Source organism: Coenobita brevimanus, chromosome 94 (assembly GCF_032717465.1).
Source record: "Coenobita brevimanus isolate Jiangsu-jjx chromosome 94, ASM3271746v2, whole genome shotgun sequence".
NCBI lineage: Eukaryota > Metazoa > Arthropoda > Malacostraca > Decapoda > Coenobitidae > Coenobita > Coenobita brevimanus.
The window spans coordinates 10,928,738-11,000,826 of NC_137047.1; the positions used below are offsets into that span (position 1 = coordinate 10,928,738).

At 41.8% G+C, this 72,089-nt stretch overlaps 1 protein-coding gene across 1 annotated transcript; it reads right to left on the reverse strand.

The window, feature by feature from the left end:
- Nucleotides 1-7,309: 7,309 nt before the first annotated feature.
- Nucleotides 7,310-46,364, reverse strand: LOC145412781 (uncharacterized). Its single transcript, XM_080282560.1, has 6 exons — nt 43,585-46,364; nt 32,745-32,943; nt 20,591-22,039; nt 19,376-19,701; nt 15,704-15,885; nt 7,310-8,782 (listed from the first exon to the last, which is right to left on the reverse strand). The coding sequence occupies exons 1-4, from the start codon at nt 46,362-46,364 to the stop codon at nt 19,378-19,380; spliced, it is 4,752 nt and encodes a 1,583-aa protein (XP_080138686.1). The 3' UTR covers nt 7,310-8,782; nt 15,704-15,885; nt 19,376-19,377.
- Between the last annotated feature and the right edge of the window lie 25,725 nt (nt 46,365-72,089).

Consider the following 72,089-nt stretch of genomic DNA (forward strand, 5'->3'; position numbering starts at 1 on the left):
ATGGTCACCAAACTTAATTTCGGGAGGGACCAAGATTGACCTATAGCTGGAATTGAGGCAGACATCCCTCTCTGCAGGGATAGAAGCCCCCAAAGAAACTGTGACTCGTCATGAAAGCTGCCTGATCCTTAGATTGAGCAGTAACCAGTTGGAAGTCATCAGACCAGGAGTGGAAAGAAACATCCTGGCCTACATGAGAGATCAAGTGGAGGTGAAATTTCAGGTCATCACCCACAAGAGCAGATTTGGGAACATTAAAAAATTTCGTTCAGGTAAGTGGACTGAAGAGGTCAGATAAGGTAACAATAGAGGGTCATGGACACTAGGATGGTATGGGGAGCAGAGGTATATACAGGTGGTTGCAGAAGGTAGCCATGTAAGTGCGAATAAGACTTCATTCACCCCTCCTCCACCTACCAAGGAGTCCAACAAGGGGAGGTCAGATGCCTGGGATAATACCACTGGCGACCCCTGAGGTAGAGAATGAGTATATGCAGGTAACCAGTGGGGGACCTGGACAAGGATGACTCCCAGATAGTAGGTGCCACCATGTCCCCCAGTACCCGCTTGACCCTAATCATTGACCCAAATGACTTGGTTGGGCCCAACCAGGCCGCCTGTCTAGCCAGAATAAGGGACCAAAGAGGTATATTGCTAGCTGCAGCGTGCAGCATCGCTCAACCTCCACAACTCCTGTCTCCTGGCATTACGGGATGCCATGCATGGGAAACACACGGAGAGACAAAAAAACCCACCCAGGACAGAAAATGGGCGGGGAAGTGCAACATCTCCAGCAGGCCTCCTCTACCAGTGATGCAGGGGGAGGTGTTTAGTCTACGAGGCTGACAAATGCCATACCCTACAAAGGTAGCCATGCTACGCTTCAGGCCCACCACCATGTCAAGGTGACTTCCCCCTCAGTGGGGCACCTACCACATGCCCTGTGAAATGAATCACACAGTCATTCATGGAACATTCAAGTCTCCAGAATCCTAGACCTCAAAAACCTATTCATGTACATATTTTTTTCTTTATGGATTTTCTTGACACAATAGCCATACACTTTCATTCTCATTCTCTAGGGCAGGTTTATCAATTTTGCTTTTCTAGACAAGTCCAGCTTCTCAGAATAACATTGATGTTATCTATGAGGCTGAGGTTCACTCTTTGAAAATGGCAAAAGGTAAAAGAACTGAACAGAAAAAGGACATGAACATTTTAATACTGTATATACATGTTATCTTTCATTTCATGTACAGAATAACAACCTGAGCCATGATATTTTTGCTTACATTATTATTCCAAGACATCACAATAGCTAAGTTGTCACTCCTGAAGAACGAAATAATTAAATCTAGTGTGCTCCAACAGTACTACAGTAAGGTACTCAGTTAGACTATGATGCTTGAAGGTAATGTACTGTTGGAAGTTCATATTACTTAGAGTACGTACTTGTAATTTGCATGGCAATTAATTTTAGTCATAGATATCCAAAATGATTTTAGTTTGCAGCAGTTTCTGGAAATCAACAATATTATTATATGCAAGATAGCTTCATTATTAAGCTCGAGCTCCCATGATCAAATGATTCCACTCTTTTGAGTGGGTCATAGGACACCAAGAGTGTTACTACTGTCACCTTTAACTCTCTCATGATCAAGACAAAGTCAGTATTTTATTGCAGCTAACATGACATGATTTTATTCAGCTGACAGTCAGTCATAAAAACCTGAGAGTTTTAATAAGACAGTTTCTTTGACAATTTCAGTATATGGTGGAACACATGCATGGATAGCTATGAAAATCAAGTTGCATTGACTGGATTACAGTACAGTACTATATTTATACAAAGTTTAAAAGTTTTGAATCTACATCAAGCACTGTCTAACAATAATCAGTACATTCTTATAATGTATAGGGTAACAATTAAAGGGAGCTTAAGAAAAAAAAGTTATTCCTGTAAATATTTTTGATACTACAAGATTTAAACAAAGTATTGTACACATAAGGATCACCATCACTACTTGCCTGAATTATGCCAGCAAGCCACAGCACATCATCCTATTATACAAAAATATCTCAGTCACCCCAGACATGGTAACTGTCCCCCTTTATTATTTGGCAAAAAGCACTGAGATCTGAAGCTCACCTACTAAGATTTAACCCCTTCAATACTGTGACATCTTCGTATATTCTACTCTTGCTGCTACCAGACATTTTACTCTGTTTAGGAGAATGCCCTAGTTGTGCAGGGATTAATGAAGGCTGTATTTAACCCCTTGATTAATAATCTCTCCTAAACTAAGTAATATTATCTTGCAGGAAAAAAAAAAGTCACTGGATTCAAGGGATTAAAAGGGTAACAGAAAAGCACTGTATAAAATAGCTTAGGTACAAAACAATGAGTATTTTACCTACCAAAGCAATAATATGAACAATGATGAAAAGTAAATTAAAATGTATCAGCATTTTTAAAGTGCTCCTTTGATTAAGCTTACCATTTATATACTAAAAATGCAATATACAGAACTAGAAAAAAATATCACAATGGTTAGCAGCATAGTAACCGTATAGCACTTACTTCACTGAAAACTGTGCTTGACAAATACTGATATTATATAAGGACATGTCAAGGTAAGGGTATCAGTCTGCTTTACACAAACATGTTTGGGTATCAACATAATATCTGTAATGTGCTCATCAAGTCACTCTCATTATCATTGTCCTGAACTACTTTCCCACCTATGAATAAGGTGAGGCAGGATCCAGAAAACAATGTATTGTACCTGAGTGAAACATGACTTGTATTTTCAGCTTATGATGTACTGAATTTTATATCACAAAAAAATTCTTAAAACATTTTTTCATAAGCATACTGCATCAGTCAAAAGCATGCTGTGCTGTGTAATGTCAAATGTCTGAGATACCTGTTAACATGTTTCACCCAGTAAATTAACAATAATTAAGGCAATTAACAAGAAGCAAGCATAAGAATCTGTAACAAAATGCAATGTAGTATTATAAGACCTCAAGATGAAATTAACAAAATCACAGATAACAGAGGCAATACTTTTTGGGGGGTCAAAACATTAAATTAAAAATCAAATGCCTACTAAAGAAGAGTCCAGAAAGACACTGCTGATAAACACCACATGGGGTTTATAGAGCAATAAAATGATCCCTTAGTTATCTTGCACTTGGTTAAAGTGGTTTTTGTTATCACTGCTATATGAAAATCTGCACTTCTGCTTTTATCATGCATTTTTTGGCTAAAAAACATTATCATGCACCTGAACCAGTTTCTGCTGACACTGATGGTGCAGTATCTGTGGTTTCTGATGGCTCAGAGGGATTGAGGCCCTACACAAGGAATTAATCCCACGTGGTGAAGACCACTAACTCTCCACCCCCTGGCCTCAGAACCCCTTACCTCAACCTCATCTCAGGTCTCTGTAAGGTATGTGTTTCTTCCTTACTGTGCCCTTTTCTTCACTTTCTGTTAACATAACTGTGCCTGTACATGATGCTGATGCTTCTCTGTGAGAAGCCCAGTACCAGTCAGGATAAATCCCATAGGTTTTGTGCTTTTATCATCACTCACTAGGCTCAATACCTACTATGAGCGATAACCAATGGATCGCTGTATTGTAACACATGCAGTTCTCTTTATATGTTCTAAAATATCCCACATTTTTCAATACATCTCATGCTGTAATTTAAGGGAGCTGGCAAATTAGCAACAGGTTATTAATGGAACTTTGACAGGCACTTTTTCTGTATATTAGTGTGAACTTAATGGCAAAAAAGAATGTCAAACAGGGAGAATAATATGGATTTTCTACAGTAATGCAGTTCTACTTCCATCAGAGAGCTACGTTATGAGTATAAATGCACTATGAATTTATGAGTCTCAAATATTTAGCTACTACATCTGCTTTTACTGACACATGCTCATTTTTATATATAATTTGGTACTGACTTAAGAAAAAAGAAGTAGCAACATTTTATAGTTACTGCCTCGTAACACAAACAATTTTAAAATACTGTACTGTGTCTTGAGTGCCACATAGTAGGCAGTCTATAAAACTTGAATCTGCAAATTATTTATTGTGTATAGTTTACTCTTGCTATAAGGCCTACATTTCATTGTGTATTCTTTTTTAATACATTCAGAGTCTATACTGTATTAGGTCATATATTAATTTCACACACGCATACACACACACACACACACACACACACACACACACACACACACACACACACAAGGACGATTATCACTGGTCACAAAATTCCACTGTCCTTCCTCTCTAGGAGGACAATTTACTTTCCCTTGAAATGATATTGTAATTTACTCTATTTATGCTATTTCCAGGCAATTTTATTCACCTTAGTATTGACTTCTCATATTGGAGATTTAAGTATGGCCTTCATAAACCCCATCACCACAACAGACTTTCATTTTGCTGTATTAAGTTAATTGGTTGCCAGAATTAAAAAACATCCTCAGGCTGACAGGGATAAAGAGATGGAACACAGCAGAGTTGCACCTAAATAATACATACTGTACTGTGTTGTGCAAAACAAGTTCTGAACAACACCCATGCATCAGTTAATATATATACAAAGCATCTGCACAGCAACAAAGGAAACAAGTTTTGTTACATCACGAGTCAACTGCATACAATATTAATACAGTACCTGCTTAAATACGACTATGTATAAAAACCAGCCAAGAACATGTACATAGTAACAGAAAATGCAGAACTAATAAAATGACATTTTTTTTTCAAGATTTTCACGTGTAAAGTAAATATAAAAACTTTAAGCCATGGTCATCCTACTTCAAGGTATTTCAAGGAGGGTGCCAGGCATCAATGACACTGCAAGAATGTGTGCACCAATAACCAGTTCACTAAGATGATGCACTGGCTACCTTTACACAAGTCTGTTCTGCTATGGAAAGATTTTTGAACTGGAGGAGTTAGATATGAGCTTCAAATATTCAGCTACTACATCTGCTTTTACTGACACAAGCTCATTCAGTACTACAGGTCTTCTCTATGTTGTATGTACAGTGCCCTCGCACAATGAATGAATTTATGGGTGGCAGACAAGCTCATTCACTGTGAACAACAAATGTTATGGGAAAATAGCATATGGGCGGCACTGCTCCCACAAAGTCCACTTTTTGAGCCACAGAATGTGCTAAAGGGCACATTTCAAACACATACAGTACAGATACATAAAATATAAAACACATGGTTATTTACCTTAAGTGGAGCAGATGGCAATCCTAATTGGCTTGAATACAGGTGGTTCCGAGGCAGGGAGATACACTTAGGGTGTCCCCGCCACATCACCTTCCACTCTCTCGTTCCCGTCACCAGTCTCGCCCACGTGTCTCTACCTCATTCATCTCTTCCATAAAACCTTCAAAGTCCAAAGATGACATCACTGACATTACATCAGATGATGTAGAGGCGACTGGTTCCTGTTGTTCTTGAGTTTGGTAGTAGCATTTGATGAGTGTTTGTTTTCTTATGTTGACTTCCATATTGTGCCTTCTAGTGTAATAATGAAAAGTGGTTTCTACTCTCTGAGCACTTCCTGTGTCCTAAGGTAGCTGGTTTCACTTGCCTTGACCTCTTCTCTCAGAACATCCACTGCCACTAAAATTTTACTGAATTTCAACATGGGCAATGCTTCATCCTCCACTGAATTCTGTTCAAAAGGCTGCTCAGATCTGGCCTCTTGTGCAGCGTCTACAAGTGGGAGGGGGGAGGGTCATTCAATATGGGAGATGGCAGTTATGGCCTACTCTTTCCCCCGATTTCGCTCACTGAGGATTCAACTCGTTCATTATGGTTTTGTGGACCTGATTACCTCCCGTTTGCTTACTAGGCGAATCACTTACTCTGAATACATTCATTGTGCGAGGGCACTGTAACTGCCTATTCATTAGCCAGGAAAAAAAAAAAAAATCATCAGACTGAATGGGTTACACATGTTAGCTTAAATGGCTAAAAGATCATCCATCCATCCATCATCCAATCCTACGTTGCCCCATGAGAAGCGTAGGAGCCCGGGGCTAGGCAAGTTGGTCCTGGCATTTAAGATGAGAGTGACCAGACTCACTCATCCCTAAGTGGCATTACATGAGCAATAAACCCCAACCACCCCTTGGATATAAACCTTCACTGGCTCAATCCGATTGGAGTGCCATAATTACCCACTAAACCACCAGGTATAAAATAAAAATAATGTGAGCAGGATCAGTCAACCACCCAACTTACCAATTGATGACTAGCTAAAGAACAAAAGAAAACACTGCATACTCTTCCCTACTACAAACATGAACAATACTGTACTACCACAGGTAAAAGTTTGTTGACAATACCCTGCTTGCATTGTGTCCTGTCTCCCACATCTTCCCATTCTTCCATGAATGTCTGAGAGTATTTTTCCTTCTCATACCCTTTTGTTGTATGGTTTACTTTGCTGTCATATATAAATATTTCTTGTGACATCTTCCATCACCCCACCCTCATGGAATTATTTGCAAACTTTTGATCATAACAATGCTAAACTGTCCCAAGTTCCAATAAGGTCAAAATGTGAATACATTACCTGCTGATGACATGCTGACTTCACTGTTCCTGATTATACTCAAGCACATTAGGGTGTAGTACATCATACTTTGCAAACAGATTTTGATCTTTTGAGCATAAAACCAGTTTTGAGCGCCTGCAATGGAACAGCTCTGAAATTTATATAGACAGCCCTCATTAAGATGTCAGGACTGTGTGTGAAAATATCACAACTGTTTCCACATAACTGATGATATAAATTGGTATAAAATGAACTCTGATACACAGGAAGCAACTGAACTTATTTCCTTCAACATGAGGACATAGTTTTACTTTCATTCTTGCTATCTTCTCAGTTTCACTCAGATATGGAGAGATTTTACATTCACTTATTTATTCATCATCTAATCCAGCGTTTCCCTGTATAAGCGTAGGAGCCCGGGGCTAGGCAAGTTGGTCCATACATTTAAGATGAGAGTGACCTGCCTCATTCATCCCCGGGTAGCATTATGTGAGCATTAAACCCCAACCATCCCTTGGATATAAACCTGCATGAGCTCAATCCAACTGGAGTGCCTTGATTACCCACTAAAACACCAGGTGCCATAATTTGGCACCTGGTGGTTTAGGACTTTTACTGTACTGTGCTAGGTGTAAAAAAAGAGCTTAGATATAACAAGAATATAATAATGAATACGTCATTAAACTGAAGGGATTAAACTAGTAAATAGGACATGTGCAAGCCACTTTTTACATATGCACATGAAAAATACACCACTGCAGACTGCACGACCAGTACAGGACAGCTTTATGTATATAGGAGACAACACCAACACATTTCTAGGCAGTTCAACTGGTAATTTGGAACCTTCAGCATGGTTAAAAATAAGTTAACTATATTTTAGGTTGCTCACCCAAAAACTCATAAATGCAAACTTTTGAGGATGGTCATAGTTTACCTGTTTGATATATGGTTTACTGTATTTCTTTTTATTTAGACATTTATAACACTCAGGAAACATTTATAAAGTAAGTTAACAACACTACTGTATTGAAAGAGTCAATACGTAGAGTAAAATATAAAAAAAATCTTATCTGGCAGTAACAGGGCCAGATTAACCCTGCTGTGGCCTGGTAGGTAACACAGACAGTTTGCCTGCAACATATAGATCTCTTTTTTTTTCCATTATTTCCAGTGAAAGTTTGGCATGACCTGCCTTTTTTGATGGCCCTTATTTGGACGTCCAAAGCATATATTTACTCCGCTCTGGAAGTCTGGATGGCCTGTGACAGGCCGTGGCCTGGTAGGCAGTTGCCCATTTTGCCAACACCTGGTAATCCAGCCCTGGGCAATAAGTTTCCCTAGGAGACAAATCACTGTTTACATTTACAGTGATTTAAGTTGATACTATAAAAAGGGTGTTTTAAATAAATTTTTGTACTGATGAGTGTTCATTAGCTATGTCTAAGCATAACACAATGGCACTGGAAACTAATGACAGAAAGTTATTTGTGAATCCAATACATACATATTTATTACTATCATCCTGACCTTTTCTCTCCACATAAGGATGGGGTGAGGTAGGGTCCAGAAAACAAGGAACATGAGAGAGGAAGAACTATTAACTGTTAACCCAGAGACATTTCTCTTGATTGTGCTTTCTCTTTACTTGTTCTCCTTGTTATAATAATACTACTACTACTAATAATAATGAATAATAAAAACAATAATAATAAAATAATAAAAACAATAATAATAATAATAATACAAGCCATAAAAGGAAATCATAAGAACCCTCAGAGGAAAAAAAAAAAAAAATACAGAGCTGCCAAATGAGGTTCCAAATCTTCAGGATGGCTGCCTCTCAAACTCTGGTGTAGACTCAGATGTCACCACCAATGGCACCAGCCTGGCATTGCACTGCCTCACTACAGTTAGACCAGTCTAGTAACATATTTCAAGACAATTAGTTTTAGAATAAAAGACACCAATACATTCACCAATCCTTTTCCAGGGAGTTAGAAGGTTTAAATAACTGAGCTCTAGCCGTGGAATTAGTTTGTCTGAAATCTCTGATAAAGTCTGCTTCTTTCCATATGGTTTCCAACTCATGATTATATAAGAAGTATCTACGTAAGGTTCTTTTCACCATCTCTGAGAAGTATGCTGCACTCTTTTTGCATTCACGTTCCTGAAACAGAAATAATTACTGAACATACTTCTAAAAGGATCACTTGAGAATCAACTGAAAAAGTAACTTCTCTTCTTCCATCATCATCATCATCATCACCATCCTAACTGCTATTCCCACCTCAAAATATGGAATGAGGTATGACCCCAAAACAATGAAAGACAAAGCACATAAGCAGGAAAAACCATCAACTGCATGCATAGTGAATGGACCATACAGTCACCAACATAACACCGAAGCAACCAGAATCCCAGTTCCATCTCATATGCATAACCATCTGCACACTTTCTTTTCTTCATAGATGCACTTCACATTCACTTACAAGGCAGTGATTCCATTAATCACGCACAAACACACACAAAAAAAATGAGAGTGGGAAGGAGGGGGAAATCCTTACCCATGTGTTTCTTCTTACATACTTCATCCATCCACTTCAGTCCCTTGTCAGTTCCTAATCTTTACCACCTTTCATACCTAACTTCCTCACATACTCACCATATCATTCCACCTTCTTGGCCTATGACACCTCCTCCCACCAAATTCACTAACATTTACCTTTTTCACCAGTATATTCATATTCATTCACCCTGTGTGACCAACTATAAAATCTAGTAAAGTACAATCTCTTCTATCTTTTCACCAACAGATGTTCTCCTGGACATCTCTCACAAATAACTGTTTCTAATATGTTCTAATCTTATTAAATCAAGACAATAACACACATGTCATATCTGTCTCATAAAGATATCTTGATGTGCAATCTAATGTGAAATAAAATTTTACAATATTGTAAACTGTATTACAAGAGATTAATGGTACTTAAAAGTAAATGGCATATTACAGTATGATTAACTCGTTAAAAAAAAAAGAAAAAAAGAAAAAAATGCATAGTATACCATATAAAGTCAGCTGAACGGTGATGTGCATATACAGTACGATGTAAGATCTCTATCTATCGCCAGATGCCATAATCCCACAAGGGGTGGCCATTTGACTTGGGTTATATGTTTTACGGGGAGGGGCACTAACCCTCCACCAACCCACTTGTTGACATGTAGGCAGCACGTATGGTTTGGTTATATGGTTACCACCCAGCGTTGTAAATGGTTTCTTGGCTTGCAGGAAACCATTTGGCTTGTCACTCAATGTAAAGCCACCTGTAAAGGAAAGAAGAGTAATAAGAAGTGACAGGAAAGATGGGAGAAATAGGAAGAGACGAGGGCAGGCATAGAAAAAGAATGATAAAGGCTAAGGAAGAAGTAGGCAGCACTACATCAAGTGAGTGGATGATGGACGCCACTACCTACACGATGTAAGATGCCTGACGAAAATGACATTGTAACTTTAACCCTTTCGACTTGAGGGTGTCATCTGTACTTTATTATTGCTATCTTCTAATTACTCTATTCAGATTAGGATAGACTTTTCAAACTGGAGGTGTTACATATATCCTTCACTGATAATGTACTGTACCCTCAAAATTTGAAATAGATCATCTGGTAGCAGCGAAAATACACTAAATAAGATGTCACTGTGCTGAAGGGGATCATTATCTGGGAGCTGTGATATAAAAAGACAGCAGGATGTGTTGTGAGGGGGGGGAAAAAAAGAAAATGCTTGTGGAGATATACACAGTAGGTAACTCAGCTGCATTCTGAAAGGCAGGATAGTTAAAATAAAAAATAAATAAAAAAAAAAAAAAAAAAAAAAAAAAATCATTATAAGGACCTCCTTTCCCACCCTAGGGCACGGTGAGGAGCAGCAATGTCCACACAGCCCAAATTTGCCCAATCCAACAGGCCACGCTTCCATTCACTCATCATTCAAGCCCACGGAATCCTGGCTCTACCGGATACGCCAAAAACATTCACCACGTTCTCTAGCTTCGCATAAATGTATCCAGTTGAGTAAAAAAAAAATAAATAAATAAATAAATAAAATAGTAATAATGAAAATATATTCTTCAGGAGGCCCACTGGATTGGGCAAATTTGGGCTGTCTGGATATTGCTGCTCCTCACCCTGCCCTAAGGTAGGAAAGGAGTCCAGATGATGATGATGATAAAAATATATAAAAAATTTAAATTAAAAAACAAAAAGGGGGGGAGGCACTTGCAAACAGTAACCTTGTACAGTACAGGCATGAAACCTGCCTAGTAATGGGTATGAGAAATCATAGGATTACAAGTTGTAGACGTTATCTTATTCAGAGAAATTCCACGTATAATCAAGAAAACTGTGTCGGCACTGAGTCCTGTATTTGATGTTTGGTATGGAAGAAAGTGATGTAGTTTTGGATTAAAGAATCACTCCTTATACAATAAAATCATATTCACATTGAATGCTAGTCTTTAATAGTGGAAATGAGGACAGCCATGAAAGAGGAAGATCATTCATGATTAAGTTGAGGACAGTGGTGTATACTGGGAGGAAGAAGAAGCAGAAGAAGGGGAAGACATGTAGGTAACAAGCATGTAAGGACAATGCATACAGATGTCCGGGCCACCTCAGGAAGAAGCATGGCATCAGAAATAATGATCTATCTATCTATTGCCAGACGCCTCAATCCCGTTCGGGGTGGCCACAAACAAATCGCCTCCACATCGCCCTGTCCCCTGCCATTTCACTGCTCTGCTCCCAACTCTCACCCCCCTGTCTCATATACCTCTCCACCCCATCCTTCCATCTCATCCTCGGCCTCCCTCTCCCTCTTCCCCCCTCCACCTCACTCACATACACTCTCTTTGTCAGTCTTTCACCCTCCATCCTCTCCACATGGCCAAACCACCTCAGTGTGTTCCTCCTAACGCTTCCTATCACATCCACACCACAATGCTCCTTTATATCCTCATTTGTCAGCCTGTCTCTCCATGTGACTCCAAAGGCTCCTCTTAAATAACTCATTTCCACTGTTCTCACTCTTGACTTATGTCCCTCCAGCAACGTCCAAGCTTCACTTCCACACGTTACAGTTGGTATCACAATACTGTCATGTAGTAAGTTTTTCACTTCCATGCTCACTTCCCTGCTTCTTATCACTGCTTTCAAGGAACCAGCAACCTTTCTTCCCTGCTGTACCCTTTCAAGCACTTCACCCTCCAAACCTCCATCCTTACTCATCACACTACCCAAGTACTTAAACATACTCACATTTTCCAATTCCTCACCATCCAACCTCGCTGTACATTCACTGGCTTCACCTCTCTCAAAGACCATCACTTTACTCTTCCCTACATTCACCTTTAGATTCCTTTTCTTACACACACTCCCAAACTCATCCACCAAGCCTTGCAGCTCTCCTTAGTCTTCATTCAACAACACAGTATCATCTGCAAACAACAGTACAGGGAGTTTCCTAACACTACCCTCTCTCACCAGGGCCACTCCAACATCCACTACCCTACCTTGTACCTCTTTTATTACCCCATCCATGTACAGATTGAACAACCATGGAGACATGACACATCCCTGTTTCAACCCAACCTTCAAAGAGAAAAATTCACTCAGTTCACCATCCACATGCACTGCAGCCTTAGCACCATCATACATACTCTTCACAGCATTCGACAACTTCCCATCTACTCCATATACAGTATTCTTAATACTTTCCACAATCCTTGTCTATCCACCCTGTCATATGCTTTCTCCAAATCCATGAAAGCCACATACAACTTCTTTCCCTTCTCTAGAAATTTTTCCACTAAAGATCTAAGAATGAATATCTGATCTACACAACCTCTTCCCTTCCTAAAGCCTCCCTGTTCTTCTCCAACTAATTCCTCTGTTCTTTCTCTAACTCTGTCAATAAGTATCCTACCATACACTTTTCCTATTATACTAAGAAGACAAATGTCCGTATGATTACCACACACTTCTTTTACCCCTTTTCCTTTGTACAAGGGAATAATTATACCTGACTTCCAATCCTCCAGGACTCTACCTTCCTCCCAGGCCACTCTGCACATTTTCCACATCCATTCTACTACTATCTCTCCCCCATGCTTCAGCATTTCACCACACACTCCATCAATTCCTGGGGCAACTTTCTTCATTGCTTCCACAACTTCTATCCTACTGATTTTTTCCTGTCTTTTCACCTCCCTCCTTCTCCCAGCCATTCCCCAGCCACTTATACTCGCATTACTTCCATCCTCTATGTTCAACAATTCCTTAAAGTGTTCTCTCCATCTGCTCACTTTTTCTCCCTTCTCCACTAATAATCTACCATTTTTATCTTTCACTCCCCTGCTAACTTCACTTCCACCCTGTCTTACTCTTTTCACCTCTTTCCAGAACATTTTCTTACAGTCCCTCCACTTTACACTCAAGTTCCTTCTAAATTCCTCATCCACTCTCTTCTTTCTCTTACTAATCTTTTCACCTCTCTCTTTCTTTCTACATATAACTCTCTCTTCCGCCTCTCAACTTCTTCCACGCCCCTATTTCTCATCCATTCATTGTATGCTTTCTTCTTTTGTGCCACAGCCTGTCTCACCTCTTCATTCCACCACGCTGTTCCCTGCACACCCCTCCATCTTCTCTTCATCCCACACACCACATCACATGCTGCACATATTTCTTCTGTGAATATCCAGCACTCACCTTCCACGTCCCCCATCTGCTCCAATTCATATTTGCCGAATTGTTCCTCCACTTCTCTCTTATACTCTGCCTTTTTCTCATCCTCTTGTAACCTTTCCACTCTCCTTACAAATACTTCTTCTTCCCATCCCTCCCTTCTTCTATTTCTCCATCTTAATTGGATCTTGATTCTGGCCACCACCAAGTAGTGATCAGAAAGTCCACTCCCCCAACCTCTATAAGCTCTTGCATCCATTACACATTTTCGCATCCTTTCATCCACACACATATAATCAATCATTGCCTTCCTTTCATTCAGTTCACCACCCACCCTTCTCATCACTCGCCATGTATACCTGTGGATCATTTTGTGCCTGAAGAGGGTATTGGCCATCACCAACCCCCTCCCAGCACAAATGTCCACTAACGCACTGCCATTCTCATATATATCAGCAGGCACACCCCACTCACCAACTATTCCATCCACCTTCACATTTCCTACTTTATCATTCATATCACCGATCAAAAACACTCTCTCATTCCTTCCAGATTTTTCCATGCACACTTCCACATTTGTCCAGAAATAATGATGATGATTATAATATACTAAACCATCAACAAATTTCTCACAATACAATTTCGTACCATGTTAATTAAAATAATTACCTTATTGAACTATCATGATCATATCTCAATACCATATTACATGCTAGTGTTCAACTGATCTCAGCTTATCTTCTAATTTCATTTACAATATCCCTACACAGATGAGAAAGAAAGGTGAGGAGAAGCGTCTAAGAGAGAGGGAAGTGTGCTGTGGCAAAGCAATCTGGTGGCAGTTTTGTCATGGGTATCCCCTGTCGGAAGGGTTCCCAGGAAAGGGTGAGGCATCTGATAACAACAGCAGGAAAAGTATCCCTATATTTTTCACAAGTGCATTCAGTATTTTAACCCGTTAACTGCTCTATACAGCCCGGGCTGTTCCGAGTGTGACTGCTCAATACAACCCTGGCTGTGCAGGTGAATTTCGAATATAGTGCTATGGTGACCAAGGCCGACCCATGCAAGCATGTTTGAGCCTTCCAAACCGAAACCGAGAACGAAAAAGCAAACAAAAACCATACATTCCAATAGAGAATCAGACACTTCAGTGTTCATCCATGGCTTTACCAAGGTAAATATTGAGCTAATATTTCGTTATTATATACGTTGGCATGTGTTCTCTCAATTCCTAAGACAAAATTTGGCCTTTGGGAAATTTCATTTTTACCCCTATGTCTGCGCACCACGGACACCTCCAAAAACCGCCATGTGCAGTTAATGGGTTAAGTAAAGGCTCTGATAAATTCTGAAACTGACTAGACTGACAATACCTTCATCATCATCATCATCTGGACCTCCTTTCCCACCCTAGGGCAGGGTGAGGAGTAGCAATATCCAGACAGCCCAAATTTGACCAATCCATTCACTCACCATTCAAGCCCCTGGAATCCTGGCTCTATCTGATACGCCAAAAACGTTCACCATGTTCTGTTGCTTCACATAAACGTACCCGATAGAGTCAATCTGGATGCTGTCACGTTAAAAAGGGGTGCCAAGTCTCTGATCATGCACTTCTCCTCACAATATTCATCCAGCCAGCTCTATCTCTTGTCAGTCTCCTAACCTCACTATACCTTCATCCATCCATCATCCAATCCTATGTTGCCCCATGAGGAGCGTAGGAGCCTGGGGCTAGGTTAGTTGGTCCTGACATTTAAGATGAAAGTGGCCAGCCTGACTAATCCCTGAGTGGCATTACATGACCAATAAACCCCAACCACCCCTTGGATATAAACCTGCACTGGCTCAATCTGATTGGAGTGCCTTAATAACTCACTAAACCACCAGGCACCACAATTTGGTTGTATGGTTACCACCCAATGTAGTATATGTTTTTTCTGGTATACAGGAAGCCATTTGGCTTGTCACTGAGTGTTGAGTCACCCATAGGGAGGAAAGAATGATGGAGAGAAAGACAGAAAAGGGAGTGTAAAGTCACTTGCATGCAGAAGGAAAAGGAAAGAAAGAAGAGGAAGGAAGGAAGAGAAGAAAGGGCAAACACCTAAAGCAGCACTACATCAAGTGAGTGGATGGTGAGTGCTCCCACCTACCTTCATACTTCAGCATAACTATTCCATTAGGTGAGTATATGACAATCCTAATTTAAGCTACAATGATCCTATTATATTCTTCCATGTTTTCAATACAGTCTAATAAAAAAAAATATATATTCTTTAAGAAAACTATGGACAAACCTAAGAGGGCAACATGATGTTATGAAAATTATAGAATATAGTACCTTCTTATGTAAATAGCTGTGGCAATGAGAACAGGTTGGGTGCCCCGAGTAGATGGTGAACAGCATGACGTAAGTTTTCCCTTCAGATTGTAGTTATATCTTAATATACTAGTGACAGGTGGCATCATCAGTTGTGTTGTTAATGCCTTGGCTGGTGCTCACCGCAGTCTCCTCTCATCTTTCTGGAAACATGAGAGTCATAATCCAGTACACGTGCCACACAGCTATAAAATTAAGACTCAGTACCTGCCGATGTACAAATGCCCAACTTATGACATTTAATTTTAAAAATATGTATAAGTAGCGAGACTGCATTCCACTTTATGTAACATATAACAATGAATAAGAATGGACAAATAAATTATATTTTCTATCATGAGTCTCAATATGTTGTAATGATGTAAAGAAAATTAAGAGGTCTGCCTTCACCTTCACAAGCTCTTGTTAAAGAATGTGGTCGGTCCTCAGTCTCTCTCAAAAATAATTCTGACAGGATAAGTTTAAAAGGATGGTAGTATGCATAGAGCTCTAACTTTTTGCATTTTTCCCCATGAAAATTATTTTCATCAAAAACTTCTATTTTAATCCCTTTAATACATTATAATTTTTCTCGTAATTCTGGCTACTATCAGATGACTGTACAGGTATTTACCATAGGTGAGTACTCCCACGATAAAGAGGTTAGAAGTCACTAATCTCTTCAAAACAATGACATCAGTGGCAGTTAACTTTGCAATGGCTGTTACCATATGATCCTACTGGGCTCCAAGATATTTATAACTATCAATCTCAATCATTATTCATCCATATACTGTACTTTTCATTCAATACTGTGTCGAATTATTCTCATCATCATCATCCAGACCTCCTTTCCCACCCTAGGGCAGGGTGAGGAGTAGCAACGCCCAGACAGTCCAAATCTGCCCAGTCCAATGGGCCATGCTTCCATTCACTCACCATTTAAGCCCCCGGAATCCTGGCTGTTTCTGATATGCCAAAAACATTCACCATGTTCTGTAGCTTCACATAAACGTATCTGATAGAGTCAATCAAGATGCTGTCAAATTAAAATGGGGTGCCAAATCCCTGATCATACACTTCTCACAATAATCATACAGCCAGCTCAATCACTTGTCAGTCCTCTAGCTTCACTGACTTCCAAACCTCTCTTCCTCACACACTCATCCACAATATCCCTCCACCTTCTCCTTGACCTACCTCGCTTCCTTCCTCCTTCAAATTCATTCAGATATACCTTTTTCACCACTCCATTGTAATCCATTCTCCCCACATGACCATACCACCTCAGTACACTCTCTTTGATTCTGGCATCCACAAACTTCCTCACTCCACATCTTTCACTAATCACATTATTTTGTATCCTATCCACTCTCTGTGCTCCACATACATTCCTCAGCAGTCCCATCTCCACTGCTCTCACTCTTGACTTTTCATTTTCATGTCACACCAGAGTCTCACATTCATATGTTAAAGTTGGCACTAACATTCCTTCATGTATGCCTCGAGCAGCTGCAACACTCAAGCCTCTGTTTCTATCAAGGCCTTCACTGCACCAGCTACTTTCCTTCCTTGTGTCACTCTACTTTCCACTTCTTTTGCACATTTTCCTCTTTTCTATCACTGTACCCAGGTATTTGAACTCTCTCTCAGCACTTCCAGTCTCTCTCCATTCACTGTAACATCACATTGGGTGTCACTTTCTCTCTCAATAACCATCACTTTACTCTTTTCTACATTTACTCTCAAGGCACGACGCTCACAGACATCTACAAAACTCTGCACTAGTTTACCAAGTTCTTGACAGTACAGTAGAACCTCTCTCATTTGGACTATATGGGGGGAAGGGTTGTCCGAATTAGCAGATTGTCCGGACCATCAGGGTAATCTCCAGTTCATACCAAAAACTATCTACATATGGTATGTTTGTTAATTATTAACATATGTTGCATATGTCAACCCTACATAACTGCAAAAGATGAAAGGATACTAAAATAACCAAACTAATCATGTACGATAGTTTTGTATTGCATAATTTACAGGTAAGGCCATGACAAGAAACTAGCCTACATTTTAAATTGTAGTAAGCGACTAAGGACCATGCAGGCAAAAAAATAAATTAATTAGTTAACTGTAATATTTGGAATAAAAATAAAACTTATGTAGGCAAAAAATACATTGTCATCTTTGGCATATTGATAATGCCCATATGGGCAAGAAGCTAATGTTTGATGTACAAGTAAAGCACATTTAAGTACAAAAAATAACCTACAGTAATCATTAAACACTGCAGAATATTCTGACCCATTTTTGTGTAAGCAAACTCCTTCTTTTAACACCTTTATTCACTGCAGAAGCTACACTTGCATTAAGGGGCATGGTAAGGAGGATTAACTTCTGAAATACAGCGTAAAAATATTAGAGGTTGGTGAACTAGTTGATGGAACGAATGCTAGCGTGTGTTTAAACAGGCGCCCATGTTGAGACCTAGCGTGATCCGAGACTAAACGAATGATGATCGCTTTCCGCACCGATACTGAAAATGACTTCAGAATTACTTTCAACATATTTTTGGAGCTTATTATTTTTAAATTTTGTCCGAATTAACAGAAGTCCAGATTAAAGGGGTGCGGACCAAAGAGGTTCTACTGTATTTGCAAGTACTGTAGTACTACATCATCAACATACAACAAATTTGAGATAATTTATTCATCACCATTCATTACCAATGCCATCCCCCTCTCCATTACTCGTGTTTTTACTTCTCTCATCACCCCATCCACATACAGTATATATTGACCAACCATGGGGACATCACACAAACTTGTCGCACGCCCACAACAATCATGAACCATTCACTTCAATGTCCAATTACCCTTACACATGCTTCACTACCACCACAAAAACTTTTGACGGCACCTAGCAGCTTACCCTCTACACCATACATGCTCAAAACCTTCCACAATCCATCTCTGTCTCCTTTGTCATATGCTTTTCCCAGATCCATAAATGCCATAAACACCTTGTAGTCCTTCTCACAAGCCTTCTCCACTATCTGTCTCATTGCAAATATTTGATCCACACATCCTCGCCCTCTCCTAAAGCCACCCTGTTCATCACTCACCAGGACTTCTGATATCCGTCTCACTTTCTCTATAATAATTCTTCCATACACCTTCCCTACCACACTCAATAAACTTATGCCAAGATATTTCTTGCATTCACTTCGCTCACCTTTATATTTGTACAGGGGTGCAATCACAGCCTTTTTCCACTCTGCTGGCACAGTTTCACTCATCCATGCCCTCTTACATACCTCCAACAAGCATTTCAAACTGCTCTCTCCACTACACTTAATCATCTCTGCATACATCTCATGAACCCCAGCTGCTTTCCTATTTTTCAGCCATTTCACAGTGTTCTTCACATTATTCCATGATGCATATTTCTGCACTCGTTTTGGTAACCTTTAATATTCCACAAATGTAAAACAAAAACGTTTTCCATTCTCCTAGTACAACTCCAGTTACCCATGCTTTCTCTTTCTGTGAAACTCTGATCATCAGACTATTCATTGCCTTAGCCTGGGATAAAACTTGCATCCTTTTGAATACCACTTCACCACCACAGCCAAGTGATAGAAGTGGAACTTACGGTCATAGTGGAGTTTCCTTCTTGAGCGGGAGTCCATTTGGTCGAGCAGGGGGAGGACGAGGTCGACCACTGAGCCCATTCCTGAGCAGGTGGGCTGCCTTAGCATGGGCAGCCTTTAAACTGGGGTTGGTGACAATGCCATTTCGGCGAGGGCGTGGTTCAGGGGATCGGGTACCCAGGATGATGCGCATGTGTTGGTCTTGAGTGAAAGTGAACCCAGAGGAACCCGGTGACCCTGCACCTCCTACCCCACCTACACCTACCCCCACACCACCTACTCCTCCTCCACCACCACTGCTGCCACCACCACCTACATGACGACCACCCTGTAAACAGCAAGATTACACTATTTTATTTCTGCCACTGTTGTTTTTATTGTTGTCCCCTGCTCTGTTGCTCAGGTACAGTAAACTCTCAATTATCCATCATTGCAATATCTGGCCCTATGCAATACAGTATCTGGCAATGTTGGCTCGGCTCTTTTCATGCAATATCTGGTGAAGTTATGCAACTTACCATGCTGAAACATGAAGTAACCAGCAATTCAATGCAATATCCAGCTGTGAGGCATATCAGCTGGCTTGTACACGTGGCCGACTGATGCTGTATTACTGTACTGTATCATTCCTACATTGTATTGTATTTTATCAGGTGCAGCCAGGATTCCGTGGGCTTGAATGATGAGTGAATGGAAGCATGGCCTACTGAACTGGGCAAACTTTGGCTATCTGGATGCTACTACTCCTCACCCCATCCAAGGGTGGGAAAGGAGGTCTAAAATGATGATGATAGTGATTCATCTTTTACTCAAGGGAAAGTTTTTAGGACAGAGTGTCAAGACTGGTAGTAACACAATATCTGGCTCGAAGCCGAATGTTGAGCCAATGGGAGGTACTAAGCAATATCTGGTGTTTCGTTTTATTTAGCATAGAGGTTGGCTGAATTAGGCCGGACAATTGAGAGTTCACTGTACTATAAGGTGCCACCATACAAACTTCCCTCTCCAGCATGGGTATTACTGCTAATGATGATATAAAGGGATACATCCTAAAATAACATTACTAGTTTCTGCACAAAACTTTAGCATATATAACCATCTTAACCTAATGCACAAAACAGCAAGATCAGTACTGCTAGTTGTAAATTATATCATGACCACAATTAAATCTACATGAATGATGGGATACTGTACAGGCTGCACAGCAAAATGGTTACCTGTGAAGCAGAGAGGGGTGGAGGTGGGATGGGGCGTGGTGGACGAGGATGCTGAAGAGGAACAGTATAATCATCTTCCAGTACAGCTCCAGCACCCATGTGTCTTCCTCCACCTGGCCCATCACTAAGTGGGGACAGGGGTGGAGAAGCATAGATGGGAGAAGCCGGCTCATCCAGTGGAGTGAGGGCAGGCTGAGGGGGTGGAGGGTGACGACGGCCCCTCCCTCGACCACACTGCTGAAGCTGTTGTGTGAAGCTCAGAACTGGGGACATAGCTGAGACTGGCGGGGCAGAGGGAGCAGGTGGGGGAGGAGGATGTTGATGGGGTTGCAGCATGGCATGGGGATGGGTGTCACGAGGGGTGGGTGCCCTGGCTCCTCCTGATGACCGTGTGGATGTGCTCAAGTTGCCTGATGATTTTGAAGATGAATGTTGCCCTAGGGATGCTACTGAGCGCCGTTTCTCAAATGTAGATTCTGGTGAATCAGCAGGGGAAGCAGCCAGCCCTGGGCATAACAAGGCTGAGCAGGGCTTTGCATCTGGTGCTGGCCCTGGTCCCACTGTGCAGCCAGGTGCTGTTGCTGATGCCCGTCCTACACCACCCTGTTGATGTTGCTGCTTCATCATCATGCTCTCTTCCAGCATACGAGCAAGATGAATGTGGCCACCTTTTAAAGCTACTTTGATGGCAGTTCGTCCACAGCGGTCTGAATGAGCTGGGTTGGCACCATACTGAAGTAGTGCAGCCACACTGTCCTGATGACCTTCTTGTGCTGCTATACTAAGAGCTGTTGCTCCCTGGGAGCAGGTGTGATCAACTGTTGCCCCACGCTCCAGAAGCAGTCTAACCACTTCTCCATGGCCCTGCCAAGCTGCACTCTGTAAAGGTGTGCGCTGCTCTCTGTCAACAGCATCTACATGTGCTCCACCCTCTAACAGAAGCTCTACCATGCTTGTATGGCCTTGCCACGCTGTCACATGCAATGGGGTTCGACCCTCAAGATCAGTACTCTCAACGTCTGCATTATTTTCCATTAAAAACTTTGCCATGTCAAGTCTGTTTTCTAAAGCAAGAAGGTAGAGAGTTGAGCGACCATCTGCATCCTTGTAGTGAAGGTCTGCACCACGACACAGAAGTAAGTGAACAACATCCTTATGTCCCTCAAGGGCAGCCACCCGCAGAGCTGAACGTCCATCATGGCTAGTGTGATCAATGTCAGCTCCAGCATCAAGAAGGGCTGCTACAACAGCAGCATGACCCTCCTGGGCAGCTAGTACCAGTGCATGCTTCCCATCATTATCTACTTCGTTGACTCGTGCTCCTGCCTCCAGCAGAGCTTCACATACACCACAGTGACCCTCAAAAGCAGCATAGTGCAATGGAGTCCATCCAGCATTATCACGGTGGGTTTCATCCAAACCACGGTCCAGCAGTAATCGCACAGTCTCCTGCAACAATATACACAAGGTCAATTAACTAACACGAGACAGTGTGGCACAATGAAGAAAATGGGAACAAGAATAAGATGAAATTAAGCAAGCCTTACTCTCATATGGCTGGCAGCTCAACCCCTGTAATATGGAGAAAAAAAAAATCTCGCTGCCTCTACATGATTTACTCAATTTATATACATGTGTGTGTGTGTGCATATATATATATATATATATATATATATATATATATATTTATGCGAGGAAGAAGGAACCAAAGGCCATGAGCCCACAGTAACAGTTCCCTCCAAGAGAAAAACAAAATACAATAGAGAGCCAAATTCAAGATCCGATCATTTTGAGATGCCTGGACACACTGCGTTTGAAAGACTGGAGATCATAGGCGCAGGAAATACAGACAGAGGGAGACAGTTCCAGAGCTGACCTGTTGCATAAATGAAAGACTGGGAGTAACGGTTAACTCTTGCATTAGAGAGTTGGACAGAAAAGGGATGAGAGTTTGCTGCCAGACGGGTGCTACGCGCCCATAGTAGAGGTGGAGGAATGCAAGCAGACAGTTCAGAGGAGCAGTGACCATTAAAGCAGTGATAGAAAAGAGATAAAGATGCAACAGTGCGGCGAAGAGACAGAGGTTGAAGGGAGTCAGTAAGAGGAGGAGAGTTAATGAGACGAAAAGCCTTTGACTCCACCCTATTGAGAAGAGCTGTATGTGGGGAGCCTCCCCACACATGAGAGTTGTACTCCACACAGGGGCAGATAAAACCCCTGTATAGAGTCAACATTTGTGCAGGGGTAAAGAAAGAGCGGAGTCGGCTTAGCACACCCAATCTCTTGGAAGCAGATTTTACAAGAGATGTAATATGATCTTTCCAAGATAAGTCCCAAGTAAATGAAACCCCAAGCATGTTCAAGGATGATGCAGGATTAAGCTGAATATTATTAAACATTAGTGGGTATACCTGTGGAAGATTTTGTCGGGTTGATAAGTGTAAGAACCGAGTCTTAGATGCATTATATGAGGTGCCACCAAAAAGTTCCAGTAATTTGAATATTGTAGGAAAATAAGTTACCTTACCTCCTAGTTCTCACTGTCACCTTCAAAGTAGTCCCCTTGGACGTGTATACAATGGTCCCAGTTTTTTTTTCCACAAGTCCATGCATCCCTGGAAGGCTTCAGGAGTGATGGTCTTGAGCACTTCCTGCAATTCTGTCTGGATCTCCTCAATCGAGCCAAATCGATGCCCTTTCAGTCATAATTTCAGCTTGGGAAACAGGAAAAAGTCGCAGGGGGCAAGGTCAGGCGAACAGGGTAGATGGGGAATGATTAACTTGTTAGTGGAAGCCAGGAACTGCTGGACAACAACGGATGCATGGGCGGGGGCACTGTCATGATGCAGGACCCAGTCCTTGTTCTTCCACTGTTCTGGACATTTGCGGTGGATGTTCTCCCTCAGATGCTGCAAAACTTCACATTAAAACTTTCCGCTGACAGAATGACTGGGTGGGACAAATTCCTCGTGAACAATCCCTTGGATATCGAAGCAAACAATCAACACTGACTTGACATTGCTGCGCCATTGGTTTGCCATTGCAAAACTGCCAAACCACCTACACACCATGTTATAATAGTATGCGTAGCTCAATAACACGTCCGCTCACAGACACGGCCAGGGCCACAATGATGCACAAGGGGTGTTGCTGACTCCTAGTGGCAAAAGGCAAAACTGCAAATGGTTGGCTCCCTCTGTTCAAATTACTGGAACTTTTGGGTAGCAACTCGTATATATTTTAATGTGTCTGACTCCGGGCAAAGGTTTCAGTGTCTATCCCCAAGGCCCAGTAGTCTTCCTACATCTCCACATGCCACCACTTCGACGTTAACACCCACCATCCATATTGAATACATGCTAGGGCTGTCTCCTACAGGAATGGTGTATTGGTATTAGCGGGGGTGTTTTTATAACAGGTCGGCAGGTCTTCTGGTAGATTAGTAGTCTCTCTCTCTCTCTCTCTCTCTCTCTCTCTCTCTTTTTATTCCATCCATCCACCTTTTTTTTTTTTTTTTTTTATAAATCCATCCATCCATCAATTCTACACTGTCCCATGAGCACTGTAGGATTCTCGGACTAGGCAAGTTGGTCCTAACATTTAAGATAAGGGTGACCAACGTCACTCATCCCCGAGTGGCATTACGTGAGCAATAACCCCAACCACACCTTGGATATAAACCTTCACTGACTCAACCTGACTAGAGAGCTGCAATTACCCACTAAACCACCAGGCACCATAATTTGGTTATATGGTAACCACCCTGCATTGTAAATGGTTTCCTGTACATCAGGAAACCATTGGCTTGTCACTCAGTGTAGTGTCATCCATTGGCAGATGGAACAGGAAAGAATGAAGGATTGAATGAGAAAAGAGGGAGTGTAAAGTCACCCATACCCAGAAGGATGAGGAAATAATGAAGTAAACAAAGACAGAAGAGGAAGGAAGGAAATGACAGAGGAGAGGAAAGGGCAGACACCCAGGTGCAGCACTACATCAAGTGAGTGGATGGTGAGTACTCCCACCTACCACATTTTTAAAAATGAGATTCAAATCTATAAACTGTACCCTGCCCCAGCAGGGATTTGAACTGGGGGCCGTTAGGACTGCAGGCCACCTCTTTACCAAATGAGCTACTACCTCCCCCCCTCCTGTACTGAAGACATCTCTAATCCCTCCAATTAAAAAAGTGCATTCCAAATTAAATAGATCATCCGGTGGTAGCAAGAGTAAAAGGAGTACTGTCAGTGAACTGAAGGGTTCAAGACACAAGTATACATGCCACATGTTTCAATTAACAAAACATATTTCAGCCTATGTCCAGATGGACAAACATATTATGTACTTGAAACCAATTAATGGAACTTAAATACAAGTATAGAAATACTAATGCCATGCAAGAGCTAACCTAATTACAGTAACATAATTCATCATCATCATCCGGACCTCCTTTCCCACCCAATGGCAGGATGAGGAGTAGCAATGTCCAGACAGCCCAAAATTGCCCAATCCAATGGGCCACGCTTCCACTCACTCATCATTCAAGCCCCTGGAATCCTGGCTCTATTGGATACGTCAAAAACATTCACCACGTTCTGTAGCTTCACATAATCGTATCCGACAGAGTCAATCCAGATGCTGCCACGTTAACCCTTTAACCGCGGGCATTGTTTTGCCCCGACTGGCCTCTCCCACGGGGGTTCCAGCCAAAATGTAAACAAACTTTAAACCTTTATAACTCTGCACAGAATAAATCTAGAGCGAAAAATAAGGTACCATTAGAAAGTACTAACCTTCGGCTTTGCAATGATGTAGGTTTCATGATTTCGTTGACTATCACTGGATGGGCAGTGCCATTAGAAGTGAGCGATCTAAAATCACTATTTTTCGCTCACACGCCATTACCAAATGCCAACCTCATTCTGATAATAGTGTAATACTATAAACATATATGAACACTGGACATACGATAAACACTCACTCTGTGTTCACTGAGGCAGGTAAAAGGCACTGTAATTGCCCGCACTTCACTGCCACATCAGCGGTGTTGTAATCACTATTTTTTGCTCACACACCATTACAAAATGCCAACCTCATTCTGATAATAATACTATAAACATATATGAACACTGCACATACGATAAACACCCACTCTGTGTTCACTGAGGCAGGTAAAAGGCACTGTAATTGCCCGCACTTCACTGCCACATCAGCGGTGTTGTAATCACTATTTTTCGCTCACACACCATTACCAAATGCCAACCTCATTCTGATAATAATACTATAAACATATATGAACACTGCACATATGATAAACACCCACTCTGTGTTCACTGAGGCAGGTAAAAGGCACTGTAATTGCCCGCACTTAACTGCCACATCAGCGGTGTTGTCACTCACAAAGCTGGACAGATACTGATGCATGTTTGGTCAGAGGTGGGGTGGGGGGCCCGGGGGTTGGGAGGAGGGAGGTGGGGGTCGGCTGGAGTGAAAGAACTTAATAGCTACTCTCCCTTGAAACAATTGGTGCACGGAAAAAACGCGCGGCATTCAAAATATTCACAAACATTCGAGAATGACACCCGCGGTTTGGTCCAGTTTTTGGAATGTCATTCTGGGATGACACCCGCGGTTAAAGGGTTAAAAAGGGGTGCCAAAAATCCCTGATCATGCACTTCTCACAAAATTCATCCAGCCAGCTTGATCTCCTGTCATTTCCCTAGCCTCACCGACTTCCAAACCTCTCTTGGTCACACATTCATCCACCATATCTCTCCACCTTCTCCTTGGCCTACCTTGCCTCCTCCCTCCTTCGAATTCACTCAGATATACATTCTTCACCACTCTATTATCATCCATTCTCCACATGACCATACCATCTCAGTACGCTCTCTTCAATTCTGGTGTCCACCGACTTCCTCACTCTGCATCTTTCACGAATCACAATTTCATATCCTATCCACCCTCTGTACTCCACATACATTCCTCAGCACTCCTATCTCCACTGCTCTTACTCTTGACTTTTCATTTTCATGCCACACCATAGTCTCACATCCATATGTTAAATTTGGCACTAACACTCCTTCATGTAAGCCTCGTGCAGCTGCAACACTCAAGCCTCTGTTTCTTATCAAGGCCTTCATTGCACCAGCTACTTTTCTTCCTTGTGTCACTCTACTTTCAACTTCTTTTGCACATTTTCCTCTCTTTTCTATCACAGTACCCAGGTATTTGAATTCTCTCACCAATTCCAGTCTCTCTCCATTCACTGTTACATTGAACTGGGAGTCACCTTCTCTCTCAATAACCATCACTTTACTCTTTTCTACATTTACTCTCAAGGCATGACGCTTACAGACATCAGCAAAACTCTGCACTAGCCTACCAAGTTCTTGTCCAGTACTGCATCATCAGCATACAACAAATTTGAGATATTCCATCCATCACCATTCATTACCAATGCCATCCCTCTCTCCATTACTCGTGTTTTCACTTCTCTCATCACCCCATCCATATATACGTTGAACAACCAAGGGGACATCACACAACCTTGTCGCACGCCCACACTGATCGTGAACCATTCACTTGGATGCCCATGAACCCCTTAAACGCGGATCGTCTCGTTTGCGACGCTCGGCAAAAAGGACATAACGGCGGAGCGTCGCATTTGCGATTCTAGTAAATTTTGAATAACCGTGGGCAAGCAGGCTCCAGCTGGTATTGTCTATCAGTACCACCACCCTCTAGCTACAACTAGCATACTTTACCTTTGTACTACTGACCTCAGTTGTTGCCAAGTAACGCGTTTTCCCCCCCGTCCCCCCCCCCCCACCAAGGCCCGGCCAGCCTGGCTGTGATACACGGCAGCGCTCTGAGAGCTCAGAACTGTAAATCTGCACTCTCCTCTCACAAGCAGTTTATGCTACTAGGAAACGCTTGTTTCCCCAGTTGTAACACTAGCTTTTTTTCTCACGGTTTGCCCCTGTTTAGCGTCAGTTTACTGCAGGCTTTCAAAGTGACATTATGGCGAGTTCTAGCTCTTCCCAGTCAGTGCAAGCGGCCGACAGGAACGAGAATAAAGTGGCGGGCGTAAGGCAGAATAAAAAGCGCGCCATGGTGATCTTTTGGGAAGTAATATGATTGAAAATAATGTAGTATACATGTTTTTAGCTGTGAAAATGGAAATGTTTGTTGAGTGACAGGAAGACCGCCGCCACAGTGCATGTCGGCCGTACGCTCCGTTGATTTTAGCCTTATTTTCATTGCTTATTGTACAAATACGGATTCCTAACTACAGTAAAAGTCCAATATTTCGGCATCCAATTCCCCGGCAAATCTGACATTTCGGCAGTTTTGAGAAATAGTCCCATTTACGAAAATCTCCGATCATTCGGCAGATTCTCCGATTTTTTTCGTCAGTCTTGAAATTCTCCATGAGGCTCGCCAGCTAGCTACCCGCCTTAGTGAGTGAGATAGTGAAAGTGATGGAACGAGTCTACCACTGCCATGAAGCTCAGAGGCTAGCTCTTTCTCCTATAGCATAAAGAGAGGACAAACATGTAGTGAGTCTAGCATGGGAAAGAGAATCTGTTTCGTCATTCTTCCGAGTTGTTGCCGTGCTGCTGCCGACTTCTCTTGATTCTTCTGTGTGCTTTGTGAACTTCGTACCGAAATACAGTACCTCTGAAATTACTATTCGAGTGTGCTGTAAGCACCGTAACATCAGACAGGAGCTTTGTAACACCTGAGTGGACCAGCTGTGTGTTGTGAAGAGTATAAACATCTGCGTGCTTTGAAAATGGCCTCCACGTGTGGAAAGTTAACTGGTGTTAGCAAGAAGCGTACACATAAGATGTGGACTTCTTCCAGCAGTAGCAGACTCCAATCAACCCCTTCTATTGTACATATGTAAATAAGGAACCTACTATAAGTTTAGGTAAGTGCATGTGAACTTGTAGGCCTACTGTACCATTACATTTATATACAGTACAGTATGTTCACTAATTTCTTTATTTTTCATATTCATGTATAGTACTGTATTCATTACAGTATTGTACAGTATCAAACAGTATACAGTACTCTCTCCAAACACATTTGTAATGATATGAGTAATGATGATAGTGTTCACCGAAACATATAAGGTACTGAGTGGGTAGGGTTTTCGATAATTCGGCAATTTTGATATTTCGGCACTTGCCTGGTCCCATAGATGCCGAAAAATCGGACTTCTACTGTACCGTTACGTTGTAGTATAAAGTTTACTGTGGCAGAATGAGGCTGTGGTAGAGGGGAAACCGGGTTGCTGGAGGTGTGAAAGTGAAGATTTGGTTACCCAACTTTGCAAGTCTCCACAAGTCCTTGGGTAGTCCACAAAGGCTCAACACCTGTCTCTGGAGAAAGCTGAATGTAAGTACTATCTGCCATACCAAGTATAATGTTCTAGGGTTAATCTCTGATTTTTGGCGAATATTTTCCTACAGGTACTCAGACCGCGATACAACCCCGCCACTCGGGGGGAAACGACTGTACACGGCCGCGTTTAAGGGGTTAACCCTGACACATGCTTCACTACCATAAAAACTCTTGACAGCACCTAGCAGCTTACCCTCTACACCGTACATGCGCAAAACTTTCCACAATCCTTCTCTGTTCACTTTGTCATATGCTTTTTCCAGATCCATGAATGCCATAAATACCTAATGGTCCTTCTCACAAGCCTTCTCTACTATCTGTCTCATTGCAAATATTTGGTCCACACATCCTCTACCACTCCTAAAGCCACCCTGTTCATCACTCACTAGGACTTCTGATATCTCTCTTACCTTCTCTATAATAATTCTTCCATATACCTTCCCAACCACACTCAGTAAGCTTATGCCATGATAATTCTTGCACTCACTTTGTTCACCTTTATTTTTGTACTGGGGTACAATCACAGCCTTTTTCCACTCTGCAGGCACAGTTGCACTCTTCCATGCCTTCTTACATATCTCCAACAAGCACTTCATTCCATTCTCTCCACTACATTTAAGCATCTCTGTATACACCTCATCAACCCCAGCTGCTTTCCCATTTTTCAGCTGCTTCACAGCACTCTTCACCTGTGCGAGTGTCACGTCTTCTGGCACTGCATTCCTTCTCTGCACATCCCCAAAACCAATCATGAAAACAGCTGCTCAGCTCTCTTTATCCCTATTCATCAGGCTTTCAAAATATTCTTTCCATCTGGTCCATGGGTTAATAATCTACCACCTACATCCTTCACACCATCCCCTTTCTTTCTGCTTTCATTTCTACATTTCTACACCTCTTTCCAGAATAACTTTCTATTTTCAGAGTAGTTTGCATTCATTTTTCTTCCTAGATCCTCATTTACCTCCTTCTTTTTCCTCTTCACTAGTCTCTTTACGTGCTTCTTTCTCTCAACATATTCAGTTCCTCTTTCAACTGAACCCCTATCCTGTAACCACTTTAGCCACTTTTTCCTCTTTTCCTCCACTGCTCTCTTTACCTCTTCATCCCACCATGCCGTACCTTTCTTCTTTGTTGTTACTCTTGCCACACCACACACCACTTTAGCATTCCTAACTAAGCAATCCCTATATGCATTCCACAGTCTGTCCAGATCCATTTCATTCCAATTCAGTAATTCTAACTCGTCCTCTACTTTGGTCCTGTACTCATCTGCCATTTCTTTGATCTTCAGCTTCTCAACTTTCAGTCTTTCTCCTTGACTGCTCCTCTCTCTCCTGATCCACCTCACTCCTCTCAGCTTGATCTTGCTTACCACAATCATATGATCTGACAGACCTCCACATCGTCCTCTCACAGCCCTCGTATCAGCAACCATTTCCATCATCGACCTCTCTACGAGCACGTAATCAATCAGGCTTCTTTCAACACGATCCCCGTTCCCTCTATACCATGTATATTTATGTGCATCTCTGTTTGAAATGTGAGTTACAAATGCGCAACATCCTCTCCTGACATATATCCTTCAGTCTCTTCCCATTATCATTTTCTCCTGGTACTCCATAGCAACCCATTATGTCATCCTCAGGACCAGTGCCTACTCTTCTATTCATATGCCCCATCACAATCACTTTATAGCTCCTGGGCATTTCTCCCACTACTTCACCCTGCTCATCCCAAAACCTGTCTTTCTCTCTCTCACTCCTGTCCTCACACAGTGCATAAGCTACAATCACTGCCACTTTCACCTTCTCAAACTTGAACTTGACATACATACACCTCGAGCTGACAATTTGTAGTCTCTCATTCCACTCTGCCACACCTCATTCATCAACAAAGCAACTCCTTCCTTACATCTTCCTTCCTCACTCATTCCCGATCATACACGTTTCACACCCTCCCACTCCTCCACTTCACACTCTTTCATCTTCGTTTCACACAATGCCATCATGGCATATCTCACACTCTTAAACATTCACCACTTCCACCCTCTTGCTCTCCTCATTCACACCTCTCACATTCCACATGGCCACGCGAGTCTGCCCATTTGGTTGGGGCCCTGGGCAGGTATTGGGCCCTCCGAGGCTCTCTGAAACAACTGCCATGATTAAGTGATTTGGGATAGGGGAATCTGGGGGACACTTAACCCTACCAGAATCCCTGGTTATATGGTTACCACCCAGCGTAGTAAATGGTTTCCTGGGTACAGGAAACCATTTGGCTTGTCACTCAGTGTACAGATCATATGGCACCTCTATATTGAGTTAGTGGATGATGGGTGCCCCCACCTACCACTTAATTACTGTATAAAAATTTCATAAGGCAGTACTATTTTTAGAGACTCATCACCATCATAAACTATATCCCATATTCAAATGGCAGGGAATACTAAAAGCAAGGTTCCTTAATTCATCTGGGGTCATCAACCATGCGAACAAGAAGCCTCAGGTAAAATCTTAATCCTACTGTGTTTTAAGCGACTTCTTACGACAAATTGCTGGGAGTTAGGCTGCCATTTATCTACATCATTACAAACAAAAGTTTTTGAATCCTCTCTCTCTCTCTCTCTCTCTCTCTTTTTTTTTTTTAAAGCTGTATTACACTTCTGCTGCCTAATCAGGAGTGTACGGGCACTAGACTAGGCTACTCATTTCTGACATTTTAGGCAACAGTGACCAGTCACTTATCTCAAGAGTGGCATTATGTTTGCAATAAACTCTAACCATCCCTTGATGCTCAACCTTTTATTGGCAACATGCAGGTGGTATGTCTTAAGTTACAGAACTCCTGTACCAGGCATCTATTTGCACTGCACATGGTTTCCACCCAACACCATGAAGGACTTCATGGGTTCTTCACCTATTATGACATGCACTAAATACTTCAGTAATGCGCTTTGTCCTCTGTCACCAAGGAAACTACAATACAAATAGGAAGCTTACACAAATAGAGCATATGAATGCCAGAAGCAGTATTTAGCAATATTTTTAACTGTATAAATGCAGTATGAATGTGACTGTCTGCTATACCGGTAACTACCAAAAACAAGGATACAGAGTATGGCAGTGGGAAAACTATCAACAGCATGCCAAGTTAAAAACTGGCCACATAGCCATTAACACATCACAATAATAATAATGATAATACAGTAATAATAATAATAATAATAATAATAACTACAATGGCACTCAGTAGAGTGCATACCTCTGCCAACACCCTATCTTGCAATGTTAAAGAAAGTGAAAAAAAAAAATTCCCAGAGCCATACCTTTATCCACATCTGCACCAAAATTTAATGGCGTGTATTCTGGGCCAAGGCCATTCATCTACCAAGTTTCATGGAAATCCGTCCAGTAGATTTTGTGTAATATTGCTCACAAACCAACCAACAAACAGACAAACAAACGGACAGAGGTGAAAACATAATCTCCTTGGCGAAGGTAATAGTAAATAAATAATTAAAAATGAAAGATTTCAACAGATGTTCAACCTGCTAAAGTCTGAACCCCTAATAATAACTAAAGAGGAAGAGGAGAAGGAAGAATGTGGTGGAAGTGTTAAGTACAAAATTATACCTACTCTTCCACTGCATCTACTTTACATTCAGCTTAATATAAGCTAACAGAGAAGACTGTGAAGCAGAAGAGGTAAGATATTTGACAAAGATTTGTCCCAACTGTACCTGTGAACCCTGTGCTGCGGCAACACTTAAAACAGTGCGACCTTCAGCATCTATATGATCCACATAGCAACCCCAAAACAGAAGTCGCTCCACCACAGCTGCATGGCCCATTGATGCAGCAGCCAACAGAGGAGTTCGTCCAGATCGATCCACATGGTCCACATCCCCCTCATACTCCAAAAGCAGTTCACACACCTCCCTGCAAAATTATCATCAAATCACCATCACCATTATAACTTTTCCCATCTAAGGATGGGGTGAGCTATGCTCCAGAAAACAAGGAGAGTGAAAGTACCAAAGTGTGAGAACTATGAACAGCACGGCTATGAAAGGAACCAAATACTCATTCATACTTAATTGAAGTCCCTAGAATCCTGCAGCACCATTGTTATACCATATACATCCTGGAGCCTAATATATATAGCAAAAATCTAAAGTGTCTTGCATCTTAACAAATGTTACATGCAGCAAAACAGTTCCTGCAATCCTATGTTTTTGTTATAACCATTTTCTTTTTACATTTTTTTGTATGTTTACAGTACACTGAAGAAAAGATATCTATCCCTCTAACTATTGCCAGAGGCCTTAATCCCGTAATGGGTGGCCACAAACAAATCATCTCCATGTTGCCCCGTCCCCTGCCATTTTGCTGCCTTCCCTCCAGCTCACACAACCCTCTCTCATATACCTCTCCACCCCCTCCCTCCTCCTCCTCAATCACATACACTCTCCTCAGTAGTCTCTCGCTCTCCATCCTCTCCATACGGCCAAACTACCTCAATGTATTTCTCCTAATGCTTTCAGTCACATCCACATCCACACCACAATGCTCGTTCACTTCCTCATCTGTCAGTCTGTCTCTCCAAGCAACTCCACATGCTCATCTCAAATAATTCATTTCCACTGCTCTCACTCTTGACTTGTGTCCTTCCAACAAGGTTCAAGCTTCACTTCCATACGTTAGAGCTGGTATCACAATACCATCATGCAGCGGCTTTTTTACTTATATACGATTATATAGCATATAAGTGTGTTGTCCTAGATGATTGGCTGAAGGGTGTAATTATTGTACATGTATACAAAGGGAAGGGTGATGCCTTGGAAAGAGGAAATTATAGAGGCATAAAGCTTTTGGACCAGGTAATGAAGGTAATGGAGTGAGTTCTAGATGGTGTGTTTAGAGAAAGAGTCAATATTAATGAGATGCAGTTTGGGTTTATGCCAGGCAAAGGGACCACTGATGCCATATTCATTGTTTGACAGCTTTAGGAAAAATATATGAGAAAGAAAAGGGAACAGTACTTTGTTTTTGTTGATTTGGAGAAGGCCTTTGTCAGAGTCCATAGAGAGGTGGTGAAGTGGGCAATGAGAAGGCTTGGGATTGACTGGTTAGAGTGGTTATAGCCATGTTGTGGGTGCTCACATCCAGGTAAAGGCAAATGGAAAATTGAGAGACGAGTTTTCCGTGAATGTTGGTGTGCATCAGAGGTCAGTTTTCAGCCCCTTGTTGTTTATCATGGTACCTGAAGCTCTCTCATGTGACTTCAGAAATGGACTCCCATGGGAGATGTTGTATGCTGATGATTTGGTGTTACATGCAGGGAATGAAAGGGAGGCACAGGAAAGATTTATGAAGTGGAGAGATGGAATGGAGAACAAGGGCATAAAAGTAAATGCAGAAAAAACAAAACTGATGGTATCTAGGGCTGGTGGTGGTACTGTGAAAGAAGAGGGATAGTGGGAAAATCAGTTCCATCTTGTGCAGTGTCTGTGGTAAGTATGGGTGCATAAAAGATGTAGGGGTATTAGAGGTAGACTGTGAGATAATGCTGACTTCTTTTGTGTGGTGTGTCAGAGGAAGCACATGAAGATTGTCAGGCATAAAAGGACTGAACCTGTTGGCGAGTCTTTTGAGTGCGTGGAAGAGTTTTTTGGTTTGGAAGACATAGTATGTGCTGGAGGTCCTTCGACACTAAATGTCATTTTTGTAAATATATATATATATATATATATATATATATATATATATATATATATATATATCAGCCTTGGGTTTCCCCCCAAACAAAGCATAAAACCCACCCAAATGAGCCCAAAAACAAGTTTAAAAGCCAATCTGAATGGCCTAACAGCTATCAAGGAAGCTAACCTAAGCCTAACAACAGTAAATAACTCACTAAAACCAACAAATAAAATCTGAAAATCGTCAAATATGTACGGAAAAAAATCAAGCTTAGTAAACTGTACCCCAAAATGATAATGTTCACCCCACCTATGGCTAAAACACATTAATCTAAATCTATGAGTTTATAAGTCAACTTAAATGCACAATTTTAATCTATCATCAAAATCGGAAAAAAAAAAAAATATATACACACACACACACACACACACACACACACACACATATATATATATATATATATATATATATATATATATATATATATATACACACACACACACACACATATATATATATATATTCATAGGTGGGCAGTACCGAGTTACAATTCGAGTACTGGTGTCATAATGCATATGACACCGGACCACCCAGCTCAAGTGAATGGGTGAGGTGGGGGGTGCTCACCATCCACTCACTTGATGTAGTGCTGCTCTCAGGTGTCTGCCTTTTCCTCTTCTCCATCCTTCTTTCCTTCCATCCTCTTCTGTCTTTCCTTCATTCTTTCCTTGTCCTTCTCCCTACGGGTACCTTTACACTCCCTCTTTTGTCTTTCCTTCATTCTTTCCTCTTCCTTCTGTCTGTGGGTGATTCAACATTGAGTGATAAGCCAAATGGTTTCCTGTACACCAGGAAACCATTTACTGTGCTGGGTGGTAACCATATAACCAAATTATGGCGCCTGGTGGTTTAGTGGATAATTACGGCGCTCCTATCAGATTGAGCCAGTGAAGGTTTATATCCAGTGGGTGGTTGGGGTTTACTGCTCACGTATTGCCACTCAGGGATGAGTGAGGCAGGTCACTCTCATCTTAAATGTCAGGACCAACTTGCCTAGCCCCAGGCTCCTACGCTCCTCATGGGGCAACATAGGATTGGATGATGGATGGATGGATGACTAAACTAGGTGTATAAGAATGTGAATTACAGTGGCCACTTAAGTTTTGCGATCTATGGATTGAAAGTAAAGGACTAACATCTTTCATCTCTCCTTAGGTCCAGCTCTGCTGACAAGACTGGTCTCTGGGTCCACAGTGTGGTAAAAAATAAATAAATAAATACTGAGCAAGTTTACTTTTTTATATGCATGTACTGAGTACCGATTCAGTACTCGGTACTTCTCTCTCTTTTTTTTTTTTTTTTTTTTTTTATACTGGTACCTGTAGTGACACTACAATTTTTGGCAAGTACAGGTACTGTTACCAATGGTGCTTATTGTGTACAGGGTGCCCACCTCTGTATATATATATATATATATATATATATTTATTGCCAACTTATAATGAAGATTACCTTTACCTATTTCACACACATCCTGGAGCCTAAAATACACCTGGCTAAATTCAGAACCCATCCCACAGGCATCCCACATCTAAATATATCATACAGTTAAACAGTTCTAATAATACAGAATGTTATTATAAACAATTTATATATATACTGTATATATTTTTTGCAAGTATGTCAATATTAATTTGGCAAAAACTACACATTAATGCTCTACTGCTATCAATAAAGCTGATCTGCCAGTTTCCTTAAAATTTACAGTACAAGTAGTATGGAAAAAGTTATGATACCCTATTATGAACATACCTCTGTCCTATGAAGACTGCTTATATTTACCGTATTTCTTATGCAATACATATGCTTGTAATGATATATATATATATATATATATATATATATATATATATATATATATATATATATATATATATATATATATATATATATATATATATATATATATATATATATATATATATATATATATATATATATATATATATATATATATATATATATATATATATATATATATATCGGTCGAGAGTTGGCCTGCAGTCCTGACGGACCAGGGTTCAAATCCTGCTGAGGCAGGGAACAGTTTAGGGATTTGAATTTCATAAAATCAGACTTTACTGATCTACCAGAAGGCCCGCTGACATGTCGTAAAAATACCCCCGCTAATACCAATACACCAGTCCTGTAAGAGAGAGCCATAGCATGTATTCAGTATGGACGGTGGGTGTTAGTGTCGAAGTGGTGACATGTAGAGGTGTGTGGTACGTAGGAGGACTACTGGGCCTTGAAAGCAGGCTGTGATGCCTATGCCCAGAGTTGGTCACATAAAAAAATATATATATATATATATATATATATATATATATATATATATATATATCCATCCATCATCCAATCCTACGTTCCCCCGTGAGAAGCGTAGGAGCCCGGGGCTAGGCAAGTTGGTCATGACATTTAAGATGACTGTGACCAGCCTCACTCATCCCTGAGTGATAATACGTGAGCAGTAAACCCAAACCACTCCTTGGATATAAACCTTCACCGGCTCAATCCGATTGGAGCACCATAATTATCCACTAAACCACCAAGCATCATCATCTGGTCATATGGTTACCACCCAGCATAGTAAATGGTTCCTGGTGTACAGGAAACCATTTGGCTTGTCACTCAGTGTAGAGTCACCCACAGGCAGAAGGAAGAGGAAAGAAAGACAGAAGAGGGAGTGTATAGTCACCCATAGGCAGAAGGTCGAGGAAAGAATGAAGGAAAAACAGAAGAGGATGGAAGGAAAGATGGATGGAACAGGGGAAAGAGCAGACACCCGAGAGCAGCACTATATCGAGTGAGTGGATGGTGAGCGCCCCCACCTACCACTGTAATACAGTAATCCCTATATTATCCGGACGCCCACTTTCCGAACACCCCACTTACCGGACATTGTGGGCCTGGACCTTCAGAACCCAAAAATGGCCAAAAAAAGAAAAAATACCCCCCAAATCCGATTTTTTTGCTGCCCATAATTTAAAATTGCTGCACGGCACCAAACGGCTGTTTACACCACAGCCCCTTCACCCCTACTTTCCTCCCCCCTCTCCCCTTCCCTGTCAGGGTTGCCATTTGGTATTTTTCATTACCAAATGTGGGCCATTTTGATAATGAAAAAATCATTTGGTAATGAATCAGAATAATGCATTACCAAACAGATTTTTCACATGTATGAGAAGATTAGGAGAAATAAACTGAGGAGGTTTGGACATGTGGGGAGAATGGAGAATGAAAGACTGACCAAGAGGGTGTATATAGGTGAGGTGGAGGGAGGGGGAGGGGTAGACCGAGGATGAGGTGGAGGGATGGAGTTGAAAGGTATATGAGGGAGGGGGGAGTGAGTTGGGGGGAGGGTAGTCAAATGGTGGGTGACAGAGCGACTTGGAGGTGTTCTGTCTGCGGCCACCCTTTGCGGGATTAGGGAGTCGGGCTATAGATAGATAGATAGATGAGGATACACAGGATGGATATGATGGATTGTCTGCTCTCTCTGATTAATCTGCTAGCCTACACAGCGTGAAAATAATCAACATGCTGTTAATTATAAGGAGAGCGATTACCCAGTACATGTATTTCCACTTGTATATATAAAGTGAAGAATAAATGCTAGCTTTACAATTTGGTAATGAAAAGTTAAATTTGGCAATGAAAACTGAGGAGTTTGGTAATGTGGCCATTGCGATCTGGCAACTCTGTTTCCCCGTCACCAACAGTTACTGCCTAACTTCGATCGCGAGTAGATGCTTATCGCAGCGGATGCCACACGTGCTCATTTTTTTGTGAATAAACAGTGAATAGACTGCAATACCTCACAACTAGACCACACGGGAATTTACAGTGTTGTGCAGTGTTAAGAAATTAGAGTTTAGAGTGCAAAGGATTAACTGTGGAGTGCAAACTTGCAGTTGAAACTGGTGTGGTAAAATTAACAATGTGCAGTGTTAAACAATTATAACTCACAGTGCAAAGAATTACTCTTAAGTGCAGCACAACACTGGATTACTGTATGTGTTTCAAGAGGATTTTCACCACTGCCAAAGCCATAGAGAAGGCGGCCACAGACGTGCTATAAGTACCCTGGCTGAGGTACAGCCACTTCTAATTCCTCATTCTTTGGTTCATTCATTCATTGCCAGACGCCATGTATCCCAAACGGGGTGGCCAAGGGCTAAGAGTTAATTGTTTTACAGGGAGGGGCACTAATCCTCCACCAACCCCACTTGACACGTAGGGAGTTCTTTTCATTTATTTCATGCTTTGTCTATTATTGGTGTGAATAGGGTCTTAAATAAGTTTAAATAGGTGCTATGCATGTCCGGTAAGGAGTTATTTATGTGGCTTTCAAAGTTAGGCTGGGTTAAGGTCCTTAAGTACCAGTCCAGCAGGCAGGGGCCCACTTTCCAGACAAGACCACTTTCTGGACATGCCTTTGGCTCTATTACATCGGATAGTGGAGGGATTACTGTACAAAAGAGCCCTTCCCCCACACCATATGTATGTAGCAACAATGCTTCATCAATGCACACATTCCTCTTTGCAGCACATTCTGCATCTCTCTGCACAATAACATACTTCCCAAAAGAACATATTTCTTATGTTACATATCTTCATGTCTTTATGGTATCGTGAACTGCAGGAAAAGAGCAACTTCTGCCTGCAAGCTACCAGGCTCACAGCTATATATGTCTGGAATCACAACAACTACATGCAGCACTGAATTCACTACGTTCCATTCACTGTGCTTCCTATAGAACACGACATACTTGCTTAGAACATTAACTACTTCAATTAGGGAATTTATTTTACTCTTGCTGTGGCCGGACAATTAAATTCAGATTAAAAGAGCATCATATACGCTTTTCATTTTAACTTAGCCTAAAACTGCCACCTTTCCATCCTGAATGCTGAACTGTAACAACATATTAACTTTAACTTTTCACGTTAACTTGGCTTAAAATTACTATCTTTTCACCTTGAATGCTGAGCTGTAACAACGGATCAACACTAGAATATGATGAGGTCACAGAGAAGAGGTATGAAAAGGATGCAATGTCACAGTATTGTCTTATTCCTCCATTCAGCTACTGTACATCAAAATAATCTGCAACAAGATGAAAATCTCAGCCAAGTTAAGGTGAAAGAACTATAGCAGTGAAGCAGCTAATGATGGCCAACATCTTGCCCTTCTAACCTATCTAGTTGAAAAGGTCTCTCCTACTCAGAAAAAAACTGTATGTAGATACAGTTGCATAAATAAAATATAAATGATGTACCTTAACTGAAGGAGTCAAGCTAGTTCTCCAAAGCCTCCTACAGAATTAAACGATACTTATCCGCAGTTTTCCTACAATAAACACATATAATACTTTTCTAAACCACATTCCAAAATACAGCAAGGTACTGTACTTGCAATTCTAGGCAATAATGAAACCACTGTACACCAATAAATAAAATACCGATGTACTATAATTCATTGTTTTAAATACTGTATATAAAACAGTACTATACAGTACTTAATCTTATTACATATTAATACAGTCAAGTCACTTAGCTAAATATAAGTCTACAATCTCTTTCTCCATTCATAAACATGAATAATGTTAACTATGAACTGAAAGTTATCTGAGATTCAAATAATACTGATTAACAGTTTGCTTAAGCATGATTACAACATTCTATGATACTAGAAGGCTTATCCAGCTGAACAATTTATGATGCTTATAAATGTTCTCAACTCATAACAATTTTGTAAATAAATTATCTATGTAGTGTATGTCTATTGGTACATACTGTCAGTATATTAATATGATGCAGTGGATTGACTGGCATAGTCTTTGGAAAGGTGGGAAGAAAGGACTACCCAAACTAGTACTCCAATACTGAATCTAATGTCAGTGCCTTATGGATAGGTAATGATTACTTACTCTTCTCACATTTCATCCATCTATCATCCAATTCTACGTTGCCCCACGAGAAGCGTAGAAGCCCAGGGCTAGGTAATTTGGTCCTGACATTTAAGATGACAGTGACCAGCCTCACTCATCCCTGAGTGGCATTACATGATCAATAACCCCAACCACCCCTTGGATATAAACCTTCACCGGCTCAATCCGACTGGAGCACTGTAATTACCCACTAAACCACCAGGCGCCATAATTTGGTTATATGGTTACCACCCAGCGTAAATGGTTTCCTGGTGTACAGGAAACCATTAGGCTGGTCACTCAGTGTAGAGTCACCCAAAGGCAGAAGGAAGAGAAAAGAATGAAGGAGAGAAAGACAAACGAGGAAGCGTAAAGTCATCCGTTGGCAGAAGGACAAGGAAAAAATGATGTAAAGAAAGACAGAAGAGGAAGGAAGGAATGGAGAGAGGAGACGAAAAGGCAGACACCCGAGAGCAGCACTACATCGAGTGAGTGGATGGTGAGCGCCCCCACTTACCACACATTTAACATTTTGTATTGTATACAAACAATGTAAATGGTACTGTATAAATATACTGGGAGCCTACTGTATACAGCAGCTCAGAGTAATAATGTACTCTTTTATCAAAGCCAGACAGATGTTGTCAATGAGCAGTAATAAAACTCAAACTCACCTTCTGTTACATGACAATTTAGTTTTCATTTCTCACTCTGCATTTCATGATTAAGGGATGTCATGTCAGAGAGAAAACTAAAATAGACACTGAGCTTGAACTGCAAGGAGTGTACCAAGGGTTAAAATTTTTATGTCAAGTACTGTACTGTATATGCAGTACTGTATCTATACTGAGCAGTAAACCTTCTTTAAAAATTCTAGCTCTTTGTTAATACAGACTAGGTACCTTCATATTCTATCTACCTATCTATCGCCAGACACCTTAATCCCATAAGGGGTGGCCACAAACAAATCGCCTCCATGTCGCCCTGTCCCCCGCCATTTCACTGCCATGCTCCCAGCTCACACCTTCTCTCTCATAATCACTTCTCATAATAATCTGACTTTGCTATCTCATTTCATTTACTTTAATTTTGTTTATAAAGACTCCAAGCATGCTTGCATGCAGTAGACTTGGTCACCTAATGGTGGCTCTCCATGGTGTTCAATCTCTGGCAGCCTTCCTCTTCAGTCCCTAATCCATGAGGTCACACTCTATGACCTTGTCCCAGGTCTTTTTTTGCCTGCCTCTCGCAATACTACCGTACCCCTTACGTTCACATTACTCATGCTCCACATCCAACTGTCATCCTCCATTCTTTCTGCATGCCCAAACCATCTCAATCTACCCCTCCTCAACACAATGCCAATACATTCAAGTCCCATCCTTCCTCTCCCCTCAGGCCTTGTATTCATGGACACACTAAACATCCATCTAACTTGTCATTACTAAATACCTGAGCCAATGAATAACCTCTTCTTTTCCTGCCCAGGTCTCACTACCATACAATATTACACTCATAAAACATGCTGCATACAAAGATCCCTTAGCACAGAGGGAAAGCCTTCAGTATTAGGAGGGGCAACAACTTCCTGAATTACCTCCAACCAGTCCTTATCCCAGCCACAGCACTAAATCTAGCCCCAACTCCGGCACATAACATGTCCCATTAATAACAAAACTTCTCTAAACACTCAAGCGACTCCAGCAAGATCAATCCTTTCATGCCTCTCAATCTTTACATGTTTTCCCTGACACACCATACATGCAAAATCAGCATTATTTCACAGCCTATTACTATACCACTACAACTCTATGCACCCAGTTATCACAAAGACTGCACAAGATGGAGTTACTTCCCACACCCTTGTGGCAAACTGCATGTGGCCACACACCCTCTGCTTTGACAGTACTGCCACCAGCCCTAGATATCGTCACTTTTCCTTTATCCACATTTACTCTCAGACTCTTGTGATCTTTCCTTTACCTTCCTTTCATTCTCTGCAATCATCACCAAGTCATCAGCATACAACATCTATAACAGTCCAGTTCTGAAGTCACATAAGAGGGCTTCAAGTCTTGTGTGACCCCTAATGCATGCCAACATGCAGGAAGAACTCATTACTCAAATCCCCATTCATCCTCACCTAGGTGCGAGAACCCATGTACACAGCAATAACCACCCTAATCTGCCACTCCTTGATTCCAAGCTTACTTCACCACCTCCCTAGGGACTCTTGTCAAAGGCCTTCTCCAAATCATATCTTTCCTATATATTTTTCCTGAAGCTGTCGGACAATGAATATGGCATTAATGGTCCCTTTGTCTGGCATAAACCCAAGCTGCATCTCAACAATGTTCACTCTTTTCCTTATAATACCTTTCAGAACTCTCCATTACCTTCATTACCTGGTCCAAAACTTTTATGCCTCTATAATTTCCCCATTCCAAGGGATCAACCTTCCCCTTACACACATTACAACAACTATCTTTAGACAGTAATCTGGGGCAACACATTCAAATACTGTATAACTGAATTTATCAAATCAGTAACTATGCTAACACACAGTGTCTCATGAGGCCTTCAACATTTCAGCAGCCAGCCCAGACATCCCCACCACCTTCCTCAACTGCATCCTGCCTATTCTCTTGTTCATAGTAGCAGCAGCAATCAAAGGCCATGGGCCAAATGCTGGATCTGCTAACTCCAAACCTTCCTTGGTCCAGTTAAACTCCTCATTCACCAACAAGTTATAATGCTTTCTCTGAGCATCTTTAAAACCTCACCATTACCTATATACTGTACAATTCATATAAAGAACTATATCAACAGTTTTCATGTAGCACAAGTCGGTACCATATCTGGAAGTAAATGTTCAGTTACTTACGTGTGACCCTCAAATGCAGCCACAAGAAGTGGAGTGAGACCATCATGATCCTGGTGGTCAACAGTAGCACCCAACTCAAGAAGCGTGGTGACCACACTAGTGTGACCCTCGCTAGCCGGCACACACAGTGCAGCCACACTCAATGCTGTCCTTCCGTCAACATCCTGATGGTTAACATCAGCACCTGCCTCCAACAATGCCTCCACAATCTCCGAGTGTCCCATATAAGCTGCCGCAATGAGAGGTGTCCGGCCCTCACTGTCTGCTCTGTTTACATCAGCTCCATGGCGCAGGAGTGCAGCCACAACATCCTCATGGCCACCCCAGGCAGCTGCACGCAATGCAGTACGTCCATCTCCATCTGCCAAATCTACCTGAGTACCCCCAGCTAGTAGGGCATTAACCACTCCAGTATGACCACCCCAAGCTGCTGATCTGAGGGCAGTCCAGCCATCAGCGTCAGCATGGTCTGGGTGTGCCCCAGCTGCCAAGAGGGCAGCCACAACCTCTGCATGGCCATGTCGAGCAGCAAGATTCAAAGGTGTCTGACCTGCACGGTCCTGTAGCCCATGGAAGGCACCTCTATCCAAAAGAAGGCGCACCAATGAAGCATCACCTTGGTGAGCAGCACTGTGTAAGAGAGAACGACCTCCACTGTCTACTTGGTCTACAGGACCTCCACGCAGGTAAGGGTACAAAGGATCCTCTCTATGCCGTCGTCTGCGTCTTTCTCGTCGCCTGCTGCTGCTGCTGCTATGCTCACTGCTGTGGCGTCCTCCAGTGCTACTGTGGTGCCCTCCTGTGCTGCTATGTCGACCTCCAGTACTCTGACGACCTCCAGTGCTTTGACGACCTTCAGTGCTCTGGCGGCCCCCAGTACTAACACCACCTTCAGTACTTCGTCCACTAACAGAATTTCCATTCACAAATTCTCCTGGCAAAGGCACCATTGTCACATATTCCTCATCCTTTTCTTTTTCATCATCGCAGCTCTTAACACCAATATCACTTGACTCTACATCAGCTATGTCTTCATCAATAGCTCTATCCTCTTCTGTAACTGATTCTCTTTTCAGTTGCACTTCACCAACACTACAAGTTACCTCTTGAATTTCATCATCCTGCATTTGTTTCTCTATTTCCTCTTCCTGAACATTATTTTCATTTTCCTCTAACTTGGTATCTACTTCCTCTGCCTCATCCTCCTCCTGTTCCAGCTCCTCATATCGAATTTCTGTGGCTATTCCTTCTTCCCCTGTCTCCTCAACCTCATCTTCCTCATCTTCTTCATCGTCATCGTCATCTTCCTCTTCCTCTTGAGGATGGTCATCTGTAAGAGCAGCACCAGCATCCATGAGTATTTTTAGGGCACGGGGGTCTCTTGGGGGTGGTAAGTCTTGGCAAATGCTGAGTGGCACTCCACACACCACCATCCACAATGACAGGTGATACTGCTGTAAAGGTGGTTCTAATCTGATTCTAGATAGGTGAAGAGCCAGTTGATGAACTTGGGTGAGATTGAGGGTAGGGGCATCAAGAGAGAGGTGCATGGCCAGCATGGCATGACCATCAGCCACATCTACTAAGTACTTCTGAGTACAGTGCTTCACATCAAGCAGCCATTCTGCAAAGCTGTGATGGAAAAGCAGCACTCGCTGATCATGTTCAGGAGCAAGTACACGTGTTAGGAGAGACCACCTCTTTCCCCAGTCCTCATCAGAGAGTGTTGGTAATCTAGTTTCGACTGCCTGTCGCAGTTCTTTCTGCGTGAGAGGAGCACGAGCAGCCAAAATAACTGCCAAAAGAGGCGCCACACGCTGAAAGTGCCTTCGTGGATAAAGGCGCTGACACAACCACAGATAGAGCCCATTTAATGTGCCAGGAATGTGGCGGATTTCACGTAATGTGACCCACCCCTCAGCTACACCATCTAGCACACGCTCTAAGTATAAGAAGCAGCCATTACTTTTAATGTGCAACTGGTTGAGCATTTCTGCAGTCTCTCTTGACAAATGATGCCGAAGGGCTGGTTCCCGATCCAAACGGCAGAGAATATACTGCTGCACATCCCTTACTACGTGGCCACGCCGCAGGTCATCAAGGGCCACTTTGCGAAACCCAGCAAACTGCCTGATGATGGTGCGAGAGGTGCGACGGGCAGTGACCACCAGGAGAAGCCACTGTGGTAAAAGGTGGTGGTGGGTAGCAAGAAGCTCAGCAATCGTACGAGATGGACCTTTGTTGCCCCCCTCTATGTTGCTTCCAGGAGCTGTACCCATTGATGCTTGTAGGTCCATTTCATCTATACTGTCCACAACCAGCAGCAGTGTGTGGTCAGGTAAATCTAGCTCTAGCAAGGGGAAGATGACAGCTCGGCGGAATGCCTCATCAGGGTTGGAATGGAGAGCACGGGGTTCTAATGCACTGCGCACTTCTGCTGCCTCCATTTTGGTGTCAAAGCCAACCAGTAGTTGTGATGCTGCCAACTGATCCACCAATGACTGAACAAAGCAGCCCACGCTAAGTGAGGCTGCAAGGTGGGCATGGCAAAAGTGATGGGCCAACAAACGGGCGTGAAGAGCAGTGGCGTGGCGGCCATGCGAGGCTGAGGGAGCCACCAATTCTGTGCAGAGTGCAGTCTTGCCTGTACCTGGGCCACCCACCAGGAGGGCCCCACAGGTCTTAGCTGCTGGCCGCTGCTCCAGGCACGCCCATAACTTGGCCCATGCCCATTCCCGGCAAAGGAAGCGCCGCCCTGGCACGACGCCATCAGCAGCCATGGTAGGGGTTGGTGCAGGGGAGGTGTGGGCGGGGATTGGGGGTTAGGGCATGTCCTGGAGGCAGCTCATCTTGCCCCACCAGCCACCACCACCACCGGCCCATCACCTGCAAAGAAAAAGAAAAAAAGAAAAATACACAATTGTTGCCTAGCCAGCAGTCATCATCATGATCTGTTCATAGATATACCAGTGATTAGCAACCAAAGATACACTAAATATGACAAAGTACAAGTTTTAAAAACTGATAAATATAAAAACTAAATAAATACTGTATCCCAATGTAACATTCTACAAAAGCAGATGTATTTTACAAATACAGATTAAAATAATAATGTGAAAAAATTTCAGTATGGGTACGGACATATTTTGATTGACCATAAATGTTCAACTAGCAAAGATACCATTTTTTTCCATAAAGTACAGTACAAATTTTGATTTGAAGGCACTACTAAAATGCTGTATTACAAACCCAAAAGTCTATCCAGCTATCTATTGCCAGACGCCTTAATCCCGTAATGGATGGCCACAAACAAATCGCCTCCAAGTCACCCTGTCCCACACCATTTCACTGCCCCGCTCTCAGCTCACATCCCCCTCCCTCATATACCTCTCCACTCCATCCCTCCATCTCATCCTTGGCCTCTCCCTCCTCCATCTCACTCACATACACTCTCCTCATCAGTCTCTCACTCTCCATCCTCTCCATATGGCCAAAACACCTCAATGTACTTCTCCAAACGCTTCCTATCACATCCACATCCACACCACAACGTTCCTGCGCTTCCTCATGTGTCAGTCTGTCTCTCCATGTGACTTCCACATGCTCCTCTCAAATAGTTCATTTCCACTGCTCTCACTCTTGACTTGTGTCCCTCCAACAAGGTCCAAGCTTCACTTCCATACGTTAGAGTTGGTATCACAATACTGTCATATAGTAACTTTTTCACTTCCATGCTCAACCAGCAACCTTTCCTCCTTGTTGTACCCTTTCAAGCACTTCACCCCCTAAACTTCCATCCTTACTCATTACACTACCCAAGTACACACTCTCCCAAACTCATCCACCAAGCCTTGCACCCCCCCCCCTTTGTCTTCACTTAACAACACAGTATCATCTGCAAACAACAGTTCAGGGAGTTACCAAACACTGCCCTCTCTCATTAGGGCCGTTTCCAACATCCACTGCCCTGCCTTGTATCTCTATCATAATACTCGAAAGTATCTTTCTAATATAAATTATAAGGGCTTTATGGGAATTTCTATCCACAACAATATAGTGGAGGCTAACAGGAAAAATATAAAAGGTACATACCACACACAAATATGACCGGAGGTACCACTCAAATAGGATAATAAAACAATTATAGAAACACTAAAAAATAATTAACTAAACAAGTCCATTATTTATGGAGAAGGTGTAAATTTGAAGTAATCAACATAAACAAATGCGCATATTAATAACACAGTAACGCTATTTGTAGGGATGGGCAGGAAACAGCAAAAACTGCTTCAAAATCGTAGGTAAGAAATAAAATCACCAAATTTTGAGCTGATATTCATACTGGCCATGTAATTTTGTGTTTGTGTGCAAAAAATGAAGTCAATTGTGCCATGCACATGGGAGTTATGGAAAGTTAAAATTTGAAAAAAAATGCAAATTTGTCAATCTTCTCAGTTTGTTAGCTCACTTAATCTGAGAAACTACGTACGGTGTGTACAGCCTATAAGAAATTCACCATAAGACTGGCTACCACTGTCGGTAGTGCAGTGACTAAGCACTTTGTAAAGAAAGCAAACTTACCATCAAGTATGCAGCTGCATTTACATAAAATACAAAAGTCAAGCACACCATGTCCGCAGGTATATGCATGCACAGTTGTTTCCAAGTAACACACACTGCAACTGTTGAGTGTAGAGAGTTCCATTTTTCATTGCAGAAGAATCAGATGAGGAAACCCAAAAAGGATGACCCCCTTCCCCCCCCCCTCCAAAGGGTGGTGACCAGGGTGGCCGATGTGGCCACATGTATATGAGTATAGTAAGTACAGTAGCTGTAGTCATTTACCTTCATTGTACAATACAGCTTAACATCAGTGATGCATTTCACTGCTGCAATGTACATCAAGAATGCTATCTATCTACCTATCAATAGCCAGATGCCTTAATTCCGTATGGGGTGGGCAACATCAAGAATGCCAACTTTAGAAAAAATGTAGCTGTATTGAACACACACACACACACACACACAAATGTCGACATTTTTTTTTCTTTTAAATAAAATGAAAGTTACCATTCTTGATGTTGGCCACCACTTACGGGATTAAGGCGAGGGGAAGGGGGAGGGGGAGTAATGGGTTAGGGTAGAAAGGATGAGAAGAGGAGGGAGGTGACAGGAAAGGGGAGGGAGAGGAGGTGGGGAGGAGGAGGGGAAAGACATAGGAGAAAGGAGAGGAGGCCATAAGACAGATGAGGGGGGATGAGACAGGAATGGGAAGGGGAGGGGGGGTCATGGGTGTAGGGAGGGGGGAGGGGAGGTCACACGAGAGGGGAAGGGGAGGAGTGAGTTCACAGGAAAGGGGAGGGGAGGTCATGGGTGTAGGAAGGGGGTTAGGGGAGGTCATGGGTGTAGGAAGGGGGTTAGGGGAGGTCATGGGTGTAGGAAGGGGGTTAGGGGAGGTCATGGGTGTAGGAAGGGGGTTAGGGGAGGTCATACGAGAGAATGGGGAGGAGGGAGGTCACAGGAAAGGGGAGGGAGAGAAGGGAGGTCACAGGAAAGGGGAAGGAAAGGAGGTAGGGAGGAGGAGGTGTAAGTCATAGGAGAAAGGATGGGTGGGGATAGGAGGGGGGAGGAGAGGTCATGAATGAGGAGGGGAGGTCATGGATGTGGGTAGGGGGAGGGGATGTCACTCATGTGGAGAACTTGGAGGAGAAAGAACACAGGGGACTGGAGAAGAGGGACAGTGTGTGTAAGGGAAGGAAGGTAGGGTAGCAGGAAAAACAAAATGAAAATGTCCATAGCCTGAAGGCGTTAACGGTAGGAACAAATAGGAAACCAACCATATAATACGCACATAAAAAAAAAAAAAAAAAAAAAAAAAAAAAAAAAAGGTACTGTCATAGAATTTAAAGCGTGAGATAGGTTGTAAAACGGATTAATAATAATAACAGTAACCACTTCCTCAGGTTGGCAGTGTGTTGCACTGACCTTGGCACTTTCGTACTGCAAGCAGCACTATAATAGTGTCACCCCTGCCCCCTTCAACGTCCTCAACTCCTTACCTACCTAACTACTTCGTCCCAAGAGTTATTCTACCTTAGCTTGGCGGAGATTCTCTCTCTCTCTCTCTCTCTCTCTCTCTCTCTCTCTCTTTATATGATGACGATGATATATACAGAGTATATATGAAGGTGGTAGGTGGTGGGGACCATCGTCCATTCACTTGATGTAGTGCTGCCTACTACTTCCTTCACATTTATCACACTTTCTGTGTCTGCCCTATCTCTTCTTATTTCTCCCATCTTTCCTGTCACTCATATTACTCTTTCCTTTTCAGGTGGCTTTACACTGAGTGACAAGCTTCCATTCGCTCACCATTCGTTATATATATAAAAGCTAAGACTATAGTATCTAATTTTAAGAACTTACGATAAGGATCGCATACAAAGGCTCTGTTATCCTCATCATCTTAAGAGTTCAGCATTCAAATTAAAACTCTCAGCCTTCACTGACTCACTCTACAGTTTAAGTTAAATAAAATAATCTGGCCTTAGCTGGAATGGGATATCAGAACTGTCCTGACCATGAGAGAGTTAATGGTACCAGTACTAGCATCTCGGCATCATATAACCACTCTCTGCTGAATAAAAATCATATGGTGTTAGCTGGAACAGAATACCACAGTTGTCCAAACAATCAGAGGTATAATAAACAAGGTATATGAGGAAATAAACGCGTCAAGAAGGGTTAGCACCACTCGTCAGCCCACAAGAATACGACCCTTGACCCCTAATTGACCTGCCTGTTCACCCACAAGAATACGACCCTTGACCCCTAATTGACCTGAATGTTCACCCACAAGAATAAGACCCTTGACCCCTAATTGACCTGCCTGTTCACCCACAAAAATACGACCCTTGACCCCTAATTGACCTGCTTGTTCACTCACAAGAATACGACCCTTGACCCCTAATTGACCCGCCTGTTCACACTTGACATGATGACGTTGGAGAATCAGGTACAACAGGTAATAGGTACTACCACGATCAAAAGTTGCTGTGGTCACGAAAGATGTTACATAAAATATTCTTTTGTGACAGTAATATGAAGCATACAATAAAATAGTATGGTACACGAGAACGAAGGATACTATCTGACGTTCCGAGGATTAATAAGAAATATGGAAGACAGGGCACAAAGCTGGAATGAAAATGTTGGCAAATTTCTGCTCGAGATGTACAAGGGGTGATCTAACGACAATCAGCTCCCACCCCCACAATCCACCCACCTGGCACCTTGCTACACCTGTTCACAACTGACACACGAGTACACTGGAATAATAAGGCAGGTACAAGGGGTGACCTACGCGACATACGCTCTCGGAAAAAAAAAAAAAAAAAAAAAAATCGTACTCTTTTGGGAGGTGTCGAACTAATACTGTCAGCTTTAACCCGTGTGACAGCTGTGGACACGCTAACACTTAAATCTCGGGGGACGACTTGCCGGTAGCGAATTTTGTCTGCAAAACGCCAAGCGATTTTACCAGCCACTAAAAACTTCTTGCGGTCTGAGTGTTAAGCAGGATCCCATACAGTTTGACACAGTTTTGAGCTAGTGCAAAAGGAACAGACCGTAACAACTGTACATACATGGCCCGGCTATTACAACATTCTGGGGTTCATTCCACGAAGGTGGAAAGGGTGATGTTTGTATTCTGTTTCCGAGCGAATGCTGCCAACTTAAACCCATCTGTCTGTTGCAGAGTACTTTAGAAAGAGATTACATCAGTTCGTCTCCGACAAGGTTTCCAGACAATGCAAAAGAAAAGATGACCTCATCTGTGGATGTATAGCCTTGCTCTCTAATCTAAGGTACCAGCGCATCTAAGGTAGGTGTGGCTGTGAGTTAGACGGTGTAAAGCGACTAATGACCGTCAACTGTGCATGTGTGGAGGTCCCGACCTATAATAATCTGAGGTGGGCTACACGTGAGGGAGATGCCGGCGTGATAGCTGTGTACTGACCCCGAAGTAATGTTGTGAACTCTGACCCGTGTGACTGTTGTTTAGTTCACTGCGATCTCATCACTTACCTTCTGACGCGATTCCAAGCTTGTGTAAAAGTATTTATGATTTCAACTGTACATGCATAAAAAGTCCCTGTTCCTCACTCCAACATTCAAGGATGGCTGTACAGGAACTAATGACCGTAATGGATGTACACACCTACCCTCCGCTCTCTACAACGATATTCTTGGGAGCATGTGCGACTGTTAACCCCGGCACTCAAGGGGCGGTGACATCACAGTTCACACACTAAACATGGCCACCATTAAAAAAGTGCTTGAGGAGGGAGAGACTAGGAAGGATGAAGGGAAGGGAATCGAGGTATATATACCGATGGAGGTAAAACCTGGAGAGATAGAGGGAGGGAGGGGGAGGGAAGTACATCTACGAAGGGAAAGGTATGAGGGGGAGGGAGGGTAAAACATGAATGATGTAAGAGAAGAGGTAGCCAAATCGTAGAAACAACTGAAGGTGGATGGAAGGAATGAAGGCATAATATTGAAAAGAATGGAGTGAAGGGAAAACAGGTCGAAAAGTGCATGCAGGACTGGAGGTAATGACGGTGAAAAGATGGTTGGAATGGAAGGGAGGTGTACTGTGTGTGTGTGTGTGTGTGTGTGTGTGTGTGTGTGTGTGAGAGAGAGAGAGAGAGAGAGAGAGAGAGAGAGAGAGAGAGAGAGAGAGAAAACAGTACGAGGAAAACTGGGAGAAAGGGAATATGAAAGAGCTGAATGGAGGGAGGAGGACGAGGAATAAAGCAGAAAGCCGAAGGGAAACGGGAATTGGATGGAGAGAATAATTTAGAGATATGGAGGGAGGAATATGGTGTGGGAAGCGGAAGGGGGGACATGGGGAGATTGACAGATAATGGAGAGAGAGGAAGATGGGCAATGGATGCTGGGAGTGGGAAGGAAGGAAGGAATAATTTAAAGGTGTGGGAAGCGGAGGGGGGGACATGGGGAGATTGATAGATGATGGAGAAGGAGGAAGATGGGCAATGGATGCTGGGAGTGGGAAGGAAGGAAGGAAAGGCGATAAAACAGAAGGAGGGAGAGAAGTAAGGAAGTAAAGATAAAAGGAGGAAAGGAATGAAGAAACGAAGACAAGTGGAAGGGGGGGAATGAAGTGGGAAGGGGGTAAATGAGGTGGGAAGGGAGGGAATGAAGTGAGGAAGCAAATGTAGGAATGGAGAGTAGGTTAGGAGGCTGGGGGGGGGGGAGGTAGCAAAAGCAAGGTAAACTGAATCGTGAAGCGAGGTGAGGGGGGGGGTAGACAAGATGAAGAAACACTGCCGGGGGGGGGGGAGGTAGACAAGATGAAGAAACACTGCCGGGGGGGGGTAGACAAGATGAAGAAACACTGCCGGGGGGGGGGTAGACAAGATGAAGAAACACTGCCGGGGGGGGGGAGGTAGACAAGATGAAGAAACACTGCCTGGGAGGGGGAGGTAGACAAGATGAAGAAACACTGCCGGGGGGGGGGGTAGACAAGATGAAGAAACACTGCCTTTAATTTATTCAAAACATAATCAAGTTCCAATGTGCATCTGTGAAAATCAACCTCATTGCGAAAGGTCACGATGCCATATCCACTGTGTGTGTGTGTGTGTGTGTGTGTGTGTGTGTGTGTGTGTGTGTGTGTGTGTGTGTGTGTGTGTGTGTGTGATTTTGGCTACACATTCCAATAAAATGCGTAACGCAACAGCGTTTCATAAACATGTCTGGCGTAGATACACTTACATAACAAAGCGTGCTATGTTAATTATACCAACACAGTAATTAAAGGTGCCATAAATACCATGAATGATTGAACAGTAGAGGTTTCCCTGTACACGAAGGAGACTGGTATGCAGCTCGTAAGCCATAAGTTCTATTATAATATGTTTCAAGAAACCAGACACTGAGAGAACCTACAGTATAGTGACCTCTCGACACTGGTACCAAGCCTTACTGAATTTATACATCAACAACAACTTGACAGAAACAGAATTAGCAAAGTACAAAAACAGAACTCTAAACAGAGTGCCCAGTTAAAAGTTAACCAACTATCCATTCAACCATTTTTTTTAAACATCTGCCATTAACATTTGTGAGATTTTGTTGTGTGTGCTATATAGGACGTCATATTCTAACAAGTGTTGCGTCAGAATAGAACATATGAAACTAACATTAATTTCCATGAAAAAGTAATTTTATACTGTGTGTATATATATATATATATATATATATATATATATATATATATATATATATATATATATATATTCACAGCTAACAATATGCTGCCACTGACCACACCCCCCTTTTCAAAAATAATGAGATTTAAAAGCGAACCAACTATGTACAGTTTGTGACACGTTGTGTAATTTATAAAATTACACGCATGTACTTTCGCGGACTCGAATGTAGATCCACTGCCTTAAGATAAACAGCAAGACAGTAAACAATGATTCTTGAAAACTTGGTGATGTTCTCTTTGAAAGTAACAAACATTTCAGAATACTGTAAAAGTTTCGTAACTCTTCGATTAAAAAGTCGGACGATATTCCTAAATGCAACTGTACACCCCTACCTTCTTGTATATCTACCAGGCAGGAAGCCTATTCATGTCCTCTTTCATTGCTGATTATAGTTAGTAATAATTACAGATCAAGTGTTATAAAATTATTGGATTTAATACCTATCATTAAAACGTACCGTATATAGTACATCCATAACGCATTTAGTGAATGAAGAACTCATGATTTAATCAGCATTCAAGCTTATTTCCTCAATACTCTTCAACTTAAATCTTACCAGTCTTGAGTACCAAAAAGGCAAAGGTTACAGCTAAGGAAAAAAAAAAAAAAGAGTTGTACCAATTTCTTACCTACAAAAAATAACTGACAATATATAAAAAGGTCAAACACACGCTATCCAACACTTAAGGATAGGTCTTGTAAAAAAAAAAAAAAAGGAGGGGGAGGGGGAAGGAAGGAAAAAAAAGAAAAAAGACACTTGTTTAGTCTTGTGTACTCTGTATCATTCACAAATTTCACAGTGGTTAATTTCGGATAATATTACTGTATTCTGGTGATGGAGGCTCTCCCCACTACTGTCGTGGTTAATGATGTCAAGGAAACCATTGACATTGAGCCAGCAGGAAATCAGTGGGAACGCCTGCCAAGCTTTTACTAGCCGACATCTGAACATGTCTTTGTTGCTATCTACCAGTACCGGTATCTATTTAACTTATCTAACTACCTTTATCTATCACACACACACACACACACACACACACACACACATATATATATATATATATATATATAGATAGATAGATAGATAGATAGATAGATAAATAGATATAGTTGGTAAAATTTCTCTCTCTCTCTCTCTCTCTCTCTCTCTCTCTCTCTCTCTCACACACACACACAATATATATTGATGTATTCACTTCGCCAAGCACCTTACTGGCAAAGTTCTCACGTCCTTCCATCCCAAGCCGTGTCCTTCTCTACCTAATCCTAGCTACTCGTTCTCGTTCTGCCTCTCCTCCATCCCCTCACGAACACACCCAGGGTCGCAGTCAAGTTTCCCAGGCTTTCCACAAGGCCATACCAGTTCAATATTACATCCACTTACACGTCCCTGTATTTGGCCATCCATCTCGTAATTGTTCAGTAAGGTGACGTTCTCGCTGCACGCAATTTCGAGACGACTCCATGCAGCTTAAGCGAAGCTTTTCAAACTTGAAAGGTTAATTACACCCTAATATAATCTATTAGCACTCACTAATCCAATCCCACTTAGGTACCTTCCTCCTGACTGGTGACAGTTTTATTCAACCAAGTTTTTGATGGGTTAAGGTTGGCCACGTTATTATAAGAGCATACAATATTTTCTTTCATGTACAATTTCTACTACTGATATCTACTTCTTATGATACTGTCACCATCTATCCCTCCAGAATCCTCAGAAGTGGACACATTACCCACCAATTAAAATGCTAACTGTGCTCCCCAAGGAGAGGAAGAATAATAGATGCAGAAGTATACGTGCTTCAAATACCTTCAAATCCATATGAGGGGGCACTGAACCATTGATCCAACAAGCAAGAGCGGCGGTATTCTAAATATATATCCTGACTTGCAGACACTTGCCAAGCCCTCGAATATGTGAATGAATGAATGAATAAATAAATGCATAAATAAATAAAGGCTTAAGGACAACAAGGTGAGAAAACACTATGGACCCTAGCATTTTAGAAGGTAAAGAAGGTTGCATAATACTCATTTCATAGCGATTTATTTTCCATATTACAGTCTGGAATTCTCTTTCTTGTTGATGATATCGTGTTCAAATCGACATAGTTTGCGTCAATAACATACAATAAAATACTGAGTGGTAACGGGCAGAACAAACCCGTAAAGAAGTGCTACGAAATTTCCAGTCACTTAAAATACGACCCTATGTTGCGTAACTGCCACGAATAGCATCCAACAAACACTTAGCCGTCGAATTAAACATTTAAGTTAGGCACACTTTACTATAACCAATACTGGAATCCTGAAGTGTACTCTATTTTGTACACATTTCTAGGAGAGGTGTGAGGCTCTTTGCGGAGAGTCATTAACACCAGAACACATGTACGCCAGGTGTGTTTTAATATATAATGTGTGTGTGTGTGTGTGTGTGTGTGTGTGTGTGTGTGTGTGTGTGTGTGTGTGTGTGTGTGTGTGTGTGTGTGTGTGTGTGTGTGTGTGTGTGTGTGTGTGTGTGTGTGTGTGTGTGTGTGTGTGTGTGTGTGTGTGTGTGTGTGTGTGTGTACAATTAACAAAAACGTATCGATAGTGTCACTGTGCTACACATTCTGAAACAAACGATGAAGATTTTGAATACTCAACCTACACAAAGTATAACATCTGGCATATTTTAAAGATTATGAAAAAAAAAAAAAAATACAATATTGTCTTAGCATAAACCTGTAGCATCTTGCCTTACCAAAAGCGTATGGGCGCGTCCACACATGTACTCGAACATGTGTTGGCAAAACAGCTGGTAACATGTTTGGATACAAGTATGCAACAGTATTTGGACAGATGTATGCAAACATGCTTCAGTGCAGTTTTGAATTTAGTGGCAGCAGAGGTGATGCGTTAGTGTCTCCATAATAGGGAGCTGAGATTTCATCATGATGGTATCAACATGATCTGGACGCTGCTGTTCCAAGCATATTTGCAGCTTGTTCGTTATTGTGTTGTTTACATGTTGCCAGCATTTGTTCTACCACACGTGTGGACGATCCCAAAGGAAGCGCAGGAGTAAAACAGCCAAGTCCAATTTCATCGAACCTATTGGATAACGATATCATACTTCACTTACCAACAGTATCGGCACAGCACGGCACTTCAGAATGGTCATCAAACTTTTAATGTTCAACATACCGCTCATGGATCACTTTCACCAATACCAAAGCCGTGTCTGTTGGATGACATACCGGTACCACTGCAACTAAAGGTATACCTGAACAAATACTCTGCTAAATAACTCGTGGACTACAATTACCCATACCAAATTCGTGTCTGTTTGATGCGACAGCTGTTCTGTTACAAACGGTATAAGATTTTTAAATCACTCGAGGATCATTCTCACGAACAGCCTGATTTTTTTTTCTTTTGTTTATTCTTGCTGCTACCAGACGACTCTGTTCGGCTTAAGGAATGAATTCTACTAATGAAGGGATTAATGAAGGCTATAGCTAACCTTTCCAATTCGAAAACTTATGAATTGAATAAAATCGTGTGCTGGCTGAAAGAATAAATTTAAAAACGGGGAGAGGAGATCAAAAAGATACCACCAGTACCAACGGTACATAACAGCACTTCCAAATTCCGGGTAAGAGAGACGCCGTGACGGACTGCTACCTAAACGGGAAGGCCACACCACAGCCCCAACCACGACCTTTCATGCACAACGGACACCATTATTGCAATCCGGAGGGCCAACACAATCCTTCCCCTCACACTAACACAGTACATTTTCCCTCGTCCTTCATGCAGCTATACCCCTCTCCCTTTCTTTTCTCTTCTCCTGTCAATTATCTTCTCTCACTCCTAGCCAGAATCATCCTCACTCGGTTCTTATTTGCAAGCAGTCAACCATCCCACATCAATTATCTACCTCCATTCCCCTACCCGCCTGCCAGTACATCTTGCATTTCCTCTCCTCCCCTTCGTGCCAGCCCTATCCAGAAACATTATAACTCAGTTCTTATCTCGCTATACTATCCTCTCACTCTACTTCCATACTCCAGCCCCACAATCTTCTACACCACCCACTGTCATCCCCCATCCTCCATCTCCTACTGCATCTCACTTTCTCTCTCCGTCCACGCAACCTCATCCCTCCCCTTCCCTTCATCATCCCCACCCCTTTAATTTTATCCTCGTCATCACCCTCCCAGTCCACCACAACTACCACCTTCCATCCCTTCCTCAACATCAAGTTTTCTTCTCTCTTCTCGCAACCCCCCCCCTCCACTCACCCCTACCGGTATCCCAACAATCCCCCAGTCTATCCCCACTCTATTCCGTTACCACCGACCCACCCCACCTCCACTACAAACCTCCTAACGGCAAGGTCGCAAGCAAAGCTCCCTGCCCATTATGCAGTGGGGGAAAAAAAATCTACTAATGAAAACACAGACACGCGCACGCAAATACAACAATGGTGAGAATACTTCTTGCAATCAATACAGGAAAAATACCAATCTACATCATCACCATCATCAATCCGATCATCACTTTTTTCCTACCTTAAGATGAGATGACGAAGCAAGAAAAATAATAGAATACAGAAGAAAACAAAGGCAAATTTGCACTGAAAACACCGATAAAAAAAAAAAAAAAAAAAAAAAAAAAAAAAAAAGTGCTCGCGCGGCGGGGTATCGGTGGGGTTGGCGATAACGATTTATATGGCCTGGAAAAGTGAGGCGGCCCACACAAAGGGTACCGACCACTGCTTTACTCGCTACGGTATGTGCACACTCTTAACTTACAACACACACACACACACACACACACACACACACATTCAATCGCTCTCTCTCTCTCATACATACTTCACGGCTAAGTAGTAGGCAATATCCAACTTTGACACACTTCCTAGAACATACCGGTGTGATATTCTCTCTCTCTCTCTCTCTCTCTCTCTCTCTCTCCATTGTTTAATCTTTTCACTATGACCTATATTTTCCATACCGGTATATGCTGGATACTACAAGACGATAATATTTATAAAGACCTTTCACAGTCGGGAGGGAAATTCAAAACTCCCTTAAACGCTTCACTACGAGAGGCCCTCATTTAAGCCGCAGAATATCATATAATAATAATAATAATAATAATAATAATAATAATAATAATAATAATAATAATAATAATAAAAAATAATAATAATATTAATACCCGGTAATAATAAATAACAACAATAATAATAATAATAATAAATAACAACAATAATAATAAAAATAAAAATACTAATAAATAACAATAATAATAATAATAATAATAACAATAATAATAAAAATAATAATTAATAATAATAAAGTTCTCTTTGCGAAAGGGTTAACGTTTCAAGATGCAGAAGTCATATTTTATTTATATTTTCTAAGAACTCAAGAATACTGTTCGCGTTATTGAAGGACTGAACAACGAACTTTTCGGAATGATATAAAAATAATACTACATTCCTGTGCAGAGATTCACAAACAAACTAACGATCAATTCCTTGTCGTAACTATGATTTGTACTTCCAGGAAAAACCAGAGGCACGGGAAGTTTTCTGCACTCTAACGATCCAGTCCCAGTCGTACATATGATACTGGTATATATTTGTACGAAATTACGATCAATTCTCTGTTGAAATTACGACTGATCTGTATCTGCTGGGAGAACAAGAGACGTGGGAAGTTTCTGCACCCTTTACGATTAGTTTCCTGTCGTAACTATGGCCGGTATTTGCTGGAAGAAAAAAAAAAAAAAAATCTTTGTTCCCATCATTCCTTCTCAGTCCTGCTAAAACATAATATCTGCTACAACAGGGAATCGATCGAAAGTGTGAATCAGCCCTGGAGTATATGACCAATAATCTCGATGATTTTCATATTTTATTCTTGTTATGGTGCCGTTACACTACTATACAGCATAACAAGATCCTTAGTGGTGAAATAGTCAGAAATATCTCCAATAACCATTTGATTCTGAGTTGAATGAAACTGTATGGTGGTAGCTAAAAAAATAATGTCATCGTGCTGCAGGGGTTAATGCCATCCCAAGGCTGGCCACTGAACACTGGCGTGAGGCACTTTACTGACGCATTGAGTCCAATTTTTAGTACTCCACATTTCCTCTTCCCTACGACCTCCACGTTTGCAGCAAATAAGTGTGTGCAGTCATCTCCATGCACGCATAACTTTTTTTTTTTTTTTAGCTGTAGCATTCTCTGTGCGCGTGCAGTCATCTCGATACATGCATAACTTGACAATGGCTTGCCTGTTTTGAACCGCGGTCCAAAAATTTATGAAAGACTGTCTGATCCTTTATTAGTATGCAATCATCTCGTTGCATCTATAACTTAAAAATGACTATTTGCTTTGAGCTGTAGTTCAGAAATTTATACGCCCTTCTATCTGATCGTTAATAACCTTCCCAACCATCTCATAAAATATACAAATATTCTACTGTGGTAGGACAATACTCAGCCATTCACCCGTGGCCTATTACTGAAAAAACGGGAGAGGGGGAGGAATGTATATACGATAACTAATATGATACAAATGTCTTGTCATCATCCATCACGTACAAGTTTACCTTGGCTATCATATTATGAAGGCCAGAGGGATTAACTCGACTGAAGACATATCACTGGCAGAACACAGGCCATTTAGGCTAGTTAAGAAACAAAACAAAACTATCTATCAGCTTGTTTTTCTGCTCGTCCCTTAAAAAAAGAAACTGCACAGTTCAAGCGAGGGAGAAAACAACTTATCACTCCGTTCCTGTTTGTTCAATAAGAAAATAAGATCTGGAGTGAGGGGGAGTATCTGCCACAGCTACCATTAAAGCTGTCTTGTTTGCTGTTTGTTCTAGGGACGTCTTCGGACGTCCTCAGAGCGAAAAATGTCACTATTAGCACTTAAAATATTGTTTGGTGGGAAAAAAAAAAAATCATTACCAGTGTCTGAGCACTGGATGAGACTATCACTTAAAATATTGTCTGCTGGAAAAAAACAAAACAAAAATCATTACCATAGTTAGGGCACTGAATGAGACTTAAACTACTTTACTCAGAGATGTCCTTCCTAAGCAAATTAAATCGTCTGGAGGTTGCCAGAATAAAATAAAATGCGTAAACGTGACAAATGGGTTTAGAATTTTGTTGACCATACTAGCATAACTTCCCACATCCCTAGAGGTGGGAAGATCTCATGATATCAGGGAAGTGCATCACAGGAATAAGGATGATCCACTTGCAATCCCCACTAAACATCTTTCTGTTTAGTAAGAGGTACGAGGCTGCTTGCAACACTAATGCTGGGTGATGGGATCGTCACATCTCAACGCCAAAACAAAGATGGGGGGGAGGGGGTACATGAATCACAGTTATCAGCATATCACAAGCACATCAACATATATAATCGCCATTCAACTTCAACTTAGAGAACTATGGAAATGACAAAGTTATTCAGTAAAAGGACATTACAAATAGCAAAATTATTAAGCACTGGCACAATATTACAGCTAAAAATTTTGCTGAGGCTCACACGATAGCTCTACTGCCTTTCGAAAGTCACTGCTCACTGTCTCGCAATTTATTGCTGCTACGGTATATGGATCATTAATTACGTAGGCAACTGCACAAGCGTCCCTAGTCTTACCACCACAGTGGCAGAGTACTGTGAGTATATACACACCTGGCCAAGAAGCATAATTAGAGTGCAATACATCTGGGGTGATGAGCCAATGCTCCAGGTGGCTATTACAGTATTAATGAGCACCAGAGAATAATAATCGATTGCACCACGACCACATTCAAAGCATGTGTGTGTGTGTGTGTGTGTGTGTGTGTGTGTGTGTGTGTGTGTGTGTGTGTGTGTGTGTGTGTGTGTGTGTGTGTGTGTGTGTGTGTGTGTGTGTGTGTGTGTGTGTGTGTGTGTGTGTGTGTGTGTGTGTGTGTGTGTGTGTGTGTGTGTGTGTGTGTGTGTGTGTGTGTGTGTGTGTGTGTGTGTGTGTGTGTGTGTGTGTGTGTGTGTGTGTGTGTGTGTGTGTGTGTGTGTGTGTGTGTGTGTGTGTGTGTGTGTGTGTGTGTGTGTGTGTGTGTGTGTGTGTGTGTGTGTGTGTGTGTGTGTGTGTGTGTGTGTGTGTGTGTGTGTGTGTGTGTGTGTGTGTGTGTGTGTGTGTGTGTGTGTGTGTGTGTGAGAGAGAGAGAGAGAGAGAGAGAGAGAGAGAGAGAGAGAGAGAGAGAGAGAGAGAGAGAGAGAGGCTGTACTGTAGTCTACTGGCCAGAACCACCCACGAAGTAATGTTCGCACTACACCACCACAGTCTATGGAGACCTGTAGGTTCTAACAGATGACCACAGCTGAAAATTTACTGAAAGGTAACAGATAAACTCTTAATTACAATGATGGCTTTCTTATTATATTCTTTTATACTCTACGACAATATCATTCTGCAGAGACCTCTTTAGCGTGAGGAGCTAGATACAGCCTTCATGGCCCCTTCAGTCAAGGCCACTGTTCTCTTGGCCTTGGCCGGAACTTATCTCATGGCTAGTACTAATCTCATGGTCTGACGTAATCCCATGTCCGAAACTCTTGCCTTTAATAACAGAGGTCTTTCCTATGCTGAGGGTGTTGATAATCTCAGTATTCCGCAGATATAAACATCCCCCTGTCATACCTCAACGTCCTTTTTGTAACAACACAGAGCGGCAGGTAGTATGATGCATATTATGTAGCTAAACACACCACTGAATTTAAGTGTCGAGGAGCCCCAACAGGCTTACGTGGAGCGTACTGTCTGTCAAATCCATCAATAGCTCTTGCCAGTCACATCTCCCCATAGGCCTATCTCCACTATCACCAACAACTGGCTTTTCATGCCTCCAGTACCATGGCGTATTTTGCTTCATTTTATTTTTGCGACCAAGCACCTGTTTCAGTCAGCTAAGGAGAGGCTTTTCGAGGAGGAGGAGGGGTTAGACACAGCCTTCATTAACAACTTCTTTGCAACACATGTCCTATAAATTTACCAAATAATCCGTCTGTTAGCCTAGATAGCATAAAATGACGCCATCAATAACTAAGAGCACAAAATTAACAACAGCGGTGTCTTAGCAGTACGGTACGGTATGGAATTATATATATATATATATATATATATATATATATATATATATATATATATATATATATATATATATATATATATATATATCGAGGCGAAAATGCACTTGACAGGCTAGTGGTGATTGGCTGAATGCAATATGTCCGAATAACTAACTAAACCAAATGCCTCCCCCATATGTTTTCAATTAGTAATACTAGCGAGTAAATAGATTATGCAGTAATGCTGCATTCAACCAATCATCAACACCCTGTCAAGCGCATTTTCGCCTCGATAAAAAAAAAAAAAAAAAAAAAAAAAAAAAAAAAAAAATGAGTATAGGCAAAACGCTAAGTTTTGCCAGGGTAACGGGTACGGCACATCAACATCAGTCAGAACCTACCCCCATCTTATTAAGCAATCCGACACTAAACAAAGGTAGTGGCATATCACTTGATTAGTTCGCTGCCGCCCACGTGTTGGGGAATTAATGACCAAACTAGTCTCTACCAGAACAGTTCAAGAGCCCTTACCACTTCATTCATTACAATACAGATCTCCTCAGCTTATATATATATATATATATATATATATATATATATATATATATATATATATATATATATATATATATATATATATATATATATATATATATATATATATATGTAAAGTCCAGTTGTATCCCCAGAGTAAAAAAAAACACATCGGTTCATGTGCCTTAAAGAAAAACTTTGTGAAAAGGAATATATAAAAGTATTAAATGAAATGACAACAATCGTCAAAATACGCTATAACATTGGAAACTCATACAAAAGATAATAATAAAAGACCGTATAAGTGCTTAGGGTATGGTGGCACAACTCCTCCACAATTTTGATGCAGTAAGGAAACAGTAATAATTTGCATTATACATGACACCCACCTATTCTGGGCATCGTTCGACCTTCAAACATGTCCTTAACACCTAAGTGATGGAATTCTTGACGTTATGGCCTCATAAATTCAACTCAGAAATATGACAATTACATCACTGATAAGGTGGAGGAGGACGAGGAAAACTAATTTACTGAATAACTTGGCGCCGCAACAACAAAAATAACAATAATAACTAGAAAGCGCTCAGACAGCGCATACTTCCGCCAATGCCATTGCCATTAAAATGAATCCGGAGTCGGATCCGGATCAGCCCCCATATTTAATCTTTTTTTTTTTCTTGATCCATAGCCCACCTTTCCTCAAAGTTTCACTGAAATTCATTGAGAACTTTTGGAGATATTGTGCGGGATGTTCCGGATCCGGATCCGCCCCCAAATTTAATCATTTCTTCCTTGGCCCACGGCCCACCCTTCCACAAAATTTCATCAAAATCCATTTGTAACTTTTTTAGTAATCTCGGATTCGATTCCATCCCCAAATTTAGCCTAATCAATTCTTTCTTGGTCCATGGCATACCTTTCCACAAAATTTCATAGAAATTCATTGAGAACTTTGGGGGATATTGTGCGGGATCTCCGGATCCCACACAAAATTTACGCATTTCTTTTTGGGGCCATAGCTCACCCATCCACAAAATTTCATCAAAATTCATTCATAACTTTTTGAGTAATCTTGTTAACTGACAAACAAACAGACAAACAAACCAACGCGGGGTAAAATATAATCTCTTTGGCGGAGATGATGATAATAATAATAATAATAATAATAATAATAACAACAACAACAACAACAAAGAAAGAATGAAAGAAAGAAGGAAAGAAAATAAGAGAAAATAATGGCATATGGAAGAGAAAAGAAGGTGAGAGGGGAAGAAGATGGTGATGAAGGAGGGCTGGAGAAGTAATGGTGGAGTGGAGATGTGGGTGTGAGGGTGGGGGAGGAGAGAGAGAGCTCAGGTCGGCGGCACCACCACCACCTTATTGATCCGTCTCTATCTCCACCCACACTGTCTCCACCCACACCTCTATCTCCATCCAAACCGCCTACACCACCACCTACTCCCACTAATTCACTCGCACATCACCTGTCTTATCTGCATCTCCACGCACATCTCATACCCACATCAAAACACACCAATATATTCCATCCAAACCGCAACCACCCACACGTATACCCACTCGCCCACCCACACACCACCTTGCTGATCTGTCTATCTCCACCCACACCTACCACCCCCACCCCCACACCCACTCACTGGCTGATCCGTCTGTATTCCCACCCACACCCACACCCACATCCATATCCACACATCCCACACTCACCATTTTATTGACTTGTCTGTAACTCCACCCAGAGACCACACCTACATCCACTCACTCATCCATCCGCCATCTCTTTTTATTTGTCTCTATTTCTACCCATACCCACTCCTACACCTACGCTAGCACCATCTCTCCTCTCTCCTCTACCTATATCCACATCACCCATACTGTATCCACCACCTTACTGACTAGTCTCTATTTCTACCAAGAGCCTCCATTCATCCACAGTTCCCAACCAAAAGTCCCCACCCAAATCCACAACCACACTGTTACCAATAACTTCCTCCAACCACAGTCACCTCCTCTTACCTTGCAGTCTCCATCCACACAAACCCACAGTCACTCTCTCAGTCCTGACACCGAGTCATCACCAACAGCCTCTAACCAGTCACCTCCCTACACAATCTCTATCCATAACCCTCCCCCTCGTTTCACAGTTAGCACTTCACATGTTCTTGTATCCAATGGTACTGTAAAAATGTTCGGTATATCTATATTAAATTATCCGATTTCTGTATGTTTGTTACTTTGTTTGTTACCGTAACATAGCAAAAACGACGCATGTAGCGCAAAATTTTTGTTACAGTAGGGTACCATTAAAATGCTCTAACTTGAGGAATAAAACATGTTTCAGTCCAAAAGGGCCACCGGTTCCCATGTTATGACTCATTTCTGAAGATAGGAAGCGACCTGACATCGAGCGAAGGCCGCCTTTAAGCGAGTGGACAGTAAAATAACATTCATCCATCCATCCATTATCCAATCCTACGTTGCACCATGAGAAGCGTAGGAGCCCGGGGCTAGGCAACTTGGTCCTGACGTTTAAGATTAGTGACCAGCCTCACTCATCCCTGAGTGGCAGTACGTGAGCAATAAACTCTAACTACCCCGTGGATAAGAACTTTCACCGGCACAATCCGATTGGAGCGCTGTAATTCCCTACTAAACCACCAGGCGCCAAAATTTGGTTATATGGTTACCACCCAGCGTAGTATGTAAATGGTTTCCTGGTGTACAGGAAACCATTTGGCTTGTCACTCAGTGTACAGTCACCCACAGGCAGAAGGAAGAGGAAAGAATGAAGGAAAGAAAGACAGAAGACGGAGTGTAAAGTCACCCGTAGCAAGAAGGACGAGGAAAGAATGAAGGAAAGAAAGACAGATGATGATGGAAGGAAAGAAGGATGGAGGAGAGGAAAGGGCAGACACCCGAGAGCAGCACTACATCGAGTGAGTGGATGGTGAGCGCCCTCACCTACCACAACAGTAAAATAACAAATGCCGGTATTTTACTACCGTTACCAGTTAGTTCTCTCGCTAAAATAAAAATAATATACAGAACTACAAATGAAACAAAATAAATATATACAGACTCACAAATAAGAATTCATGAAAGTTAATAGCATTTCCTGGGTATCATTAAATAATTACCTATTTTTTAAAACTAATAAATGTCGTTACAAAGGAAGTTAATCTTACCTCCTGCTGTGGCCTGAACGTCACATCTCATCTGGAAAAAAAAAAAAAAAAGTTAAACAATTAGTGACGATCCAGAGTAACAAGTAGATAGTCTAAAATGTTAAGAGAAATAAAGAACCTATCTATTAGTCCCGGCCTTGTCGGTCTGGGGCGAGTTTATCTTTCTACCTTCAGACGATTTTACACATGGTTAGATGAAAAAATTACAAACTTTAGGGGTGAGATATAATTTTCATTAGGGGTGAGATATAATTTTCATTAAACCTTCCAATACGAGATCCTTCCTGATCTGAATAAAATCGTCTGGAAGCAAGAAAAAAAAAATCAACATATCATAATCAAGGAGTTAAATCTTCACCTAATATTGTAAAAGAGAAGACGTGAACAGCAATGATTAAAAGGTATAGAAGTAAACGCAGCAGTCATAGTCGTGTATTAGATATTATAAGTTAGGGAATATTTTTGGCATTTCTATAAAATCAATTTCACCACTTGTCCGTTTGCTTCCCCGTCCCGCCATCTGAACCCCCCTCCTCCCCCTCCCAATAATGCCAATACACCAGGCATGAATGACTAATCTCGATAAGCTAATATAAATCCTTTCAGTACGATGAGTTATATTCTTGACACCGCTAAACTATCTTAATAAGTGGTTAGAAGCAAACTGCCCCTCAATCACATCCTCTCCTTCGAAAAGAGGATGAGCAACTTCGGTTTGCAGGCCACAGGATTCACGGTCAGATGAGCCTGGGGTACTACTACAACAACAATTACTAAGGTTAAATGATAACGACGTCATCATGGTCAAGTGGTAGGCACTGTGAATGCTGGTGTAGCAGACTAAGTAGTGCCGTCTACTGGTCCACAGCTAGGCAGCTGGACTTAGGAAGCTGGGGAGGAGGTAGAATGAGAAATCTACTGTAAAATCAATAAAACAAGTATCCAGCCAGCTGAGTACTACGAATTATAGTGGAACTTTTTTTTGTATTAATTTCCAGAACGATATCTACGATACGAAATTTGTTAAAGAGGATACAGAAAATGTTTGCGTAGTTGCAGTTTTCTATATTTCGTAGCAGTGAACGTAAAACGTTTTTTTCCCTCCTACCACTGAAAACACCATTAGCTATTTCTAAATTTACATAATCAAAAATCAGTGTTACGAGTTTTCGTTAGTACGTCATACTGCATGGAATGACGCTCGTGCAAGCTGTGTATTTACGTATAATTTTAGATAATGGGTGTGGGTTGGGATGATGATGATGATGATTTTTATGTTTAATCGCTTAAAGGCCGCCTTCGGCGTTCAAAAAGGCTGTTACTGTAACTTTAATGCCCACAAAAAAAGGGGATTCGCCTAAAGGCCGCCGAAGCCGCTCGATGTCAAAAGGCCAGAAATGAGTCATAACTCGGGAACCGGTGGCCCTACTGACTGGAAATTATTTACTTTTTCAAGTCAGAGCATTTTAGCATTTTAGCGGTATCTTGCTCTGACAAAAAAATGCGCTGCAATGCGCCGTTTTTGCTGTGTTACGGTAACAAATGGGAAAACCAACAAACACACAGAAAACGGATCATTATAATATAGACAGAAGATAGATAGATTTCCCTGTATCAATTGTACATGTTTATTTCTCTTTATTCAATTGTTTTTAACTATACAAGTAAGTAAACGTAAAAAGCTGATGAAGTTACAGTGCCTGTAAAGTATGCCAGAGAGTGCAGCTTGTAAAATCAGTTCACTTTTATCGGAATGTTCAGGTACAAAAGACAAAACAGCTCGTTAACCTATCATAAAACGAGTACGGTATGGCCTATCAATTTTCATCGATGGATAATGACGGCCCGACAATGGCCTATTCACGGGAGTAATAAGTGTCACATTATAAAGAGTTAGTAAATGTGTCCACGCAAAAGTGGTAGTAATGAATCGACTGGGCCGCGTGTATACAGTGTTTGGAGAGCAGGGGGAATAAAAAAGATAGATGGGTGGACAGATACAGCAAGACGGATACATAAATAGATTGATAGACAGATAACGAGTAAATTTTTCCTCTCAACACTGATATCAGTGAATCGGCGAGCTCGTGAATAAAGTATTTTGGAAGCTGGAGAAATGAAAAGGGCTGACAGATAGATGGATAGAAAGCCAGAATAATAAAGTTATTAAAAAATATTTCCTTGCAAAAATGATATCCGTCAGTCGACTGGCCCGGTGTATACAATACTGAAAAGCTCTAGGAATATATATATATATATATATATATATATATATATATATATATATATGTGTGTGTGTGTGTGTGTGTGTGTGTGTGGAAGTGGGTGGGTGCGTGGATGGATGGATACCGTACCGAAAGGCTGATACCGTATGTATACATTATGTTTCTAAGCCAAAATTAGAATTATATCAGTGAGTCTACCTGCCTGTGTATACAGTATTTGGAATGTGGAAGAATGAAAAGGATGGATGGATGGATGGCTAAATAGACAACAGACAGACAGACAGTGTGCGAGTGTGAAAACATCAAAGAACGGTTCAACTGTACCTCAAATCTTCATTGAAGAGTTTCCCAAAGGTTAAAAGAACTTGAGGTAAAGGGAAAGTGATAATCAGCAGGGGACACACACACACACACACACACACACACACACACACACACACACACACACACACACACACACACACACACCATTTTATCATTTTATACATCTTAATTTCCGCCAGCCTTTGAACATATTTTTACTATATTTTTTGCTCTTGCTACCTCCTGGCAACGATTATAGCCTATTCAGCTTCGGAGCGACATTTTGAACAGGAGGGGAGAGTACAGTATAGCCTAGGAGGTTGGATATAAACTTAATTAACCCTTTCCTTACGATAGCCAATTATCCTAGTACATTTGTGCTAACTCAAGACGATTTTGGATAACTTCAGAAAGACCTCTCGTACTGGAGCTATAGCTAACTCTTCCAGCTCAACAATTACGGTAGTCTATTAGACTATTACACGCTAATTAAAATCTCTGGAGATACACCCCTTCTCTACGAGACGTTTCCTTAACACAGGAAAATCTATTCCTCGGCGGCAGTATGAATAGTATGACGTCAAAGTACTGGATGGGTTCATATCTCTGGCTTCTGAAACATTAGCTACCTAGTTTAAGTAACCTACACTGGGAGAGGCTGTGTAAACGAAGTGATGAGTGCTTTAAAAAATTATAATCTTAGAAATTATATATATATATATATATATATATATATATATATATATATTCGGTATATATATATATTTATACATATCTATCTATTGCCAGACGCCTCAATCCCGTTTGGGGTGGCCACAAACAAATCGTCTCCAAGTCGCCCTGTCCCCCGCCATTTCACTGCCCTGCTCCCAACTCACACCCCCCTCTCTCATATACCTCTCCACCCCATCCCTCCATCTCATCTTCGGCCTCCCCCGCCCTCTTCCCCCCTCCACCTCACTCACATACACTCTCTTCGTCAGTCTTTCACCCTCCATCCTCTCCACATGGCCAAACCACCTCAGTGTGTTCCTCATAACGCTTCCTATCACATCCACATCCACACCACAACGCTCCTTTATATCCTCATTCGTCAGCCTGTCTCTCCACGTGACTCCACAGGCTCCTCTTAAATAACTCATCTCCACTGCAATGATAATATATGGTAATATATATATATATATATATATATATATATAGAGAGAGAGAGAGAGAGAGAGAGAGAAACCCGATTCATCAGTTTCTATATTAATGAATCAAGATTCTGGAACGTTATCTAGCTTCAAACGGCCAGCCTAGGTTGACAGTGACAGCTAGTGTTGGGCGAGTGATAATCAACTGGAAAAAAATACACTCAGAATTTTCTTATATTTTCGATCATATTTACCGGTAATCTATATTAACAAACTTGGCATCTGATAAGTTACCAAGCTTCAGGGAGCCTAAGCTGGGAATGTGATCATCAGTTGAGGAAAAGAAAAAAATACTCATGATCTTTCCAGTTTCTCATATATTAATAAACCTCCCTCTCGAAACGTGAGGTTATTTAATTTTAAACACGTTGACTTCGAAAAACAAAATGTAGATTAAAAAAAGCATTTTGCAGGCTTCACCATCAAATGTTATATATACAGTATATATTAACATGTCTGTCTTTCAAAACGGGAGGTCAACAAATTTCAAATAGTGTGAGAAGCTGGTCTCTCTCTCTCTCTCTCTCTCTCTCTCACACACACACACACACACACACACACAATCAATCAATTGCGTGTTTGGATTGCTATTTCTTGCTTTCCATGCTATCTAGCTTCCAATAACCCAAGTAAATTCAGGTGGTCTCTTGTACTGAAGGTGATAAAGCGTAGGCTACTGTAGCAGGTAAGATAGCGGTCTGGTCAGGAAGGATAGGCTAGGTGAGTCTAAATGGATCGTGTCAGGAAGGGTACCATGTGCTAGTCGTTAGGAAGAGTATGGTAGTGTGTCAGACAGTGTATTAAAGATGTAGAATATTTAAAGTGTGTCAGGTAGGATATTATGAATATCTGGCAGGGTACCATGTCATGCAGCAAGGGAGGCAAGATGACACAGGGGAAGCAGAGAGCTGGGGTGGGGTGGGGTGGGGGGACTCAACAATGGGAAGGAAAGATTAAGGTGGTGGCGGCGGAAGGAAGGCAGGTTAGAGAGACAATGGTGAGAGTAAGAGCCCCTGATTGTAAGCCGGAACCCCCACACACCACCACTGCCATCCTCAACCAACTGCCTTACCTCACCTCTTCCACCCCTGCTACTATTACTAACTGTCTGGCTTGCCTCATTTCTACTCTACACTTGCCCCATTTCCACACACACACACACACACACACACACACACACACACACACACACACACACACACACACACACACACACACACACACACACACACACACACACACACACACACACACACACACACACACACACACACACACACACACACACACACACACACACACACACACACACACACACACACACACACACACACACACACACACACACACACACACACACACACACACACACACACACACACACACACACACACACACACACACACACACACACACACACACACACACACACACACACACACACACACACACACACACACACACACACACACACACACACACACACACACACACACACACACACACACACACACACACACACACACACACACACACACACACACACACACACACACACACACACACACACACACACACACACACACACACACACACACACACACACACACACACA

Bases quoted from the DNA above. Each gene is read 5' to 3' on its own strand.
- LOC145412781 (XM_080282560.1), bottom strand. From the start codon at position 46,364: ATGGCTGCTGATGGCGTCGTGCCAGGGCGGCGCTTCCTTTGCCGGGAA. The intron at 22,040-32,744 runs GTACAGTTGGGA...ATATTGTTGCAG, and splicing joins CCGCAGCACAGGGTTCACAG to GAGACTGTGCGATTACTGCT. The intron at 19,702-20,590 runs GTAACCATTTTG...TGCTGTTTACAG, and splicing joins CACCCCTCTCTGCTTCACAG to GGTGGTCGTCATGTAGGTGG.